At 41.3% G+C, this 57,268-nt stretch overlaps 1 long non-coding RNA gene across 2 annotated transcripts; it reads right to left on the bottom strand.

Annotated features, from left to right (window-relative positions):
• Positions 1-30,162: 30,162 nt before the first annotated feature.
• LOC134355988 (uncharacterized) lies at positions 30,163-57,003 on the bottom strand. 2 transcript variants are annotated; one of them, XR_010020247.1, is made up of 6 exons: positions 56,760-57,003; positions 52,611-52,690; positions 42,545-42,981; positions 39,344-39,495; positions 31,092-31,284; positions 30,163-30,814 (listed from the first exon to the last, which is right to left on the bottom strand). It is a non-coding gene; the product is annotated as an uncharacterized LOC134355988 (long non-coding RNA). The 2 variants fall into 2 exon arrangements; XR_010020248.1 differs by lacking the exons at positions 30,163-30,814; positions 31,092-31,284 and adding an exon at positions 32,707-33,041.
• Positions 57,004-57,268: the final 265 nt, after the last annotated feature.

Below are 57,268 nucleotides of genomic sequence, written 5' to 3'. Positions count from 1 at the left end.
TTAGATTTGTTTTCTGCCAGGCACACACGGTAAATCCAAGAGACACAATAGAATCCATGAAAGATCATACCCAATATGACAAACAAACAACCAATGTGCAAAATACAAGTTGTGCAAATACAAAATAAAAAAAAGTAACTGAATAAATAAACAATAAATATTGAGAGCATGAGATGAAGAGCCCTTGAGAGCGAGTCCATAGGTTCATCCTCTCATAACACAAAAATTACAGCGAACTGTCAGGTCAGCTGAAAAAGCGCTGGCTGCAGTCTACCATCACTGCAGAACTTGTATGTGGCCTGGATAAAGAAGTGGGAAGGAAAAATCATTGCAGATACTACCCATCTGCATTTTCCAAAAGCTCTCTTCTGGAAAATGCTATAAGGCTATTAAAACAAACTTTTAAAAGTTTCTTGCTCCAGGCAGTTAATCTGTTCAATCATTCTAGTTATTACCTGAGTCACTGCACTGCACTGTAAACGCCTTAAACCACTTTTTATAATGTTGTTTATATTGTAAATACATGTTGATATTTGAATAAATATGCACATTTTATTCCACACCTGTACTTCTTTTTCAATATTTTTATTGCTATTATATAAATTGCATAAATACAAATACAAAATTCATAAGGATACAAGTAAATAATATGAATTACATTACATTTAATTCACAGTAATATGATCACAATATCCCATATTCCAAATCAATCATGTAGAAAAAAAGATTGAATTATGAAATGAAATAAACTAATTGTATTTTATTTTAAAAAGTCTACCCCCACTACCAAAATGAGCTGGTTGGTAAAAAAAAAGAAAAAAGAAAAATACCTTACCATATGATATTATGATAATAATGGCTCAGATCCATACTTTAGTAACTGTTCAAAGATTGTGAAAATAATTCAGAAAGGGTCCCCATAACATTAGAAGATCATGTTTAGAATCAGAAATCGAACAACGAATCTTCTCTAGATCAAGGCACAACATAACATCAGATAGCCATTGAACGTGAGGGGGTGGGGTGGCCTCCTTCCACTTGAGCAAGGTCACCCTCCTGGCTATAAGAGACATAAAGGCCAATACCTGCAAATTAGATCCTTCAATTTTGTAGCACTATCCTCAACAATACCAAACAAGGCAGTCAAAGGATTGGGCTTAAAGCTGACATTGAAAAGTGCAGAAAAAGTTTGAAATGCATCTTTCCAGAATTTTTCAAGGCTCAGACATGTCCAAAACATGTGAATTAGTGTGGCCACTCCATTAGTACATCTATCACAGTAAGGGGAAAAATCTGCGTAGAAACGGGAAAACTTGTCTTTAGACATATGAACTCCATGTACCACTTTGAATTGTAATAGAAAATGATGAGCACATAATGATGAAGAATTAATCAATTTTTAAATAATCTTCCAGCTCTCTTCAGATATGAAAATCTGTAAATCCTTTTCCCAATCTCCTTTTATCTAAAGAGGCCTTTTTCAGCCCCAACAGTAGACCATAAATGTAAGAAATTGAACCATTATCGAAGGGTTTCAGATTAAAAATTGTATCTATTATATTCTTACCTGGACTTGTAGGAAATGTAAGTAATTGAGGTCTTAAAAAATCTCTAATCTGTAAGTATCTCAAAAAGTGACTGTTGGAAAGGTTAAATTTCACTGAAAGTTGCACAAAAGAAGAGAGGATCCCCCCACCAAACAAATCCTGAAATCATTTAATACCCAATCTATCCCATTCTTTAAAAGATAAGTCAATTAAAGATAGTTTAAAAAAACAATTATAAATTATGGGACTTGAGAGGGAGAATCTCAATAAACCAAAATGTTTTCTAAACTGTAACCAAATCCTCACTGTATGTTTAACCACCACATTGTCAATTAGTTTATTTAAAGATAAAGGAAGCGAGGATCCAAGTAAAGAAATAATAGAAAATTTTATAACAGAGTTGACTTCCAAAGAAACCCATGCAGGGCAATTCTTATGGTTAATGTAATATATCCAGAACGTAATATTACATATATTAACTGCCCAATAATATAACCTAAAATTGGGTAAGGCAAATCCTTCGTTCTGTTTGGTTTTTTGAAGGTGAGCTTTACTTATACAAAACAGCACATCAAAATCAGGTTTATTATCATTGACATATGTCATGGATTTTTTTTTATTTTGTGCACCATTAATGTTCAAGTTATTACTATAAGTTACAAATTAAATAAATAGTGCAAAACATAAATAAATTAGTGTTCATAGGTTTAAAAACGTAAACACGGGGAATTCTGCAGATGCTGGAAATTCAAGCAACACACATCAAATTTGCTGGTGAACGCAGCAGGCCAGGCAGCATCTATAGGAAGAGGTACAGTCGATGTTTCGGGCCGGGACCCTTTGTCAGGACTAACTGAAGGAAGAGCTAGTAAGAGATTTGAAAGTGGGAGGGGAAGGGGGAGATCCAAAATGATAGGAGAAGACAGTAGGGGGAGGGATAGAGCCAAGAGCTGGACAGGTGATTGGCAAAAGGGATATGAGAGGATCATGGGACAGGAGGCCTAGGGAGAAGGAAAAGGGGGAGGGGGGAAACCCAGAGAATGGGCAAGGGGTATAGTCAGAGGGACAGAGGGAGAAAAAGGAGAGAGAGAGAAAGAATGTGTGTATATAAATAAATAATGGATGGGGTATGAGGGGGAGGTGGGGCATTAGCGGAAGTTAGAGAAGTCAATGTTCATGCATTCAGGTTGGAGGCTAACCAGATGGAATATAAGATGTTGTTCCTCCAACCTGACAGTGGCTTCATCTTTACAGTAAAGGAGGCCGTCGATAGACATATCAGAATGGGAATGGGATGTGGAAGGGTCTCGGCCCGAAACGTCGACTGTACCTCTTCCCAGGGATGCTGCCTGGCCTGCTGCGTTCACCAGCAAATTTGATGTGTTGTTGCTAGTGTTCATGGGTTCATGGACCATTCAGAAATCTAATGGTGGAGGGGAAAAGCTGTTCTTAAAATGTTGCCTGTGTGTCTTCGAGCTCCTGTAATGCAAAGAGGACATCTTCTGTGTGGTGAGGGGCTTGAGTGATGGATGCTGCCTTTTTAAGGCATCGTCTCCTGAAGATGTCTTTGATGGTGGAGCTAGTTGAGTCTAGAACCCCCTGCAGTCTCTTGCGACCCTGTGCTTTGGAGGCTCCATACGAGATTCTGATACAATGAGTCCAAATGCTCTCCACTATACTTCTTTAGAAATTTGTAGGAGTCTTTGGTCACATACCAAATCTCCTCAAACTCCTAATGAAGGAGGCATGCCCTCTTTGTGATTACATCCATGTGTTGGGTCTCTCTGAGATATTGATGCCCAGGAACCTGAAGCTGTTCACTATTTCCACTGCTGAATTCTCAGTGAGTTTTGGAGTGAGTTCTCCCAACATGCCCACTACTGATACTCCCAGAAAGATAAGAAGAAGAAGAAAGCCCTTAACTCCAAATGGAGTCATTGGGACGCTGTCATGACAGCGTTTTTTTAGCAGGCTTTCTTATTTTTACGAGGCCGAGTTGCTAGCTCGACGCTCAACCCAGCTCAGAAGGGAGCCTTTGCTCTGAAGTCCGGCGCTGATGCCACTATGTCACCAGCCGGCCACTCCCAGAAAGATGGGCTATGACTAGTGTAGTTTTGTGCTGTTTCATGTAGCACCAGGGTTCTGGAGGAACATTGCTTCATTTTCACTGTACCAGTAGCTTATGGTCAAAATGAAACTTGACTTGACTTTTACTACTCTCTCATAGCTGGCACAATAGATACTTAAGCTATTCTGTCTCTTTTGGTCTTCATCCTATTAGCAAACTTCCCAATGTTTTTTCCATTCTTCTTCTTCCTCTGCAATTTAAAATGTCCAATTTCTAAATTTCCTTGTTTCTGAAGAGAGGTCATCTATTACCTGTTTTCTGCTCACAGAAAATGAAAATCAAAATACCTGAAGATGGTCAAAATCTGAAATACAAACAGAAAAGACTGAAAATTCTTAGCAGGTCCAATAACATCTATGAAGAGAAACAGCCAATATTTCTGCATTTTTTGTTCCTATCCTTGCCCACAGATGCTGCCTGACCTGCTGAGTGTTTTTGACATTTTCAGTTTGTATGCATATTTTTTCATCTTGTGTGGTGTTGTGCCTGAATATTCTTGTAAGGTTCTTAAGGAACTTTGGCTATATTAAAACTGCAAGTTATTGTTACCTAGGGGATCACCGTAGGAATCATATGGTTGGACCAATAGAAAGAGAACGTTGCATAGGTTTTGCAAGACAACAGAACCGCAAGACCAAATGACAAAACAGGAAAATTGAATGACTGCGGTAGGGAGGCTGAGGACAAAGAACTAGAGATCTAAGTGAAGTGAGAGTTGGTATAGTGGAGTGACTGTGGAAAGAACTGAGATGTTGATGGTTATGTGGCATTACAAGTAGAGACAGAAAATCAGAGAAATTGCCCTTTTAAGCCAGGCTCCACCATTCAACAAAACAAACAGTCCAAATTTCAATTTAATGTTTAACAGATTTAGTAGAGAAAGACGTACATACGATCTTACTTTAACCAAATCCAGACCACCACACACTGTTATATTTCATTAAAATCATCCATATTGATTGCATCCAGATTTTATGATTATCATTATTTTCCTGTTTGTGTATGCGCATGTTTTGAATATCTTTGAATGTTTTAACTGAAATGTTTAAGGAAGAAACATTTGCAACTTCTTTTTAACCATGAGATTATGAGACATCTATAAGCATAGTGGTAGAATCTTTAAATACAGATTGAATGGGTTTTAGCTTGTTATTATTTCTCTATTTGGCAACTGGTGACCTAAGCTGCCTTACCTACCAATTCATTTATTGGTGAGAAGTGCAGTTCTTCAGCCTTCTGAATCACTGTTAGGAGCATTCTTGTTGTGAAATGAGGCACCAAATCATCTCTATAAGTGGACGTGAATCATCACAGATGCCTTGAGCAAAAGCACAGGTCTTTTATCATTACTACAATATCCTACAAAGGTGTTCAAATATCATGGGTGATTTTCAAACTTTATTTTCTATGCTTTCTACTATATGTACACAATAAAAGAGTGGCATGGTAGTTAGTGGTTAGTGTAATACTCTACAGTGCCACCAATCAGGGTTCAATTCTCACTGCTGTATGTAAGAAGTTTGGATGTTCTCTCTGTGAATACATGGGTTTTCTCTGGGTACTCCAGTTTCTTCCCACAGTCCGAAAGGTTATGGGTTAGGGTTAGTAAGTCATGGGCATGCTATGTTGGCACCAGAAGCATGGCAACACCAGTGGGCTGCCCCAGCACATCTTTGAACTGTTGGTCAGTGACGCAGATTGCTGAATGTTTCAATGTACATGTGACAAGTAAAGCCAATCTTTCTTTCTTTCAGTCTCCCTAATCTACTGCTTGCTGACTGACTTTAGGCACCACCTTTGACACTATTACCCATTCTCTTTTATTGCACAATATCTCCACCACAGTCTTCTGCAGTTTCTTCTGGTTTCATTCCTGTTTCAGCGGAGTCACAATTTCCCTCCTGTTTCAGGGTCTCACTCTGGCTTCTATCTCTTCTGCAATTTGTGTGGTACGTTCCTAGCTGTATAAAGGTGGTTTCTAAATGGACAATGAACTCTTAAACACTACTTCACTATTTTTGCCCTCTTTTGGCAATATTCATTTAATTAAAATATATATTTTATAGCAATGTATAGATGTTTTATGTACTTTTCATGACTTTTGCAACTGATAATAAACCTGATTCTGATTGACTGGTATACTCTCCGACTGACTCTGCTGTGTTAGATCCTCTTGAGCAACAATGGCAATGGTAAAGCTCTTCTACTCACTTCTCCACCAATCTCTGAGTGTGGAACAGCTTGATGTACATTCTGAGCTTTCCATTCAAAGATGAATGGATTCCCTTTTCTCCAGCTCTTGACCTTTTCCATATACTTGTCTTCACCTATCATCTTCCAGCTAGCCCCTTTTCCCTCTCCCCTTCTTTTTATTATTCTGGCATCTTCCTCCTTCCTTCTGAGTCCTGAAGAAGGGTCTCGACTTGAAACGTTGACTATCTATTCCCCTCCATAGGCGCTGTCCGACCCGCTGAGTTCCTCTAACATTTTGTGTGTGTTGCCAAAGATGAATTAGTTTCTTCCTTGCACCTAACCAGCTGCCATTGATCCTCCACTTTACATAATTTCCTGCTTTCATCAGTCTCTATCAAGCCTCTTTCTTTGATCTACAACCTATCCAAACTCTTCGACTGTATCCGAAATAATAACACATAGCTATTTATCATTCCACTAATAAATCACCCGAAACTCTCTGTTAAATTAAGGCTGTATCTGAATATTCCCTTTTTAGAACCTACATTCTAATGTTCCTTTAAAACCTCACCCATAATTCATTTCTGATTGTTCTTTCTTCTAAGTATTTCACAAGGATAACTCATCCACAATTTAAATATATTGATGCATGGAATCAAACTAAAGATTAGCCCACTAACTGAATATATGTTTGATTGTGCAACATACAGTACGGGATGAGAAGAAATCTCTTCTAACAAAATACCGGAGACACTAAAGCTATTGTGCTCTATCTCAATAACAAGAATTGCTTAGCCACTGACTTCATCTCTCTCCATGGCAACTGGCTGAAACTAAATCAGACTATACACAACCTGGTATCCTCTTTGAATCCATATTGAACTTTGGACAACGCATCTGTCTATTTCCCAAATTGTAATACTGGCAAACTCCATACTTACCTCAGCTCATATGTTCCTAATACCATCTTGTGTGTCTTTTTAACACTTCTGATTATTTCAATGCACTATGTGCCAGCCCCCTTCTGCAAAATTCTTCTGCAGACGGTATCTCTATTCTTGTAACAAAGCCTTCACTGACACTCCTATGATAGTTGACGTTCACTGGGTTTTTGTTAAACAACATTTCAATTTAAAAATTACCATCTTTGTCTCAAAATGTTCTGTGCCCCCACTCTCTCCCTAGCTCTGTAAGATATCAAAATTTCCCTAACTCTGAACTCCTGTTTCCAATTTTAATTGCTCCATCACTTGTTGATGAGGCTTTAGTTGCCAAAACCTGACACTCTGGGATGCAGCTAATCAATATTACTTCTTTCTTTAGTAACCTTAATAACCAAACTTTTGAGCAAATATGACTAAATAGCCCCTAACCAACTGAAGGTTCAATGTCTGATTGCTAAAAATTCCACAGGGTGTGACTTGCGATATTTGCTATGTTAAGGGAGCCATATAATGAAGTTGTGTTTGTTGATGACCTTACTAAGGGCCTGAGTAACAATATTTGCTGCTTTTCTGTTGTGCTGATGATTGGAATCTGTGTTGCACAACCTGTCCTCAAAATGAATTATGGAAGTATGTAATGGTTTCTGTATTGCAGCTGTCACCTTGGAAACATTCACCATCTATGTAAATACTTCTGAATTGAGAATATATGCATGTTGCTTTTAATTAATCCAATAATACTGTTTCATTATCACAGCTTATTTAGAAATTACAAAGGTTTTAAAAATGCCTTTTTAAATTTTTCATCTAGTCAAGCTTATTGTCATAGAAACATAGAAAATAGGTGCAGGAGTAGGCCATTTGGCCCTTCGAGCCTGCACCGCCATTCAGTATGATCATGGCTGATTATCCAACTCAGAACTCTGTACCTGCCTTCTCTCCATACCCCCTGATCCCTTCAGCCACAAGGGCCATATCTGACTCCCTCTTAAATATAGCCAATGAACTGGCCTCAACTGTTTCCTGTGGCAGAGAATTCCACAGATTCACAACTCTCTGTGTGAAGAAGTTTTTCCTAATTTGTCATTTAATTATATACATGATCATAATGTACAAAACCATATAATGTATTTAGAAATGAGACAATATTTCTCTGAACCAGGGTGTAAAGAACAGTAGTACACATAACACACATAAAATGTGATAACTTATGAAACTAAGGATGAAATCTACAGATGTATCACACATAAGTAAGAAACTAAAATGCATTAATATTAAATATCGTTAAGGCATGAAACAGCTTAACCAGTGACACTTCAAATACGATGCAGGAGGGAGTTCAGAAGACTGGGGGAAGAAACTGTTTCTCATCCTGAACATTCCTGTTTTTATGCATCAGAGCCTCCTGCCTGATGGTAGAAAGTCAAAGAGAATGCTCGATGGGTGGGTGGGATCCTTAATAACACTCAGTGCCCTGCATATGCAGCACTCCTGATAAATGTCCCCGATGGATGGTAGGGAGACCCCTATGATCCTCTCAGCTGTCCTCCATAGTGATGAATTTTAAAATTGTCTTTCATGATTTTTTAAAATCATGTTGCATAAAGCATTAGTTCATATTGGGATATAAATCTCAAAGATCTATCTGGTATCTCATCTATATGAGAGTTTGACATAATACTGTAAAGCTCTTATGTGACATGCTTGTACCCCCACAGAGAAATACAGCACAGAAATAATCCTTTTGGCTACTGATTCTATACCAAACAATAGATGTCCATTTTACACTAAGGCAACTGAAATCATTCATTTTAATGTTGAGCAGTAGAGTTCCTCAGCCTTTGGAGTCAATGCTGGGAGCATTAGCAATGTTGCTCAACATGATATATCACAGGACAGTCTGTGAGATAGTAGATGACTCAATGCCACATTTGTACAGCTAGATACTGGCCACACAAATTGCTGAAGAGATGGAATCCAGGAATGAGGCCCTGAATCAGGAGTAACATGGTGACTCTGCTGAAACTGGAATGAAACCAAAAGAAATTCTCTCCATATTCCCAGTTTCACCAAGCCGACATGCTGTTCAACACCTCCACCCATTAACCCAGCCTACCAACCCTCTCCCCCACCACCACTACTTACACAACACCTAGAGCGGTGCCACTTCAGGTACATACAATTGGTCTATGTACTGTATATAACAGGTTCTCGGACATTGTGATTTATAGGCTTGCATTTATATTTATATTAATCGTGTTTTTATTGTGCTTTTTCATGCTGCACCAGACCTGGAATAGAATTATTTTGTTCTCTGGGTGCTCCAGTTTCCTTTCAATGATTCTGAGTTATGAAAGGAAACTGGATCACCCAGAGAAAATCCACGTGGCCTCAGGCGGGACACACAAACTCTACACAGACAGTCCCAAAGGTCAGGCTTAAGGGAGCTGAGAGGCACATAAGGCTGAGGTAATGATTCCTTTACTGCATGGACTAAGTAATAATAAATTTTGAGTGTCACTGTGCCATGCTGAAGCATGCCCAGCCTCTTATTCTTTATCCAGACTTTTATGGCTCCATTACATCTTTCAAGATCTGTCAGCCAAACTCTACGTCTAAGGAGGATGTACAAAGAGGCAAGCCAAGTCGGAATCAGAATCAGGTTTAATTTCACCAGCGATCCATTCCTGAAGGTTTCTTGGGTCTTATGACATTAGTTTGAACTGGTTTATTGCCTAAGCAGATGTTAGTGCCTGGAGGAACTCATGCAGTGATGTCATGAGGCTGGGATGATCAACCTCAAGTATCACAACCATATTTCTTTATTTAAAGGGTAATGTTGTCATTGAAGGGATTTTCTCTTCCTACACATTTACTTCATGCTCTTTGAAGTCACACTGGAAACGTGTGGTGGCATGATGGCTTAGAGGCTAGCATAACAATTTACAGCACCAGCAACTGGAGTTCAGTTCCCGCTGTTGTCTGTAAGGAGTTCTCCCTCTTACCGCATGGGTTTCCTCTGAGTGCTATGATTTCCACATTTCAAAGACATATGGGTTAGTAAGACTTGTTAAATTGCAAAGCATGACAACACTTGCAAGCTGCTTCCAGCACATCCTTGGATCCTTTTGGGCGTTGATACAAAATGACGAATTTCACTGTATGTTTTGATGTACATGGGACAAATAAAACTATTAAAGCTAATCTTTAAGTGACCAAACTCTAAATTATCTATATGATTTGCAGGGTGACTGAATACTGTCCACTTGTTTAGATGAGTGCAATTTCAGCAATATTCAAGATTGGTTATTGTCATTTCCGGTACACAGGTGTAAAGGAGAATGAAATAATTGTTATGTTGGATCCAATGCAGCATATAAAAACACACTAAGGTAAAGAACACAATTAAAAATGTGGAATGAGCTTCCAGCAGAAGTAGTTGAGGCAGGTTCTATGTTGTTGTTTAAAGTTAAATTGGATAGATATATGGACAGGAAAGGAATGGAGGGTTATGGGCTGAGTGCAGGTCGGTGGGCTAGGTGAGAGTAAGCGTTCGGCACGGACTAGAAGGGCTGAGATGGCCTGTTTCCGTGCTGTAATTGTTATATGGTTATGTAATACATAATAATAAAAAACCGTGAATTGCAGGAAATATATATTAAAATTTAAATTAGATAACTTGTGCAAACACAGAAATTAAAAAGTAGTAAGGTAGTGTTCGTGGGTTCAATGTCCATTCAGAAATCGGATGGCAGAGGGAAAGAAGCTGTTCCTGAATCGTCGAGTGCGTGCCTTCAGGCTCCTGTACCTTCTCCCTGATGGTAGCAATGAGAAGAGGACATGTCCTGGGCGATGAGGGTCCTTAATGCTGGGTTCTGAATGCTGAGTGCCCGTGATGGAGCTGACTAACTTTCTGCAGCTTATTTCAATCCTGTGCAGTGCCCCCCACCCCCTAGCATACCAGACAGTGATGTATCCAGTCAGAATGCTCTCCATGTAGCAATTTGCGAGTGTGCTTGGTGACATACCAAATCTCCTCAAATTCCTAATAAAATATAGCTGCTGTTGTGCCTTCTTTGTAACTGCATCGATATCCATTGTTTCACTTTGAGGAGAACTTGTACCTGCATAATTAATAGGGTGTATTGCGAGAATGAATTCACACATGTGTGCATTGACTCGCTGGTTTAGTTAAGTTAAAGAAATTATCTCCATTTGCTTCTTCAACACAATGAACAAGCATGACATAAAAAAATTGGAAGTCTGCATGGCATTTTCTTACAAAAATTAATTCAAGATTCAAGATTATTTAATGTCATTTCCAGTACACAAGTGTAAAGGAGAATGAGATCCAAAGTGGCACAAAAAAAGATAAAGAACACAATAATAAAAAAAATAAATATAGATACATAAGATAGCTTATATACATAGATTGACTGTATGTACATAAAGTGACATTAGATACAAGAGTCATAAACACGAGAAAATCTGCAGATGCTGGAAATCCAAAGCAACACATACAAAACGCTGGAGGAACTCAGCATGTCAGGCAGCATCTATGGATGTAAATAAACAGTCGATATTTCAGTCCAAAACCCTTCTTCAGGACTGAGAAGGAAAGGGGAAGATGCCAGAATAAAAAGGTGGGGGGAAGGGGAAGGAGGATATCTAGAAGATGATAGGTGAAGCCATGTGGGTGGGAAAGGTCAAAGGCTGGAGAAGAAGGAATCTGATAGGACAGGAGGGTGAAGCATAGGAGAAAGGGAAGGAGGAGGACACCCAGGGTGAAGTGATAGGTAGGTGAGAAAAGGTGAAAGGTCAGAGTGGGGAATAGAGGAAGAGGGGAGGGGGAGATTTTTTTTTACCAGAAGGAGAAATCAATATTCATGCCATAAATTCGGAGATTACCCAGATTCAAAATAACGTCTTGCTCCTGAGGGTGGCCTCATCTTGTCACAAGAGGAGGCCATAGACCAAATGCTGGAATCGAAATTAAAATGCATGTAAGGTGATTCTAACAGGAAATGATAAAGCAGTGTTGGTGGGGGTGTGTGGAGGGGTGGACTAGTGGGTGGGGTGGAGGTGTTGATCAACCCTACTGTTTGGGGAAAAGAACTGTTTTTGAGTTTGGTTAGACCTGATGTGGATGCTACATAGCTTCCTCCCTGATGGGAGAGGGACAAACAGTCCATGATTGGGGGGTGGGATCCTTAATAATATCACTAGCCTTTTCCTAGCACCTTTCTGTATATATTCTGGTTTTAGTAAATATTTACCATTTTGGACGTTGAGGAATCTTTGCTACTGTTTCTGAGAGAAATGTGGAAAATTGCCCCATCTATCAAATGGATCACGGTCACCTCAATCAACTCGGAACAGAATGAGTGTGTTATCGTTGCGCATCTTGAATCTCTGCACGAGCCTTTAATGCCAGGAATACTTTAAGCTGAGGAACAGAAGGTTAAGTACATCTTTTAATTAGTTGCAAAAAATGATTAATGCTGCCGTGATGCTTGAGTGATCACCTGCTACTTGACAATGGACTGACCTGGGAGCAGTGTGTGTTCGGTATCTTCCATCCCATTAGCTAATCAAATTAGCCTGCTGCTCACCATGTGTGTAGATTGTCATTATGTAATGACCTCTGCTCCTGTAAGACACTATGTTTGATTAATGAAGAGAATGAAGAGATTGTCATCTGCACCTGCATTTCTGAAAGTAAATAGAATGTCTGTGCTCTTTGTTTGACTATGGTATCAGTGAAATACTGCGTGCATGTGTGTGTACGGTTAACATTTAATGAACGACATTAGTACAGGGAAGGGAAAGATCTTTGATTGAGGCAGCACCCCTCCTAAGTTTGGACTAGTTGCAAAACTGTTTAGGTTAGTTGGTTTCCTCCCACAAAGTGAAACCAAGCGATGTAGGCGGTGACAAGATTTTGCTCCCAGATGAGCTCAATGTTTTTTATGCTTCTTTGACCATTAAAACATGGAGACACCTTCACAACCTCTCCAATTACCTTGGGACTTCAGTCTCTGAGGCCGATGTGAGAGCATCCTTCAGGAGGGTGAACTCACAGAAAGCATCCAGCCCAGCCAAGGCACTTGGCCAAGAACTAAAGACCTGTTCTGATCAGCTGGTTGGAGTGTTCACTGTTATCTATAACCCCTCACTTCGGCAAACTACCCACCTGCTTCAAGCAGGCTTCAATTATACCAGTGCCTGAGAAGAATGTGGCAACCTGCCTCCATAACTATCATCTGGTAGCACTTACCTCCGCTGTGATGAAGTGTTTTGAGAGGTTGCTGATGAAACATATCAACTCCTACCTGACTTGGATCCATTCCAACCAGCAAACTTGCCATTTGATTGGCTTTCCACTGAACCCTGAAACATCTGAATACCGAAGATGCATACATCAGGATGTCTTCATCGACTACAGCTCAGCATTCAACACTATCATCCCCTCAAAATTAAACAAAAAGCTTCAAGACCTAGGCCTCAATAGATCCTTGTGCAACTGGATCCTTGATTTCCTCACTTTCAGAATCCAGACAGTTCCGATTGGGAACAGCATCTCCTCCACAGTCACCATCAGCACAGGCACACCACAAGGCTGTGTGCTTAGCACACTGTTCTACTCATTTTATACTTATGACAGTGAGGCTAAGCACAGCTCCAATGCCGTATTTAAGTGTGCTGACAACACCACAGTTTTTGATCAAATTCAGGATGGTGATGAATCAGCATAAAGGAGGGAGTGGTGTCATAACAATAATCTCTCACTCAATGTCAACAGGACCAAGGGGCTGACGTAGATTGGGAGACCGCTTTGCCGAGCATCTATGCTTCATCCACCAGAACAAGTGGGATCTCCCAGTGGCCATCCATTTTAATTCCACTTCCTATTCCCATTCCGATATGTCCATCCATGGCCTCCTCCACTGTCGTGATGAAGCCTCACTTAGGTTGGAGAAACAATACCCTATATTCCGTTTGGGTAGCCTCCAACCTGATGGCACGAACATTGATTTCACAAACTTCTGCTAATGCCCCACACCTTTTCCCTCTCTCACCTTATCATCTTGCCCACCCATCGCCTCCCTCTGGTGCTCCTCCTCCCTTTTTCTTTCTTCCATGGCCTTCTAACTCATTCACCAATCAACTTCCCAGCTGTCTACTTCATCCCTCCTCTTCCAGGTTTCACCCATCACCTGGAGTTTCCTTCACCCCTTCCCCACCTTTTAAATCCACTCTGCAGCTTTTTTTTTCTTCAGTCCTGCTGAAGGGTTTCAGCCCAAAACGTCAACTGTGCTTTTTTCCGTAGATGCTGCCTGGCCTGCTGAGTTCCTCCAGCATTTTGTCTGTGTTGCAAGGAGCTGATTATTGACTTCAGGAGCAGGAGGAAACTATCTGTCTATGAGCCAGCCCTTATTGGGAGATCAGAGGTGGAGAGGGTCAACAACTTTAAACTCCTCTGTGTTATAATTTCAGAGGATGTGTCCTGGGTCCAACACATGTATAAGTGCCATTACGAAGAAAGCATGGCAATGCCTCCACTTTCTTAGAAGTTAGAAACGATTCAGCATGTCATCTAAAGCTTTGACAAACTTCTGTAGAGCACATTTACCTGGAGTGCTGTCACAGGAAAGCAACATCGATCTTCTAGGACCCCCACCATCCAGACCATGCTCTCTTGAACCAGAGGGGATAACTCACCCTCATCACTGAACTGTTCCCACAACCCATGGGCTCGCTCTCCAGGACTCTTCAGCTCATGTTCTCTATATTTATTGCTTATTTATCATTAATATTATTATTATTTCTATTTTGTTCTTTCTTTTTGTCTCGGCATAGTTTGTCATCTTTTGTACATTGCCAGTTGGGTGCAGTCTTTCATTGATTCTATTGTGTTTCTTGTATTTTCTGTGAATGCCCACAAGAAAATGAATCTCAGGTTTGTATGTGGTGACATACAAAGTATGTACTTTGATAATAAATTTTTTTCAACTTTGAACTTTGAAATGAAATTCCTTCCACTTTTTCCAGTCTGCGTAACTTGTGTGAGATATAGAGTAAAGCTCCCCTCTACTATGCAATCTCAGTTAAGTATTTCAAGCAAAAAAGTATTTTTCTCTCTCACTGATGTGACCTCTTTCCATTTCTCATGCACTGAGATTGCATAATAATGATATGCACTCAGTGGCCACTTTATTATATTCATCTGTACACCTGCTCGTTTATTCAAATATCTAATCAGCCAATCTTGTGGGAGCAACTCAATGCATAAAGGAATGCTGGTATGGTGAAAAGGTTTAGTTGTTTTTCAGACCGAACATCAGAATGGGGAAGAAATGTGATCTAGGTGACCTTGACCGTTGAATGATTGTTGTTGCCAGATGAAGAGATTTGAGTATCTCTGAATGGGCTGATCTCCTTTAGGAATTTCTTGCACAACAGTCTGTAGAGTTTATACAGAATGGTGTGAAAAACAAACAAAAAAAAAATCCATCGAGCAGCAGTTCTGTGGGCAAAAATGCCTTGTTAATGAGAGAGGTCAGAGCAAAATAGCCAGACTGGTTCAACAGGAAGTCGGCAAAAATTCAAATAACCGGACATCACAACAGTGTTGTTCAGAAGAACATCACTGAATGCACAATATATTGAACTTTAAGGTGGATGGGCTACAGCAGCAGAAAACCATGACAGTGCACTCATTGGCCACTTTATTAGGTACAGATCGTACCTAAAAAAGTGGCCACTGAGTGCATAAAGGAGAACCCAATGCCTTGAATTCATTCTCGTACTGTGAATTGGATTGAGACTGCCTTGGTCTCTGTTTACATGGATCTTTATTTCATTTACCAATACAGAAGGAGCCAATTTGGCCCAGGAGGTCCCCAGAACAATCCTATTAGTCTCCTTCCCCCTCTCCTTATATCATTGCGTCTCTGTGGCATATTTCATCCATACATCCCCATCAATTCCCCTTTGATTCTTTTTGCCATTAACTTGCATAAAGGAGTAACTCAATTAACCTACTGATACATGTTTGAGGTGGAAGGATACCAGAGGACACCTGAGGGAAACACACAAGAGGACAGAGAGAACGTGCAAACTCTCCATAGCAGTACCCAAGGCCGAGATTGAACCCAGATTTCCAAAGTTGTGAGCAGCAGCATTGACTGTGGCACCACTGTCCTACCAATTGTAGAGATGGGATTTTATCAAATGATATCCTGTTCTGCACAACTTAATTGAGGTACAGTATAAAAATAACCTTAATGATATGTCTAATGTAATAAATCCAGCCCTTGAAATATGAATGATATTAGTTCAAATTATACAATTAATAACTTAGAAAAATATTAGAAGTACTCTTCAGTAGGCAGCCTACTATTAGGTGGTGGCATCTCCAAAGGTTCATTCACTCTCTGCTACCTTGAATAAGAGAACAATCTTTTACTTTGAGCCTAGATGCAAGTATTAGTGCGGTCACTCGAGTTGAGTGGGATGTTCTCCTAATGGATTGTTTATTGCTGGGTCCTCAAGTGGATGGAGAGGACAATCCGGGATCTACATAATCGAGATCCTTCCTGTAATGCCATAAGACAAAGACAAAGGAGCAGAAGCTGGCCATTCGGCCCATCGAGTCTGCTCCACCATTTTATCATGAGCTGATCCATTCTCCCATTTAGTCTCATTCCCCCACCTTCTCACCATAACCTTTGATGCCCTGGCTACTCAGATACCTATCAATCTCTGCCTTAAATACACCCCATGACTTGGCCTCCACTGCCGCCCGTGGCAACAGATTCCACAGATTCACCACCCTCTGGCTAAAAAAAAAATTCTTCACATCTCTGTTCCAAGTGGGCGCCCTTCAATCCTTAAGTCATGCCCTGTCATACTAGTCTCCCCCACCATGGGATGTGAGATATTAGGGTGGATTCTCTTAACAGAGAATGCTTGTGCAGTACTTTATTTAACATGGGGAGGCTGATGCATGGGCAGACCCACAGGTTCCTTGATGGTTTGAGGTTAGGATCCAATGGCATGGAACACAAGACGACTGGGGACCCTTCATCGCCTCAGCCTTTTCTGCTTTCACTGTCGTTATGATGTGCCATTGCCTTCCACCAGCTCTACCGTTGAGGTCTTGGTTGGATTGCTGTTTGTCTGGAACCTCCCCCCCTTGATCTCACTGCCATGGGTGACCCTACCGGATAGCATCATTCTCAGGATCACAACAATTCACAGGCCTCTCCACCATGACAAGTGACAATCCACAGAGAAGAGAGTCTATATACTAAATGGTGTGTTGCAGGAGAGATCATAGGACAGCAATCAAAAATTCTAACCCGTGTTTGATTGTCCTGCCCTGCTAGACAAGCCTGCTCAATATGTTTGACTGATAAAACCTGTTAGTTCTTCCTTTTTTCAAACATAATAAATTCTAACCAGTTGCCAACTAACCACTGGTCCAGTGAGAACGCTACAATGTAGAGTACGTACAGATTAAAAGTCTACCTTTTACAATTGATTCAGCCGCAAAGATGCGAGCCAACAGTGATAACTAAGCCCGCCAATGTAAATTAAGTATCTCCCACTTATCCTCAGTGCAGTTGCTCTACATTCCACTACAGTAGATACTCTCTCCTCACTGCTGCCATCTGGAAGAAGGTACAGGTGCCTCAGGACTCACACCGCCAGGTTCAGGAATAGTTATTACCCCCAACCACTAGGCTCTTGAACCAAACTTGTCTCATCATTGAAATGTTCCTGCAACCAATGGACTCACTTTCAAGGAATATTCATCTTATATTCTTTATAATTATTGCTGATTTATTTATTACTTTTCATTTTCTGTATTTGCACAGTTTGTTGTCTTCTGCAATCTGGTTGAATACCAAAGTTGGGTGGCCTTCCGTTGATTCTGTTAACGGTAATTATTCCATAGATTTATTAAGTATACTCACATTTTGATAATAAATGTACTTTGAACTTTGAAAATGAATCGCAGGGTTGTATATGGTAACATATATGTACCGTTTGCACTTTGATAATAAATTTACTTTGAAGTTTGAAGTTTGAACTTTGTACTTGAGGGGGAAATGGCAAACAACATTTGCAATTGGCAGGAAATCTGTTGCCATAGACCAGGGTCATGGTGTGAAAAGTCATGTTTGTTAACCAGGAGATTGAGCAATTTAAGCTAATTTGGGCCGGATCTGGGCCGTATCCTCCAAATATCCGGACCTGCCTCTCGTTTTTTTTGCACTACCTTACTTTCCATTTTTCTATTTTCTATTTATGATTTATAATTTAAATTTTTAATATTTACTATTGATTTGTAATCCAGGGAGCGGGAAGCGCAGAATCAAATATCGCTGTGATGACTGTACGTTCTAGTATCAATTGTTTGGCGACAATAAAGTATGAAGTATAATTTCTACCCTTTTTTGTGTTCTCAAACAACTCAGGAAGGCTAAATGCAGTAATCTACCCTAGAGCCGCTAACTATTTCTACCTGGGTGGGTTGCAATTTTGTGCCAACTAACACTCTATATGAAATAAGTGGCAACAGATAATCTGCTGGAAGAAATCAGTGGCTCAAACATCACCTGTGGAAGGAAAGAATTTGTTATTTCAGGTCAAAATGTTGCACCATACAGTAAGTGGCCACTTAATCAGGTATCTTCTGTGCATTCAGAGATGCTCTTCTGCACACCACTGTTGCAATGCATATTTGAGTTACTGTCGCCTTCCCGTCAGCTTAAACCAGTGTGGCCATTCTCCTCTGACCTCCCTCATTAACGTGACATTTTCACCCACAGAACTGCAGCTCACCGGATGTTTCATTTTGTTATTTGCACTATTCTCTGTAAACGCTAGAGACTGTTGTGCATGAAAATCCAAGGAGATCACCAGTTTCTGAGATACTCAAACCATCCCTTCTGGCACCAACAATTATTCCAGAGTCAAAGTCACCTAGATCACATTTCTTCACCATTCTGAGGTTTGGTCTGAACAACAACTAATCATGTTTGTATGCTTTTATGCATTGAGTTGCATTAAACAGCCACATGATTAGATACTTACATTAACTAGCAGGTTAACGAGCAGGACACTAATAAATTGTCCGCTGAGTTTATATAATAAGGGGTTTGGTCAATTTATTTAATGTGTGCATTTTTTGCCTGCTAGAGCTAAAACAGGATAATTGTTCACCTGCAGTGATGCAGGTTTAATCCTGACCTTCAAAGCCATTGATCTCGAGTTTGCCTATTCTCCCTGTTTCCCCTTGGATTTCCTGGAGATACTCTGATTTCCTCACATATGTCAAAGCAGTACTAGTTGGTAGGTTGATTGGCCATTCTGAGCTTTCAGAATCATTGAGTTATATTGTACGGAAACAGGCCCTTTGACTCAGATCGTCTGTGCTAACCAAAATGCCCATCCAAGCTAGTCCCATTTGCCCATGTTTGGTCGATAACCAATATAAATCATTTCTGTTCAAATAATTTCACCATGGATAGTCTCAAGCCTCATTATGAAAGGAGGAGGGTTGGGCAACACATCACATAAAATCCCAAGAAGATGGGCTATACTTGGGGACAGCTTGAAGGACTGGCTTCAGACTAAGGGCTCAGTTGTAGTGCTGTCGGAAGGCTATGCCCCAGTATGGGTGTTGGGCTTAAGTAAGTACTTGTTCAAATGTCTTTCAAAAATTGTAACTGCCCTTAGTGTTGGTGGGAAGAGAATAGGTTGCAGGGAAAATTAATGGGGTTGCACTGTGAAGCAGAATGGATTCAATGGACCAAATGGTATTCTATGTTGTTAGGAATAGGCAAGTATGGAATACCTCCGCACTTACTCATTGAACCCTTTACCTTGTCCATTGTGAATCGCACAAGAATTAGGCAGTGGTCCCGCCAGGCATCAGCCACTTGGGATTTAGGGGCTCACAATCTTCTTTATGTTATGGACTAATACTATTAAGCCAGGGGTCAGTGGACCCCAGATCGGGAACCCCATAGATGAGCTAAAAACAGACTCCATTGGTCAAGAGGCATCTGTTGAGGAAAGGGAATGCTCGGTATTTTGAGTCAAGACCCTGCATGAGGATAGAGGGAGGATAGCCAGTATAAAACGGGGGTTGGGGGGGGAGGGTGGTACCATGAGCAAGGGGCTGACAGGCAATAGATGGTGAGGGGAAGTGAGGGGAGGGGACAGTCAATGCTCCTGCTACGTTCTGATGTCTCTATTGTTCATTCTTTCGAGTTTCTTGTCTCGCGGATGTCTGCGACGAGTAAGAATTTCAGGTTGTATACTGTATACATTCTCTGATATTAAATTGAACCATTTAAAGAGGCTGAGGGTGACAGGTGGAAACAGGCGAGGAAAATAAAAGGGCTGAAGGAACCAGTAGGGTTGAGTGGAAGCTGGAGGCAAGGTCAAAGGCTGGAGGGGGGTGATCAGTGAGCACATAGGAGGTGTAAAAGCTGGGTTTTGATAAGTAAGGAAGGTGGTAAGTGGAATCACATAAGTGAGTGTTGATGGGAGGCTGGAACCAAATGGGGAAAAAGGACAAAATGGGGTAATAGGAGACTAGAGGAAGGAATGGAAAAGAGAGGATGAAAGTTGATTGGAAGGAGATGCGGAGACAGAAAGAGAAAGAAAGATAGCAAGTAGGAAAACCCAGAGCATAGGACAATGAAGGGCGATCTTATAGAGTTATACAAAACTATGAAGGGTACAGATAGAATAAATTCATGCAGGTTTCTTCTGCCTCCTATGGCTGGGTAGGACTAGAACTGGAGATCACAGGTTTAGAGTGAAAGGTGAAATGTTTAACGGGAACCCAAGGGGGAACTTCTTCGTTCAGAGGGTAGTGTGGGTGTGAAATGAGTGCTAGAGCAGTGGTTCAGTTGTAACATTTTAGAGAAGCTTTGGAAGGGTACGATGAGCGGTGTATGGAGGGCTTTGGTCTGGATGTGGATAGACGGGACTGGCCAGACAAACAGGTCGGCACAGACTAGATAGGCCAAAGGTCCTGTTTCTCTACTGTAGTGCTCCATGACTCGAAAGAATCAGAATCAGGCTCGTGTTTATTATCATTGACATGTGTCGTGAAGTTTGTTGTTTGTGCTAGCAGTACAGAGCAATACGTTAAAAAACTATACAATAAGAAATATATTTCAATAAAGTTAAATTAAATAATTAATGCAAAAAGGGAACAGAAATATCGAGATAGTGTTCATGAGTAGGTTCATTGACTGTTCAGAAATTTGATGGAAGAGAAAGAGAGAGATTGTAGATTATTCAAGTTGAGTATGAGGTACTGTTCTTCAAGTTGAGTTTGACTTAACACTGGCAGAGGCTGAGTTCAGGCAGATTGATGTGGGAAAGGAGGTTGAAACAGCGTACAATCAGGGTCTAAGGAAAGTCAGTGCAGACAGAGCATAGGCGCCCGGTAAAATGGCCCAGTTTGCACTTGGCTTCGCCGTGTAGAGGGAGTCACATCACGAGAACTGATGTAGTAGAGGAAATTGGAGGCGGTGTTTGTGAACCTTTGCCTCACCTGGAAGGGTAGCTGAGATCAATGGATGGTGCAGTGGGAGGAAATGTAGGAACAAGGGTTACACCTCCTGCAGTTGCAGGGGAATGCACTAGGGGGTGAGGAGGGATGAGTGAACCAGGGATATCCAGAGAGAAGGTCCCAGCGGAAGGCAGAAAGGGGTGGAAACAGTGAAGATACTGCTCGTGGAAATGACAGCAAACAGAGTCTAGGATGAAAGGTGAGGACCAAGTGAACGCTATCTCTGTATTGTTTGACGGAAAATAGGAGCAGGCTCCATTAACCACAGTGGGGCCAGGGGGAGAGGGGGGAGCCACATTTCCTGAAGAAAAGGAGGATATTTCTGATATCATGGAATAGAAGGCCTCATCTTGAGAGCAGATAAGGCAGAGCCAGAGAAACTGAGAGAAAATGATGGCATCTTTACTAGACACAGGTCTCTAATAAAGAGGTAAGTCTTTATTTTAACTTTACAATATCTTCAGTTGTTTTTAAAATTTTCATTTGCAGCAATATTCCGACTGATTACCTGTTCCGGTCATTCACGTGCTCAGGAATATGTGCTACGGGCCCTTCAGATAAAAATCACAAGGAAAGGTTGGCTGAGTGTGAAAATATATAGTAAGGCAGTTGTGGGATCAGTGAATTCATAGTTTAAAGGTTAAAGGTTAAGATTAGCTTTATTTGTCACATGTACATACAGTGAAATGGTTCATTTGAGTCAATGACTAATATAGTCCAAGGATGTGCTTGGGCTATAAGAGTCGCCATGCTTCTGGCAACAACGTAACATGCCCACAACTTACTAACCCTAACCTCTGCATCTTTGAAATATGGGAAGAAAGAATGTCACAGAACCATTTGTCTCCTGAGATGGAGACAGAGAGATCCAGAAAAGTGGGAGAAGTGTCAGAGCGGACCAAATGAATTGGAGCACAGGGTGGAGGTTCGTTGCAAAAGTGGTAACATTGATGAGTTCCTCAGAAGTGTAGGAAGCAGTATCAGTACGGTCAGCAATGTAGTGGTGGGAGAGTTGGGGAGAAGTCCAAGAGGAAGCTTGGACCACGCACTGTTCCGTGTAGTTGATAATGATAGGTATAGCTGTGGCCCAAGCAAGTGCCCAGGGCTACACCTTTGATTTACAGAAAATGAAAGGAATTTAAGGAGAAGTTGTTCATGGTGAGAACAAGTTCAACCAGGTGGAGACAGTTGGATCTTGCTGTAGAAGAAAATGAACAACTCTTGATTGGGGGGGGGGGAAGGGGTGTATAAAGACTGAATATTCATAATGAAGATGAGGCAACAGTGGACAGGGAATTGGAAGTAATCATATTGGTGGCGGCCATGTGAGGTGACCTTAGTGTAAGTACGATGGGGGCAAAAGGAAATGAGAATATATGTTCAATGGGTGGGAGTGGGTAGAAACAATGGGCCTACATAGAAGATAAATAATACTTTCCTTTCATCTAGAATCTACATAGACGATTCTTCTCTTCTCCTCACCTGACCGTCAGCTCGTTCTGGTGCACCTCCTCCTTCCCTTCCTCCCATGTTTCAGTCTCCACTCCTATCAGATTCCTTCTTCTTCAGCCCTTTACTACTTCTACCTAGCACCTCCAAGCTTTTCACTTCTTTCCTCCCCTTCCTCCCACCCATCTATCTTCTCCCTCACCTAGTTTTACCCATCACTTGCAGACTGTACACCTTCCCTTTGCCCCAACCTTCTTATTCTGGATTTTTCTCCTTCCTTTCTAGTCCTGATGAAGGATTTTGACCTGAACATTGACTGCTTATTCCTCTCCATAAATGCTCCCCAACCTGTTGAATTCCTCCAGCATTTTGTGTTTGTTCCTCTATGTAGGGAGTGAGGTAGAAAGCTGAGAAGCAGGACCTCCAGGTAGTAATCACTGGATTGCTGCCTGTTCGGAGTGCCAGTGAGGGTAAGAACAGGATGATTTGGCAGGTGAATGCATGACCGAGGAACTGATGCACAGGGCAGGGATTCAGATTTATGGATCACTGGGATCTCTTCTGGGGAAGGTATGACCTGTATAAAAGGGAGGGGTTACACCTGAACCCAAGGGGGTCCAAAGGGGGACAAGAAAATGGCGGACAAACTGAAGAAATATTTTGCATCAGTCTTCACTGTAGAAGATACTAAAAATATCGTGGAAGTTCCAGGTGTCGTGGTCACGGTGTGTGAAGTTGTCATTCCTAGGAAGAAGGTTCTTGGGAAATTGAAGGGTCTGTAGGTAGATGCTGTACACCCCTGGGTTCTGAAGGAGGTGGCTGAAGAGATTGTGGAGGCATTAGTTATGATCTTTCAAGAATCACCAGATTCTGGAATGATTCCAGAAGGCCGGAAAATTACAATTGTCACTACTTTTCAATAAGTGAGAGAGGCAGAAGAAAGGAATTTATATGCCAGTTAGTCAGACCTCAGTGGTTGGGAAGCTGTTGGAGTAAATTTGTTAAGGATGTGGTTTTGGGGTACTTGGAGGCACATGATAAAATAGGCCGTAGTCAGCATGGTTTCCTCGAGGGAAACTCTTGCCTCACAAATCTGTTGGAATCCTTTGAAGAAATAATAAGCAAGATAGACAAAGGAAAATCGATGGATGTTGTGTACTTGGATTTTCAGAAGGCCTTTGACAAGGTGTCACACACGAGGCTCTTTAACAAGCTACAAGCCCATGGTATTATGGGGTAGATTCTAGCATGACTGGCAGGAGGCAAAAAGTGGGAACAAAGTGAGTTTTTTCTGGTTGGTTGCTGGTGACTAGTGATGTTCCACAGGTGTTGGGACCAATTTTTTTACTTTATTTGTCAATGATTTGGATGATGGAATTGATGGCTTTGTTAGCAGGTGATATGAAGATAGGTGGAGGGGCAGGAGTGTTGAGGAAGTAGACAGGTTACAGAAGGACTTAGACAGACTAGAAGAATGGGAAAAGAAATGGCAGATGGAATAGTGTCAAAAAATGTATGGTCATGCACTTTGGTAGAAAAAATGAAAGGATTGACTATTTCCTAATTGGAGAAAAAATACAAAAAACGGAGGTGCAAAGGGACGAGAGATGAAAGGCCTTGATAGAGTGAATGTGGAGAGGATGTTTCCTATGGTGGGGAGTCTAGGACCAGAGGACACAGCCTCAGAATAGAGTGGGTCCTTTTAGAACAGAGATGAGGAGGAATTTCTTTAGCCAGAGAGTGGTGAATCTGTGAAATTTGTTGCCTCAGCGAGCTGTGGAGGCCAAGTGATCATGTCTATTTAAGGCAGAGGTTTGATTTGTCAGGGCATGAAGGGATATGGGGAGAAGACAGGAGATTGGGGCTGAGAGGAAAAATGGATCGGCCATGATGAAACGGTGGAGCAGACTCGATGGGCCAAATGGCCTAATTCTGCTCCTATGTCTTATGGTCTTAGATAATGTTGTCAGTGGAAACCAGTGAATGAACAACCACATATGACCAGATCCATTTCAAGTCCCAAAGCTTTATTAAATAGATAAGTGCATCTGTGGGAAGGGAGTCACGGAAAATCTCAAGCAAACAGCTCCAAAAAAAGGGGAAAATCCATTATTATACCTTTTTCTAGTTCTTCCAACTGCACACATCCAGGTGTTTTACGAATGCAAGGGGACTGTTTTACCATGTCATTAACTGCTGCAGATAGCTCTTGGATCTTTCCTTGATACAAACCAGACACCCTCTGTCCCTGACCAATAACAATGATCCTAATTCCCAAGACGTTGTGTGTCCAACTCAAACTCCCTCAATGTCTATATAGGGGACCCAGTTGGTTTGTTCAGTCTGAGGTCACAGTAATGGAATGTGTTCAAATCTCACAATACCAAGTCGGCTCTACATTTTTTAATAGTATGTAATTACCCTCCACTTTGTAACATGTATACGTATACCTTGTCTAACTGTAGTGATGCTGCCGTGGCCTTTTCCAACAGTGTCACTGCTTCTTGCTTCAATCAGCAATTAGTCCACAAGCTCATGTGGATAGGGTGGTGAAGAAAGCTTTTGGTTTGCTGGCCTTTATTAATCAGAGCATAGGGTATAGGAGTTGGGATGTAATGTTGAATTTGTATAAGGCATTGGTAAGGCCAAATCTGGAGTATTGTGTACAGTTCTGGTCACCGAATTATAGGAAGGATGTCAATAAAATTGAGAGAGTACAGAGGAGGTTTACTAAAATGTTGCCTGGGTTTCATCTCCTAAGTTACAGAGAAAGGTTGAACAAGTTAGGTCTTTATTCTTTGGAGCGTGGAAGGTTGAGGGGAGACTTGATAGAGGTGTTTAAAATTATGAGGGGGATTTGACAGAGTTGACGTGGTTAGACTTTTTCCATTGAGAGTGGGGAAGATTCAAACAAGAGGACATGGGTTGAGAATTAGAGGACAAAAGTTTAGGGGTAACATGAGGGGGAACTTCTTTACTCAGAGAGTGGTAGCTGTGTGGAATGAGCTTCCAGCAGAAGTGGTTGAGGCAGGTTTGATGTTGTCGTTTAAAGTTACATTGGATAGATATATGGACAGGAAAGGAATGGAGGGTTATGGGCTGAGTGCAGGTTGGTGGGAATAGGATAGGGTAAGAGTTCGGCACAGACTAGAAGGGCCGAGATGGCCTGTTTCTGTGCTGTAATTGTTATATGGTTATATAGTTTGTATGGTTAAGCATCCACTGAGATTCCCTGTTGGAAATACAGAGAACTTTTGCAAGCACAGTCCTTGTTTCCTTCACTGTTACGTCTGACCACCTGAGGCTCTGGTGTGGGTGGTGGGCAGGGCAGGGAGTGAGTGATAAGGGCCCAATGCTTATACCACAACAGGAAGGAAACAGGTGCCAAGGCCAAGCAGATGCCACTGTGATGGGTAGAAGGCTCCCTTATTTCTGGTGATAAGTTTCAAGATGCTGTTTGTGTTCCATGGTGTTGCTCACTGTGACTTCTTTTTATTTGGAGACACAGCATGGAACAGGCCCTTCTGGCCCAATGAGTTGCACTGTCTAGCAACCCACCACCTATTTAACCCCAGCCTAATCTCAGGATAATTTATAAAGACCAATTAACCTATGAACCAGTACATCTTTGGACTGTGGGAGGAAACCAGAGCACCCAAAGGAAACCCACGCAGTCACTGGGAGAACGTACAAACTCATTACAGGCAGCGCCGGAATTGAACTCTGAACTCTGATGCCCCAAGCTGTAATAGTGTCACGCTAATCGCTACAATAATATGGCATCCATCTGATGCCATAGGAAATACGTCTTAGTTTGCTCCTTCCCCAAACAATGAACTTGGTGGAGCGGAATGTGGATTTGGACTGCTTGTATATACATGACTTATTTGCACAGCAGAAATTTGCATCCAAGCTTTGTATAAATACTTGAAAATGAAAAATTTACCATGCTAAGTCTATAACATTGGGTGGTTCTTTCAAAAAGTCATCTTGGGTACAATGGGCTGATAAGCATTGCTCAATGCTGTAGCAGTCTCTGGTTCCATTAGTTGAATCCAGTGTTTTACATGGCTGAGTAGAAAAGGCAGATAACTCTATCACCATAATAAGTCATGATAGGGCGACAGGTTTTACAGTTAGTGAGTAAAATAAGAATTTCAATAATTTTAAGTGAAATTTTAATTTTATTTATTTATAAAGATTCAGCGCTGAATGTGTCCTTCCAGCCCTTCGAGCTACACTGCCCGTGATTTATTCCCAGCCCAATCATGGCACGGCGGGGTGGAGATATGACTCTATCAAAGAAGGTGCAAGGTGCTTCTTTCCTCTGCCAGCCTGCAGGTCACCCTTGGGCAAAGTGTAGCACCTGCTTAGCCCCCCGATCAGGGTACCTGAAGCTGTGGGAGCAGGTGGTGAATGGTCAAATGAGCAGTTGGTGCATATCACAGGTCCTGGCTACGTGACCACTGACACCAGGCAGACGGTCTTTGAAGAGTATTGATAATGGCTGGGGTCACCCATCTTGTAAAGACACTGCCCAGAAGATGGCAATGGCAAACCACTTCTGTAGAAATATTTGCCAAGGACAATCATGGTCAAAGACTATGATTGCCCTCACCATATGACACAACACATAATGATGATGATGAATCATGGAACAATTTACAATGACACATTAACCTACCAACCAGTAGGTCTCTGGACTGTAGGAAGAAACCAGAGCACCCAGAGGAAACTCACCCATGGGGAGAACGTACAAACTCCTTACAGACAGTGGTGGGAATTGAAACCAGGTCACTTGCACTCTAAGCCATTGTGCTAACCACTACACTACCATGCCACCCTCAACAAAATAGGTCAATTATATTTTTTTTAAAAAAATTGTTCAGTGGAACAACTTCTCTGAAGTAAAAAGGTGGAAAATAATCCAAGAAGTTTGATTTTCAAATGTGAGAATTCCAATCTTAAAATCAAAAGCTTTTCTGAAATGATTGTCAAGCTATTGACAATGAGAGCTGGCAAAGCCTTCCCACACCAGGCAATGGCTAATTTTTTATACAGTGGTTTAGAAACTCAAGCAGGATTAAAATGTATTCTATAATCCCTTCTGTCTCTTTGTCCTCCACCCATTTCGCCTACACTTTGGCCCACGCTGTCTTCCAGGTCTTTCCTTCAATCACACTCCTCCCTCCCTGAAAAAGCTCACCCGATTTTACTCATGTACTTTGCCAGCCTCTAGCAAGTACCCTCTCATTTCATTGCCTGTCTATATGCACCGGGCAGTGCAAACAGATATTTTTCATTCGATGGAATGTTCTCCCTGAAGTTTGAATTGTACTGGAATGAATCCATTCACACAACTGATTTGCACTCAGGCAGACAAATCACATTATATTAATGCTTGTGGCCACTCAGGAAAAAAACGGGACGCACCATGGTAGCACGTCGCTATTGCAGCTTCGGGGCGTTCCAGAGTCTGCAGTTCAATTCTGGCGCCGTGCTGTAAGGAGTCCGAATCAGGTAATGAAGTTTGTTAACTTTGATTCTGGTTCTGAAGGACTCTTTGTATGTCCTCCCCGTGGAATGCCGGGGTTTTCCCTGGGTGCTCCTGCTTCTCCCACAGTCCAAAGATGTACCGGTTTGGTTAATTGGTCATTTTGAATTGTCCAGTGATTAGGTTATGGTTAACCGGGGTTGTGCGGTTTCTGGGGCGGCGTTGCTCAAAGGACCTACTCTGCGCTGTATCGCCAGGCAAATAAATCAATAAATATGGGAAAATGTAGTATAGACGGTCTGACGGAATGAATAAACTATTAGACCATGTTAATATAAATATGAACAGGGTCTAATGGTTTATTCTAAAAGAAAAATATGATATAAAAATATTATATAAAAGGGAGATGAAAGAGAACATACCTTTGGGGTGACGCGATGGCACAGATAGTAGAAATGGTGTCTCCCTGCTCCAGCAACCTGGGTTGGATCCTGACTTTCGGTGCTGTTCTCTTCTACTGCCGTGATGAGGCCACTCTCAGGTTGGAGGAGCAACTCTTCATATTTCGTCTGGTTTGCTTCCAACCTGATTGCATGAACATTGGTTTCTCTAACAAATGATCATTTCTCCACCTTCCCCATACCCTCTTTTTCCATTCTCAATTCTGGATCCTCCCCCTTACATCTCCTCTTGCCTGTCACCTTGTTCTAGTGCCCCTCCTCCTTCCCCTTCTCCCATAGTCTACTCTCCTCTCCTAGCCTATCAGATTCCTTTTTCAGCCCTTTATCGCTCCCTTTTGTCACCTCACTTCACTTACCTCATTACCTCTCTCACACCTACCTACCTTCCCCTTCACCTGATTTCACCTATTAACTTTGAGCTTGTGTTCCTTCCCATCCTGCAACCGCCAAAACTTTTTATTCTGGCTTCTTTCCCCTTCCGTTCCAGTCCTGATGAATGGTCTCGGTCTGAAACACTGGCTCTTTATTCCTCTCTGTAGATACTGCCTGACCTGTTAAGTTCCTGCAGCATTTTGTGTGTGTTATTTTGGTGCCATCTGTGTGGAGCTTGTATGTTCTCTCTGTGGAAATGTAGGTCTCCTTGGAGTGCTTTGGTTACTGTCCAATCCTAACAACGTGTGTGTTAAGTTAATTGGCCACTGTAAGTTGTCCTATTGTGCGGGTGAATGGGAGAATTTGGTGATGGTGGGAATGGGAAGAGATTAAAATTCAATGTTTATAATAGTGTAGATGCTGCTTGATGATCCCAAGGATTCAATGACCCCAAGGGTCTGTTTCCATTCTATATTCTCTCTGGCTTTATGATATCTCAAATAGTAGGAAGATTAACATTGGAACAGAGCGATCTAAAAATGTAAAGACACTTAAGGTTTTGAGGCACAAGAGGGAAACGGGATTTAGCTTTTATATAAGACCACAAAAGCAGGAAACATAGGAGCAGAACAGGCCATTCACCCCATAACCTTTGACACCCATACTAATCAAGAAGCTATCAGCCTCTTCTTTAAATACACCCAATGAATTGACCCCCACAGCTGTCTGTGGCAATGAAATTCAACAGATTCACCACATGTTTGCTGAAGAAATTCTTCCTCATCTTTGATCCAAAGGGATATCCTTGCTTTCTGAGACTGTGCGCTCTAGTCCAAGACTCCCCCACTATGGGAGATGATCTCTCCACATCTACTCTATCTAGGCTTCCAACAGTCGATCGGTTTCAATGAGATCCCTCCTCCCAGAGCTATCTAACATTCCTTATATGTTAACCCATTCATTTCTGGGATATTTATCCTGAATCTGCTCTTTACATACCATGATATTGAATATGAAATCAAGGAAATTATTTACAAAACATTGATTTGAGTATTGTATGCATATTTAGGCAGCTCATTAGCAGGACAATATAGAATGAAGACAGCAATAATTGAAAAGGATGCTCCAAGGATAAAAGGAAGTTGTTAAAAACTAGTAGTAAGAAAACTCAAAACAGGAATCCACTGGAAGAGAGAGAACTGCCAAATTGTGAGAGGCTTTGAAAGGTTAAAACATTTAAAATACTCCTTTTGTTGGCTCACTTGCTTAGGATTATTACAAAAACACCAAAAGCAGGAATTACTTTCTTTTGATACATTGTGTGATAAGAAATATTTTATCACAACAGGTTGCGGAGACAAAGAATAAAACAATTAGAACAGAATTGGAAATTTGAAGGCTGTTGGGGAGAAAGGGGTGGAATTGGTCTTAATGTAATCAAGAAAGGTAGCTAGCATGAAACAAGCCCAGATGCAGAGTCTTGACCTGAAACATTTCCAATATTCTGTCTCCACAAATGCTGTTTGACCCATTAAGTTTCTCCAGCAGTTTGTTTTTTGCTCCAGATTCCAGCATCTGCAGTTTTTAGTGTCTCCATGGCACAAGTCTCCTTCTTTAATTCCTATGATGGAGAATATCTTTTAGTCTCACCTTGGATGAGCAGATGGACCATCACCTCATATTAACTTGTAGCCCACCTTTAACTTTTACACTAATAAGTGATGTTCTCTCAAGGACTGAAACGGAAGTTGACACACAGGAGACTCATATGAGATTATATCTACAAATCATAAATCCTTTAACTCGGAGACAGGTATAAATTGTTGATTCAAATCAGTGATACTTTGAATGAATGGAACCGCTGCTAGTGGCTTTGGGTGCTTCTTTATTGTACTTACCTACTTAATGCCCATTATGCTGCTAGTATTCAGGGCAGCAATGAAGGCCCTCTATCTCTGGTAGTGTTCAGGGCTTCCTTCATCACATCAGTAGCTTCCTCTTGGTTTTCACTGCTGTCAGCCATGCAATTTCCAGCTGGAGACTCAGGAATACCATTACACTCATATGTAGAAGGATTCTTCATTGCTGTATCTGTAACAATTTTATTTTATCAGTCACAGTTGTTAGCCCTGTGCTGAACCCCTGCACCCTGGCGGCCTAGTGGACCACCCTTAGTCTGGCCTCTACACTTCATCCTGTTTGGGATGGTTGACCCTGCCAAGAGCCAAATCGTAAAGCCCTGACTCCAGCCAACATGGCACTGTGGGTCAATGAGGCATGCAAGCCTCCAAAACCCTACGACAAGGTTGTGGTCCTCTTGGCGTCTCCTTTAGTGTGCTACAGGGCAAGTCTTCTGGAACTTCAGGTGTGCAGGCAAAGCAGCAGAAATTGTGCAGAGAGCTTGGTTTCAGTTTGTTCAGTTTGATGCAAGTATCTGATGCTGTGAGGTAGACTGTGATTTGTTGTCAAGTCTCATTTTACAACAACAAAATCACTAGTCTTCCACAAAGTGTCAGATGATTGGTGACGTCCAAAGCAAGGCTCATCTTCATTGGTCTCTAAATGTCTGGGGCTGTTGCGATTTTCCTGACACAGCAGAAATTATCTGGAACTACCATTCTGTGATTTGGAACATGCTTTCTACATAATTACGTATAATGATATAATTGAAGTGAATTTGAAAGATCGGGTACAGGCCATATCGAAGTGGCAGAGCCCGAGTCCGAGAGCGAGGAATATCCTGAGGTTTGGACGATCTATGTCCCGGGACAGATTGGAATGGTTGGGGTGTCGGGGTTGGAGGCGAGAGACGAGTCAGTTTGGCTCACTGCTTCACGGGGTTTGCTCAAATCTGATCCGGGCTGAGGCTGTGGCCTACAACGAGTGGACGTTGATGCCTAGCATTGTGAACTTCACCTCTGAATGCTGTTTGCTTGCTTTTATTGTTTGCGCAATTTTTATTCTGCGATCTCTGCACACTGGGTATATGAATCAGTCTTCTTTTGTTTTTAATAGGTTCTATTGGGGTTCTTTGTTTTGTGGCTGCCTGTAAGGAGACAAATCTCAAGGTTGTATAAAGTGTACATACTTTGATAATAAAATGTACTTTGAACTTTATACGTACACTAATATATTTACTCATTAGTTTATTTATTTAGGGATATAGCGCAAAACAGCCCCTTCTGGCCCAATGAATCGCGTGGCCCAGCAACCCACCTATTTAATCCTAGCCTAATCACAGGACAATTTACAATGATCAAGTAACCTACTAACCAGTACGTCTTTAGACTGTGGGAGGAGAGTGGAGCTCCCAGAGGAAGCCCACATGGTCCACGGGGAGAACGTGCAAACTCCTTGAATACGGTGCCAGAATTAAACCCCGAACTTTGGAATACCCTGAGCTGCAATAGCAATGGACTAGCCCATGCACTACCATGGTACCCATTTATGCAACTTTTTATGCAAAAACTATGCAAATAAGAGACAAAAGAATGTATACAAGGCAAGCTTTATACACAATGTGAGAACCATGTATAACGGGAGAGGCATCTGTATGTGTATTTTGTGTCTGTGGGAAAATAAAAAGGAGACAGAGGAAGATTAATCAGAGAATTCTTAGAACCTCACATTATTCAATAAATTATATCTGATGTACTTACCATCAGTTGAAGATACAGAAAGAACAAAATAAAAACATGATTTCTTTTGACAAGCATTAGGGATCCAAAGCCCAGTATTTCCCATTTGCTAATCTTGGTAAAAATAGCTGGAAGTGAAAAATAAGGAGCGAGTTCTTTTGATGTAACAAAGCAAGGCATATCCAACGGAACCCAGAAGGAAAAAAATACCTGTAAAAGCAATTAGGTTGAAGCAATGACCTCTCTAAATTTTCACCATAAACAGGCAATTTATTTGTTTTTATGTGATTAATCTTGGATTTAATTTTTTTAAACTGCAAACCTCAAGGGGGATTTCAAAAAATTAAACAAAGGCTGCAGAGCATCCAGCGTTGAATTCAGTTATGGAAGCGTGTTTGCTGAGTTAGGTGACATCTTGTTTCAGTTAATGACTTTACTCCTTGGGTGACCTGAGTCAATGGATGTGTGTGTCACCGGCCAAGTCCATCACCATGTGCGCAACGGCCTAAGGGACCTTGAGGGGCAAGTTAAAAGGATTCTGTGTCCTCATTAAAGGACGCTGGTTTTCAGAGACAATTGGCTGAGTCATTACAGTAACTGCTCTCATTCTATACACTTCAATCACCATTGACCTGGATGAGATCGCTGTCGAAATGAGATGAATATATCATCCAACTCTCTTCACACTCATCAAATCAGAACAATGCACAGACTGATCTATCACTGAGAATGTTCCTGAAATAGCACTTCCTGTTTCCTAATCGTCTTTTATCGTGTAATAAGTCCAGGCACCAACTGGAAGGTTGCATTGAGTCATTTATGCCACAGTTACACGTTGAGCTGGATTTAGGCCCACTGCGTTGACCCAGTGTTGATCCCATCACAAGTGACAGAGTTACCTCACTTAAATATCCATTTGGTGCAGTAAAACACATTTTATGTGTAAGCTGACGGTTTCACTGCAGTAAGAGTGTCAGGGTTTTATAAAAAGCTAAGAATGACTGAAAATTGACATAGCAGTATGTAAGTAGAAAAGTGTTAAGACTTACAGAGTGCCAGCTAGCAGTAATGGATCAGTCACGGAGTTTTGTACTGTTTTAAAAGCAGGTCTTCAAGGAAAGCACTCGTTTTCATTGTTTAAAGAAAGAGAGAGACTGAAGGACACAGATTCAATGAGACTGACCCTCTTGGATGAGGCCGAGAGAAGGGTCACTATGACAGCCAGTCAGCCACAAGTAATTTCTTCCTCCCCCCAATAGCCCCGTTATTATCCCTGTCTGGCAGTGCTGATGTTATGCTTATCGGATAATTTTTCCACTTTTTCTAAAAGTTTTCCACCTCTGGCACGCAATAAACACCTTTGCACTGAATGTGCTTAACAGCCTGTTGTCTGATTTTTAAAGTCCACACCTTCATAAGGGCATGCGACCTTCACCAAAACCCAACGGTGTGACAGACACCATGGGAAAAACTGCAGAGGGATGCACATCGGAGCACGCATGATATAGTCAATAATTGTTTCCTGTACTGCCGCCCACCGTGACTATCAATACCATGATGATCTGCAGGATAGCGTTGCAAAAGTGCCAGGGAGCAAAAGGAAGCTATGAGGATGTAAACAACTGTAACCACATCTACACAGTGAATCACTGCGTGAATAAAACACCTTTGTTGACAGGTCAAATTATCATCTACTTCTATTACCTTAGTGAGAGAATAATAGTTTGACTCTGTGGTTAAGAAGGCATTCAGTGCATTGGCCTTCATCAATCGTGGGATTGTGTTTAAGAGCCAAGAGGTAATGTTACAGCTATATAGGATCCTGGTCAGACCCCATTTGAAGTACTGTGCTCAGTTCTGGTCACCTCACTATAGGAAGGATGTAGAAACCATTGAAAGGGTGCAGAGGAGATTTACAAGGATGTTGACTGGATTGGGGAGCATGCCTTATGAGAATAGTTTGAGTGAACTTGGCCTTTTCTCCTTAGAGCGACGGAGGATGAAAGGTGACCTGATAGAGGTGTATAAGATGATGAGAGGCATTGATCGTGGGGATAATCAGAGGCTTTTTCCCAGGGCTGAAATGCTAACACGAGAGGGCACAGTTTTAAGGTGCTTGGAAGTAGGTACAGAGGAGATGTCAGGAGTAGGTTTTTTAATGCAGAGAATGGTGAGTGCATGGAATGGGCTGCCGACAACGGTGGTGGAAGCAGATACAATAGAGTCTTTTAAGAGACTCCTGATTTAGTAGATGGAACCCACTAACATTTTCACTTGTTGGTCGCATCCATATAGTCAAAATGATGATTTTACCAGAATTGTTATATTTATTTCAGAATATCCCTGTTTTTCTGACTAAGAAGTTTTTTGATCAGATTCATTCTATTATTTTATCTTTTATTTGGAATAATAAAAGACCAAGAATTAGTAAATGTCACTAACAAAAGTTGAAAAAGGATGGAGGTCTCACTTTGCCTAATTAAAAAATGTACCAACGTTTGTATTACTGGGCTGTTAATGTGAGATATATGTCCTTTTGGTTATATTGGGTTTATAAGAATGATCCACCAATTTGGGTAGATTTGGAATTGAAAGCTGTGAAACAGTTTTATTTAACCTTGTTATTGGGAGCTGCTTTACTTATACAATTAGCTAAAGTTGCTAATTTAAATTTATACCCTGTGACTAAGCATTCTTTACAAACTTGGCTCCAGTTCCATAATTTTTTTAATCTTAAAAAATTTAAACTTTGTAGTTTAATTTATCAAAATTACTTTTTTAAGCCTTCTTTGAGTAATCCAATTTTTTTACTTTGGTAAAATAAAGGTACTAATTCTTTTCTGTGTTTATTTAAAGAAGATAGACTGATGTCTTTTGAACAATTAATTGATAAGTATTCTCTTTCATACTCACACTTTTTACAATACCTTCAAGTTAGACATTTCTTACAAAAATATTTAAGTAATTTTACTTACATATTGGATGTCAACCTATTAGATACTATTACGAGTGTGAACCCTTCAATGAAGGGTTCCATTGGAAGAATTTATAATTTACTATTACAATGGGATAAGCATCCTTTATTTAAGATTAAACAAGATTGGGAAAAGGAACTTAATTTGACTTTTATGACGGAGGACTGGACGCGGATTCTGAAGTTAGTTAACTCTTCTTTAATCTGTGCTCGTCATTCATTAATTCAATTTAAAATTGTACATCATTACTATTTGATGAAGGAGAGATTGTCTAAAATGTTTCCTAATGTTGATAGTTATTGCGATAGATGTAAAACTGAGACAGCTACACTGACACACGTTTTGGTCCAGTTCTATACTGAAACAGTTCTGGAAGTCAGTTTTTTCTACAGTTTCTAAAGCACTTAAAATTAATTTACAACCTAACAAATTAACTGTGCTTTTTGGAATAATTCCTCAAAATATCCGCGGTATCTCTTTGTCTGACTAACATGTTATTGCATTTGTTACATTGATAGCTGGGAGGGCCATTTTGTTGAAGTAGAAGGATACATTGGCTCCCATTTTGTCACAATGGTTATCTCAAGTGATGCTATGTCTCATTTTGGAGAAAATTAGAAGTCCAACTTTTGAACCTATGTTTGATTTTGAGAAAAGATGGGGTTCATTTGCTCGGTACTATCATTTGAGTTAATTGATAGATTTCCTCCATGATCTAATTGTAAATTTTTTGTACTTTTTTTTCTTGCTGACTGTTCAATGTTTATCTTTAGAAGCTTTTTGTATGACGCATGGCTCTGGGGTTGAACACCTAATGGGTTTTTTTTCTCACTTTTTCTTGCTTAGTAGGGTTGTTTTCTCTTTTCTTGTCACCAAAATTTTTTCAATCTTTAAAACAATGTTTTTTTTTCTTGAGACATTGTAAGTGTTGCCTACTTTGATGTACTCTTGTTAATTTTGAATAATAATGATAAAAAGATTTGAAAAGAAAAGAGACTCCTGGATAGGTACATGGAACTTAGAAAAATAGAAGGCTATGGGTGACCCTAGGTAATTTCTAAAGTAAGTACGTGTTCAGCACAGCATTGTGGGCCAAAGGGCCTGCATTGTGCTGCAGGTTTTCTATGTTCTAATAGAGATACTGAATCATACACCAAGGAAATGGTAATAACACTGAGAAGTCACTTTATATCCTTAGTACATAGGAACACGAGAAAAGGGCAGGCAAAGTCCTTGACTCTGTTCTACTATTTCTACTTTCCGATTTCTTTCCCAGTCTTCACTTCTCTTGAATCACTTTCTGCTCAGGATGTTTTTGATCACAATGCAAATCAAAAATAAATAAATAATACCGAGAACCTGAGTTGTAGCATCCTTGTAGGTCGTGGAATCAATTCAGAGTTGAGGTGAGTGAAGTTATCCATGCTGGTTTAGGAACCTGATGATTGTAGGGTAATAACTGTTCCTGAACCTGGCGGAGAGGGACCTAAGGCACCTGTATTTCTTACTTGATGGTAGTACAGGTTGAGTACCCCTTATCCAAAATTCCAAAATTTGAAAACCTCTGCAATCCAGAACGTTTTTGAGCACTGACCTGATGTCACAAATGGAAAATTCCCCAAATGCTGGGAAGATTCCCAGGTGATGTGCAGATCTCTGCACACCGCAGACAGTTCTGAGAAGTGATCTCACTTTTGTAATGAACAGAAGTTAATGAAAATAGAAAGAAAGCACTGCATGAAGCAGAAAATGAAGATCTTGATTGTGTATTGCAAGGGTGGATTCGTCAGCGTCGAAAGTGAACATATGCCGTTTAGTGGTATGGTGATCATGAAACAAACAAAGGTCTATCACAATGAATTGAAAATTTAAGGTAATTGTGAATATTCAACAGGCAGGTTACAGAAATTTAAGTAAAGGCATGGTATTAATTTTTTAAAGATTTGTGGTGATAAAGCATCTGCTGACACGGAGCAGCAGAGAAATTCATCGACGAGTTTGCCAGGATTGACGCTGATGAGGATCTACCATGCTGAACAGCTGCACCAGTACATATGTGTGATGAACAAGTGCAGGCAAAGACTGTCTACCAGTAGCACCTAAGTTCAGTCAGTGAACCCAAGCTGTCTCGTCATATATTCCAAAATCCGAAAAACTCTGAAATCTGCAGCTCTTCTGGCTCCAAGCATTTTGGATAAGGGGTACTCAACCTGTTGTGAGAAGCGAGCCTGGCCTGGATGGTGAGAGTCTTTGATGGTGGGTAGTTTCTTATGGTAGTGCTCCTTGTAATTGTGCTCATTAGTACGGTGGGCTTTGACTGTGATGGACTGGGCTGTGTCCGTCTGTCTCTTTAACCCCAAATTGTAACACTGGGAGGGAAAGGATGACCAGGAAAATAATGATTAGAAGAACATTTCAATGAAGGAAACTTGGGAGAAGTTGTTTTGGATATTGGTGTGGAATCACATGTACCTCTCTCCCAGCTTCTTCAATCTCACTGGCCTCATTGTTTGCTTTTTCAATTCCAAAAGACACTGACATGTACTTTCTTCAGGGTAACATTGCTTACCTGAAGTAGTTCCCTATTAGGAGGAAGTGTCCATGAGAAAAAACACAACTCACTTTCAACGAACAACACACACACAATGCTGGAGGAACTCAGCAGGTCAGGCAGCATCTATGGAGAGGAGTAAGCAGTGGAGGTTATGGGCTGAGACCTTTCATTGGGACTGGAAAGGAAGGGAGCAGAAGCCAGAATAACAAGGTGGAGGGAGAGGAAGGAGTACAAGTTAGCATGTGTTAGGTGAAGGGGGAAGGTGGGTGCATGGGGGATAGGGGATGAAGCCAGAAGCTGGGAGGGAATAGATGGAGGATATAAGGGGCTGAAGAAGAAGAAATCTAATAATTGAGGACAGTAGACCATGGAAGAAAGGGAGGGAGGTGGGTGCACCAGAGGAAGATGATGGGCAGGCGAGGAGAAGGGCTGAGAGGGTAACCAGATGAGGAATAAAAAAAAAGAGAAAGGGGACAGAGATATTACCAAACATTAGATAAATTGATATTCATGCCATAAGATTGGAGGCTACCCAGGTGGAAACATTGACTGTTTATTCCTCTCTATAGATGCAGCCTGACATGCTGAGTTCCTCAGGCATTTTGTGTGTGTGGCTCCGGATTTCCAACGTTTGCAGAATCAGTCTGTCAGTTTCAAAGAACCAGTCAACCAGGTATCACAATATTGACCATCATATTGTTATTGGGCTACAGAACAGCATAAGGAGAAAAAAATCTTTATGCACCTATTGAAACTATTTTCAAATAATCATCATTTTGGAGGTTTTAGTACAGTGTTCGACTGTGTATACTGTGCCATGCATGGTAAGCATAACTCTATGTAGATACACTAATTGAATCAGATGAATGATGTTAGAAGGATTTGCTACTTATCTGAGGGATTAATTGCAGAAATGACACAGAGGTACACAATTAAACAAATGAAAGCATTTATTTCATTATTCAGACTCTGAAATCTCTTACCCATGTAAAGGATTCATTCCTGTGGTAATTGTGATCTTCATGCAGTCCATCAAGCCCTTTCACCTTCAAAGCAGGCAGGATCTACACCCAGGTGTACCGGGCTCCTACAACATGTGGGGTAGGTATCTGATGCAGAATTCTCCCTGATCATTCTATGCAGAAAACAATTAAATGTAAGTACAAAGAACAAAGAAATATTTTTGTCAGTACAGATGAGTGATTGTAGGACATCTGTATAATGATTCACCAAGGATGGGAATTGCCCTGCGTCACCCTCCCCATCGAACATCTAAGGCCACTACTGGAGATAAAAACGAGTGGAAACACATGAGCAAATTTAACAACAAAGAATCCACAATGGAACGTGAACTTAAAAGCATAAACACAAGAGATCCCACAGATACTGGAAATCCCGAGCAACCCATGCAAAATGCTGGAGGAACTCACCAGGATCCATGGAGAGGAATCAATAGTTGGCACTGCAGGACCTGAAACAGCAATTGTTTATTCATCTCCATAGATGCTGCTTGACCTGCTCAGTTTCTCCTCTATTTTGTGTGTGAGGCAGATTCAATGATGGTTTTTAATTGGCATTTGGACAGACCTTCATAGAAAAAGGCAGAGAGATAAGGGTCTATTGCAGGAATTGGCCTAGATAGGCAAAAGGTATGGATAAGCTAGGCTGAAGGGCCTGCTGTGTATTAAACAGCTCAATAGTTCTAAACTGAAGCTATTTAGTAGCAGGATCACTCTGAAAAGAAAACGTCGGTGAATCAACAGCACCACACACACAAGGTATGGATACTGCTGGGCATGAATCTGTGACTTCTGTAACCAGGGAGAAAGTTCTTTGAGTCACCAAGACAGAACCTGTTCTTCTGCAAATCTGTTTAATTAATGGCACATTTAAGTTGCATAAAACTGGCTGATGCTGAACACGTCTCATTTATTTTGCAGCTCTCTATCCAGAAGGGAAGCATCCGAGCCTGCCAGATTGATCTGTTGATAATGTGCTTTAATAGCAGGCTATGTTAAAAAAAAGATACACCACTAATGTCTTTTGTGCTCCTCAGCAGTTCATTTAGGAACCCACTGCCAAAGCCCTTAGTTGGCCTTAGTCTGTCAGCCCATGACCTCCTCTTGTAATGCTGTAATCTTGCTGCGTGCAATGCGCCTTCTTTCACTGAGAGTTCGGAATTAAATGGGAATTAAATATATTAAGAGCCACAGGCTAAGGAAAAGGATTAACTGGCTTCTATTAATGAGGGAAGGTCAAGAATGGGAAGGCACTTGACATTTGGAAAATGAAATGAATTTGAATTTGCAATTAATGTTGTACCGTAATAAATGCTGCTAGATGTGTGGGCAGATTTCATGCTGGTTCTGGGATGTTTATGAATTCATATCACTTCGTTAGGGCTTATTTACAAAGATAAGATAAAAGTGAGACACGCACTTAGTGCTTGAACAGAGCAGAACTGACTGCAAAAATGCGCATGAAGTGCATTTATGGAATATTACTGGGAAATATAATTCTTTCAACTTTCTTTTCAGCGACAACAATGTGACAGTGGGAGTAACCCCTTATGCCTTGAAGGCAGCTGGAAAAACTTCCCTTGACTTTCTAGCTCACTCCTTTAGAAAATAGGAGTACAAATCTTCAGGGATATTTTAGCTACGCTGAGCCAACAGAATGGAAGTCAGCAGGACTTTTGACTATAAATACTGTGCAAGCCTGATGACCAAAGACTGGAGATTGGAGGACAGGGGGCCTATCCTGGAGTTGAAGTGCTGTCCATGTGTGTGGCTGGGAAGGAGGAAGGAAAGGGGTTTGTTTCACTGTTGTTTAGTTGCTTGGCCTGTGTTGTTCTGACAAGTATTGTGGGCATGCTCTGTTGGCAATGGAATGTGTGTCTACACTTGCGGCTGGCCCCCAGCACATGCCTAGTCGCAAACACGAGGAAATATGCAGATGCCGGAATTTCAAGCAACACACATAAAAGTTGCTGGTGAACGCAGCAGGCCAGGCAGCATCTATAGGAAGAGGTACAGTCGACGTTTCGGGCTGAGACCCTTCGAGCAGAAATATCTCTACTCCAGGTCTGGCAAAATCACAGTGAAAAGGATCAAGCTGCTATCATTTCCCATCTACTGATGAGTAATCCAAACACGGAGTCCTGCCTGAACGTGTCAGCTTGACATTTAAATTCACTTTTTTGGATTACAAACAAGAAGTGATTATAAAAAACAATATTTTTAGCTTGCAAGTTTTGGTTTTGTTTTTTTTTCAATCCTCCAGTATTATCAGTGTTTCAGAAAACTAATTAGTTTTAAAGGGGCCACAACAGGTTTAAATGATCTAAAAGGAATGAGAAACTTTCAGATAGTTATATAAGAATAAATCTATTCCTCCCCAAACCTTTTTCCTCTGTTTAAAATTTTCCTTTCCCAGTCATATTTATTTCAATTGCCCATAGGTCAAAACGCTTTCCCAGCTAGTTTAATGCTCTGCCTGTTTTCTGCCATTTTCTTGAAGCTTTGTTTTGGTTCACCTCAGGTGCAGGCACAGTTTGACCTTCCACTTTTACTTCAATTATGCACTTCACTAAGGAGGAAGTAATGCCAATAAGCAAAGATTTGAGCTTTTCTTTAAACCCATTTCTTTTCCTCCAGTGTCATGCTCAAAGAGTTTCTGACCAGCTGTAGAGTAAATCTCTCTGAACTACCTGTCGTCAGATACTACCAGGTATTGCCTGCCCTGCTGAGTGTTTCCAGCATTTGGCAAGATGCTGTGTCTGAATCCTCATGGAGAGATGAAAAACAATCATGTTAAAGTTACTGCAGGTCTCCCCGCCTTTGTTTTGCCAGCTGTAATGCTTGCCCACTACATTCTCCAACCTGAGTAATACCAAAAAAATGTGTGAAGCGAACATGCCAATAAGGAAATAACATAGCACTCAGATCATTGGTGAGATGGGAAAAAAACCTCATTCCATCATCAATTACTTCAGGACATTAACAGACTCTAAATGTGGGAACTTTCTCATTTCTTCTGTATGTGGGAGTATGATAATGTATACACTAAGTAATCTTATACAGTATGTCTCAAGAAACAGCAAATGTTTAGCATAAACTCTAACATTTTACCTCAGACAATAACAATAGGCTTCATAAGAGTTTCATATCAGCATAAATACATACCTATGATTTCATTTGCGCTTCCTTAACTATCATCCAGGGACTCTTACACTCCTATACTAGCTTTACTGTTCAAAGCCTCTTGCTCCATTTCCTTGTCTTTCTCAAGGTCACTGGCATTTGTCAAGTCTCCAAGACCTGAGTTCTTCAAATCTTCTTATGGAATTAATAAATTTAAAAGTTCTGCTTTTAGCTGTGTGCAGTTCCACTGATCTCACACAAGTGGTAGAGCCGACCACAGTACTTCACCTCAGTCAGGAGACAGTGGATCGCCGGTGCTACTGAATCACAGAAGCAAAAATCTGAATGGTTTTCTGATCCTGTTCAACTATTGGTGAACAATGCTGAAAGTCTGAAAATTTGGGACAGATTCCTGCCACTGAATTTTCTACTGCCTGCGATGAAGTAGCTTGAAGACAAGGGATTGCAGATGCTGGAATCTGGAATACAAAAAAAAAACAGGATGTTGAAAGAACTTAATGGTCAAACAGGAACTGCAGAGGTAAAACCTGTAAATAACCTGAAGCAGGGAATCAACATTAGTAAATCTGATATTCAACAATGGATTCTAGCCACAGATGTCACTGTCTCTCTGGAGGTCGAGGTAAGTTTAACCTAATGGGATGTAACCTTAATATCTTACTTCAGAATCAGAATCTGAATCAGGTCTCTTATCAATGACACGTCATGAAATTTGTTCTGTGGCACCAGTACAGTGTAATATATAAACGTATATTGTGAATTACAATAAGAAAAACATATATCTCTCCTCTTTTGGCTGGGGTTGACCATGGATATTGTGACCTGGTCGTCTATGTGATAAGCAAGCCAGTATGCACACCAGGGCAGTATGATATGGAGAGCAAGCTGTTGCCCATGTAGCAGGCTCCATTTCTCCATGCAGCTAATGAATCCAAAAGAACAGCACAGACCAATACAGTTTGGCACCATTGGCATCATAGGAGTTACTCAATGTTGGACTGCCTTGGATACTCCAACTCTGGATTTTTCCCTCAGGGTTTACTCCCAAAGCCTCCCCCGTGAGTGGGTAGAGCCACAAGACAGCGGAGGTTTGAGATCAGAGTTTTCCTTCTCCTAGATGAGCTGCCAAACACGGCAGGCAATCCCCATCTGCCTGAAGCATCTAGTTTTAAGGTGCCAGTAACCCAACTTTGCCCCTTCTCCTGTCAATAGAAAGAGCTCCGCTGGTCTTAGTTGCTAAGCCACACGTGAAAGCCAGAAGCTGGATTTGGTTGTCAGAGGATATTTGAAATGTATGCCATTGGGTGCATTTAATAGGTAGTGGGAGCTTATCCCCACTACCTTCCCCGGCTTATTGTATAATTATTAAATAAATAGTGTCAAAAGAGCAAAGATAGAGAGGTAGCATTATCTTGGGTTCATTTTCTCACTGGGGAAGAAGCTGTTCAAAAAACACTGAAGGTGTGACTTGATGTGACTTTCAACTCTCCATATAATCTATAACAGAGACTGTTACAGAGATTTTTAGGCTTTCCTGCTTTCCCTCTCTTAAAGTACAATCAATTGGTGCAAAGTTGCTGGTTTTGTGCCTTCATCCACTTATAAGTACTGTCCATGATTGTTTCCTACTGTCTCCCTAAATTCTCATGGCACCTTTGGATCTATACTACAACCTTATATTGTTCTGTAATCTCACTTCAAATATACATTCAGCGACCACTTTATTAGGTACACAAGCTGATTAGATATTTGCATTAACAAGCTGGTGTACAGGTGTACCTAATAACATGGCCACTGAGTGCCGGTCCCTATTCACACCCTCATCTCCTCAATCACTGCACCTCCTGTTGCACATTCTGCAATTCTCCCTCCAGCCTTGTTGTCCCTGCCCCTCTCGAGATCACCCTGTCAGAGGAGAAGACAACAAGAAGGAATGAACAACAAGCTGACACACAAGCAAATATTCCACAACAAAGTGTCTCATCTGCAACTGCTTTTTGAATGATTGAATTGTTATTGTCACAGAAGAGGTTGATTCTCTCATCAGCTCCATGCTGGGTCTTGTAGCGCGATGATCTGATGCCATTCCCCACTCATTCCTTGCAGCCCTTCAAATTATTCCCCTTCAAGCACCTATCCAATTTCTGTTGAAAGCCCTGAGTGACTGTCTCCACCACTTCTTGAGACAGTGAACTCCACACTATAACCACTATGCTAACACTTACTTCTTAATTATAGAGTTTGCCCATCAGATTCTGTTGCCAGTTGATTCCTTCCTCAGTCTCTACACCATCCTTCATGATGCTAGACCACAGCAACACACTAATACATGATTGTCCCTCCTCTTCCGACCAAGTTCCCTGCTGGTGTTTCTAATACTTGAATAATTTTGATGATAAATCAACTAGACAACCACAAAGCCTTCTCAATTTTTTTAAACAAACATTACAGCAGAAATCAAATTGAAACAACACTGTCTCACTTGCTCCTAACAAAATGACATGAAAATATAATTTTGTAGTGAGTGAAAGGTGTTCTCTGATTTTCTTTCAAAGCAGGACAGCAGTATTTGTTATAAAATTAATTAATACATTTTTCAATACAACAAAGAAAGAATTATTTACATTTTTGTACCACTTTATCACATCTTAATCATTCAAAAGTGCTTTAAGACATTGAAGTGGAAAGAGTGAGCAATTTCAAGCTTTTGGGTGTCAATATCTTGGAGATTTGGTATGTCACCAAAGACACTCACAGAACTCTACAGATGTACTGTGGAGAGTATTCTAACTGGCTGCATCACTGACTGGTATGGGGGGGGTGGGGGGGGGCTACTACAGAGGATCAAAATAAGCTGCAGAGAGTTGTAAACTTATTCGGCTCCATTATGAGCAATAGCCCTGTAGTGTCCAGGCCATCTTCAAGGAGTGATGTCTCAAAAGGGCAGTATTGATCGTTAAGGACGCCATTACCCAGGTTATGCCTTGTCCTCATTGCCACCATCAGGAAGAAGGTACAGAAGCCTGAAGACACACACTCAAAGATTCAGGAACAGTTTCTTCTCCTCTGTCATCCAATTTCTGAATGGACATTGAACCCTTGAACATTACCTCCTCACTTTTTTATTTCTGTCTTTGCACTACTTATTTAATCTATATATACTGACTATAATTGGTGTTTTTTCTGTTATTTAATATTGCATTGTACTACTGCCAATTAAGACAACAAATTTTGCAACGTATGCCAGTGATATTAAACCTGATTCTGAAAATTGCTTTCATGACAGTTATAAGGCAAATGCATCAGCCATATTGCTTACAAGAAACACTAAAGACAGAACAATATGTTTTCTCAGACTAGTTGGGGAGCTCCTTGCTTTGCTTTTAATAAGGCAGAAGGCGAACACATATGCAATGAGATTAGTTTATCTCAATGAAGGTTTAGGAAAAATTATTGCTTTCAGTCTGTCAGCTTTTAAAGTAGAAACACCAGGCCAGATAGGACAAAGAGCCTGTTTCTGTTACTGTAGTGCTCTTTGACTCTATGGTATTCATTTGCAACAGGGATGACCACAAGCAGCCCAGTGGCACAGATGGTAAGGTTGCTGCCTTACTGTTCCAGAGACCCGGGTTTGATCCTGTCCTCTGGTGCTGACTGAATGGGGGGAGGATCATCTTACACTGTGACCCAGCTTGGACCGAATAGGTCAAAGTATCCTGCTTTTATATTGTAAGGAAATACGGAACCATTACATTACATAAATCAGCCTCTGCTGAAAGCTATTAATGGGGGGCTGTGAGCAGTTTTGGTCCCCTGAACTAAGAAAGGAACTGCTGGCATTGGAGAGGGTCCAGAGGAGGTTCATGAGAGTGATCCTGGGAATAAAATGGTTCATGTACAAGGAGCATTTGAAGGCTGAGAGCCTGTACTCGCTGGAGTTTAGAAGAATGAGGGGGGAATCTCTTTGAAACCTATCAATTATTAAAAGACCTAGATGGAGTGGACGTGGAGGGGATGCTTCCCATAGCGGAGGAGTCAAGGACCAGAGGGCACGGTCACAGAATAGAAGGGCATCCCCCTAGAACAAAGATGAGGAGAACTTTCTTTGACCAGAGGGCAGTGTACCTGTGGAATTCATTTTATTACCACAGATGGTCATGGAGGCCAAGTCATTGGGTATATTTAAAGCAGCAAGTTACTAGGTTCTTGATTAGTAAATGTATCAAAATTTATGGGGAGGGACAGGAGAATGGGGTTGAGAGAGATAATAAATCAGCCTTGATGGAATAATGGAACAGACTCAATGGGCTGAATGGCCTAAATCTGCTCCTGTGTCTTATGGACAGGATGAGCACTGGCTTCTGCCTGATGAAATTAATAACGCTTTTGCTAACAACCAAAGCGTTTCTTTCCAAGATTTCAGGCAACTCAGCAAGGATCTCTGATATTTGCACTGGTTCTCTTCCCTTTCTACCACGGGCAGCTTTCCAGGAACATTTCTTGGCTCATTTAAGTGGAGACACTAATTGCTGTCAGGTGCGATCACACCTTTTGCTCTATTGCACTATATCAGGAAGAAATCATGCCAGAAAACCACTGATTGCACCAATAATGAAGGGGTCTCATTGCTAGACGGCAGCTGCCGAGGCGCGCAGCGGAGATGGAATCTGATAAAGCCCCTCCGCTTCTCCGGTAGCCGATGTAACAGCCTCTCTGAATTGAGGAAACAATTGTACGCAGGGTATCAGATCATTACTGGAACGTTACTATGCGTATGATCACTGTATTACACTTCAAACATATTTCTCTGACTGTAAACCCTTCTGAGAGATTCAGACTCATGCAAGGTGCTATATAAATGCACATTCTTTCTTTGATCATTCAATAAAAACAGGAGTTGGACGATATATGGGACCTACAGTAGATGGATAGAAGAAAAATGGCGGGCTATGTGACAGTGAAGTACTAGATTGACCTTAGGGTCACTTAAAAGGACAACACAACATCGTGAGCAGAAAAGCCTGTATTGTACTGTAATGTTATATGTTCTGTGCTCTGTGCTCTATGTTGCATCAGTACAAGTTGCTGGGAAGACTGCACTTGGACTATTGTGTGCAATTCTGGTGAACCAGGATGCCATTAAGCTGCAAAGAATGCAGAAAATATTCATAAGAATGTTACCAGGATGGAGGGGCCTTAAAAGAAGAGGTTGGATAGGGTGGGACTTTTCTACTCTGGGGGGAAGATGGCAAAGTGGTGTGTGAAATCATGAGAGATGGTCACAATCTTTATCCCCAGGCTAGAAGGGTTTAAAATTAGAGGACAGAAATATAAAGAGAGAGGTAAAATATAAGTATATACGTACTGTATTTCACATTTTTATTCTATATTATCATGTATTGCATATTTCACAACATATGCTGGTGATATTAAACCTGATTCTGATTCTGCAAGATTGAAAAGGAATCTGAGGGGAAATGTGGAATGTCAGATGAAGCTGCAGGTGAGTATAAATCCAATGTTTAAAAGACAGATAATTGCACGTATTGAAAAGGCAGAGAGTTATGGGCCAAATGCAGGTAAATGGAATTAAGTCAGACGGACATCTCACTTGGCATGGACAAGTTGGGCTGAAAGACTTATTTCTGTGCTATACAGCTCTATTACTCTAATATTTAATACAGGATATATTGATAAATGGCTGCATTCATCTAGCAAACAGCAAGGTGCAAAACTATCAACAAAGCTGGGATTAGCAAATACACACGCAGGCTAGGTCCACATTTGTCCTGGGGAGATGATGATGACCAGAAATGTGGACTTGATTTGTCTGTCAAACCGAAAGTACAATTGAAGCACTATTCTGAGTCTGTCGTGAAAGGAGATTACCAGGTGGATGGAGGAGATAGATTCCAGAGGTGTTCAAAGATTCCATTGCAACATCCAGACCGATTCCTGGGAGCCCCTCTGTCAAGTTCAGTTAAGGTAGAGAAAGAGCATTTGGGATGGCATTGAGAACCTCAAGACCGTGCCTCAGGAGCATAAGGAAGCCCTGTGTAAATATTAGGGCAGGGTTTCCCAGCCTGAGACCCATAGAGCCCTTAGTTAATAGCAGGGGTCCATGGCATAAAAAAGGTTGGGTACCACTGCTCTAGAAGGGGTACTCACAAACCATCCACCCTCCCACCCTTTGAGCCACTGTAAAAGAGTCTGTGGCTCCCACATTGGTCTCATTGGCCACCTCAGAGTGGACGCAAATCAACGCTGATTCTGGGTGGCTGCCAAGAAAGAATAGGCCTGACATTACAAAAAAAAAATCAGGGGCAATGTGTGAGATCAGGAAAATTTGCTCTTAGAAAACAAACACTGTGGATGTTCTTCACAATAAAAATGCAAAGAATAAAATGCTTACAAAAAATAGCCTAGATCTGGCTGGAAATCAATTTGAGATTATGGACTGTATCGAAAAGTGAATACCTGTTCATGGCTACTGTGGGATGAAAGGTCTGAGGATGTAATTTGGTCACAATTGGAAAATAGAGGCAGGAATATAAATAAATATATTGTTCTTTCTGTATTTGTGAATTTTGTATTCAGTCCAAACCTTGCCTCAGTGGACTGGGTAGCAATAGCAAGCAGGTAGGTAGATAGGTCACAGTTCCAAATTAAATAGATAGGTGAAGTCCTATGAGGACAGATTAAGCCCAGATAAGACACAGAGTAGTGCCACTGTAAGATAGTATTTGATCTTATTGTTTTTTAGAGATACACTGTAGAACAGGCCCTTCCAGTCCAATGAGCCACACCACCCAACAACCCACCCATTCAACTCCACCTATTCACAGGACAATTTACAATGGCCAACTAACCTATCAACTAGTACACCCTTGGAATGTGGGAAGAAACCCACGTACTCACGGGAAGAACGTACAAACCTCTGAGAGACGGTGTCGGAATTGAAATCTGAACTCCAGCGCCCGGAGCTTTAACAGCTGCCCTGCCATGGCATCAAGATTCAATATTCAAGTTTATCTATCATGTGTACATCAAAACGTAGAGTGAAACACATCATTAACAACCATCACATCCAAGGGTGTGCTGGGGGCAGCCCCCAAGTGCCGCCACACGTTCTAGCGAAAACATACCCATACTCAAAAGGGTCAGCAGAACAATGCAGAAATAGGATATGATATACTTACTTTGAAAAAGGTGGCCCTAATGAATTCAGATTCATTTATTTATCACATGTACATCAAAACATATCGTGAAATGCATCGTTTGTATTAACAACCATCACACCCAAGGATGTGCTGGGAACACTCACAATGCGCTGGAGGAACTCAGCAGGTCAGTCAGCATCAGTTGAAAAGATTAGTCGACGTTTCGGGCTGAAACCCTTCGTCAGGACCTTAAAAGAAGAGGTTGGATAGGGTGGGACTTTTCTACTCCCTCACAAGTGTCACTCCCCATTCCAGCACCAACACAGCATGCCCTCAGTGCCCAGCGGTATAACACAGAACACAACAGGCAACAAAACAACACAAGCAAAACAGGCCCCATTCCCCTCTCCCAATGCACATACGCAGTCCTCTAACCCCAGGACAGGCCGTCTATTTTGAAAGATGTATTAAAATCTATACATAGAAAAAATAGTAATTTATTCATACAAATGAGTGCAAGTTCTTCAAAAAAAAAAGTTGACATTCACACAACTGAACGAATTGTCCTGTTAATTGTACCACATTATGCACCCTGACATCCAACAAGCAAACAGTACAACCTCCTTTCCTTTTGTTATAATCACTTTAGTCAAGTTTGGTCATCTGTTTGCCAATTAGTGAAACTCACTTCCCTCCATGCCTGAGGGGTTTGTTTAATGTGCTACAGTTGTGGCCAAAGGTTAATTACTCAAAGTTTCTTCCAGTCAATCATTGAAATATGTCAACAACCTCAAGTTCAGTAGCAACCATCAAAACTGCCCAATACGCAGAATGCTTTCAGTACATGTAGGAACACAATTGTATAATGAGATTCACCTCAAGGACATGGTAACCCTCAGTATAATGAGATCTCTAGGATATTTGTTAAAAACAAGCAGGTCAGTTCTTAAAGTCATCAAGGCTGGCTGTGGATAATGGCAGAATGCTGTGTGCCAGCATGACATCATGATTGTTTTCCTTTCAAAGTCGTATGCTTAGCTCTCTAATCTTCCACAGTGCACTAAAATTCAGCAGAACTAAGTCAGAAAGGAAAATAAATCATTCAGAATTTTCATCCAGACGATGTCTACTTTGACGCATTCGTCTGTAACTGAATGCCTTGAGATTTCCCCCAAATCACTTGAATTTTCACTGGTCGTCTTCACGAGTGGCTTCAGAGACAAGTCTCAGAGAGTAGGGAATCACCCGGTTATCCATTGTGTGATGCAGCCTTCTTCACAACGCACTTCACACTTGCATAAAGACGTGCTTACTGCTTGATTAAACGTCGCAACTAATTTAACACTGAGAATCTAACAAGATGGTGCAAAAGAAAAGCGAGGGAAAGAAAGCGAGAAGAGCCAACCTAAAGCCTGAAAATGGTGTCGGAGGTGCAGAAATGAATGAACCAATGCAGAGACAAGCAAAGAATATTCAGTGCTCAAGCAAGGAATAGGGTAGGAACACAGAAGATGCAACAGAAACACACAAGAAAGACATATGTGGTGGTGATAAAACATGATTTTATTTACTTAGTTTGGATTCGTCTTCAAAGGAATATTTATCACTGTCTGAAAGAATAGATTGAATTTGAATAGATTTTCTAGGTTATAGCTTTGAGAAAAATATAAACCACTGAATATTCAACTTATTTTGCTGTGATACAAAACTTGTTCACAAGAGTCTTGATTGTCATTGAAACGCCTGCATCATCCAGGTTCTGAAACAAAATGGCTTCTAACTTCAAAATGGATACCAGGTAACTAAAACAATACTGATTTAGGTTGTGCTTTTTTCTAAAATTTTGTTACCCAGCTTTGCATCAAAAATGGCACCATACAATATCTACAATTAAGCCAAATAATACTTTTTTCTCGTGTCATAGGGTCTTTCCATAAGAAAAAAATCATTCAACAAAACTCTATTCCTTGATCAAACATTAGTTGCCTCCTGTGCTCTTGAAGCTTTGTGGTTGCCCTATTTGTGGGGATTTTGCTCATCAGAACAATCTTCCGACAGGCAAGATTTAACGTTCTCTGCAGCTGAAACTTTGTGCTGAGCTCTTTACAGAGCAGAGCTGAGGTGCTGTAAGATTTAAAGAGTAGGATTCAGCTAGATATGCACAGGATTGTGAAAGCTTCCCCTCACCATCCTGTGTGGATGAAATATCTCCACTAACATCAATTCAGCTTCTCTGAGCAGGCAGTCCCAGTAATTCCTCCTAAAGATTAGCTTTATTTGTCACATGTACATTGAAACATACAGGGAAATCCGTTGTTTGCATCAACGACCAACACAGTCTGACGACGTGCTGAGGGCAGCCCACAAATGTCGCCATGCTTCCTGTGCCAACATAGCACACCCAAAACTTACCAATCCGAACCCGTGCATCTTTTAGATTGTGGGAGGAACCAGAGCACCCAGAGGAAGCCCACACAGTCACAGGGAGAACGTACAAACTCCTTACAGACAGCGGAGGGAATTGAACGAGCACCAATCTTACACCTGGCGTTGTAAAGCATAATGCTAACCACTATGCCACTGACCGCTTCACCACGGCCCAATAATACTGGTACTGTCCCTACTGACGCCAGTCTCAGTGATGAGCTTTTCAGCTCTCCCTCATGCCAGATAAGTAATAAAGAGTAGTTACGCTCTAAACAGAGAGTAAGTAAAGAGTATTAAACCTACTGGTAAAGAATAGGGGAAATGAGAGACCATGAAGTCAATCCCATCACAAGACTGCTTTGAGACTACTCAGTTTATTTGATAGAGCACAGGCTTAACTCATTTCCTGAATACTCCTCCGAGTGCATCACTGTAGATCCCCCAGGATCTGATCACCTATCTTCTCCACTGAGCCAATATTACTGTTCCGCAAAACTTACCACTCACAGGCCTGCCATCAGCTTGCTGTGGCAGGACTCCTCCTCTTCATCTTCATTCTGCTTCCTGTCAATCATGCCTTCTACAGGGAAGAGAGAGAGAAAGGGGTGGCTTCAGTATCACGGATTACACGCTACAAATGTTTTACATTGTGTGAAAGGTTTCTCTTCTGTCAGGGAAAGACAACGAGAAATGCATTGTGTAGAAGTAAATAACAATAGAATAAAAGATTATGGAATTAACATTCAGGACCAAAGACGAATAAATTATAGATGGAAGGAATGGTAGCAATTAGTCTATTACAGTGCCAGCGTTACGCATTCAATTCCACTGCTGTCTGTGAGCAGTTTCTAAGTTCTCCCTGTGATCATGTGGGTTTCCTCCACATGCTCTGGTTTCCTCCCACAAAGATGTACAGGTTAGTGGATTAATTGATCACATGGGTGCAATTGGGTGGCGTGGGTTTATTAAGCTGGAAGGGCCTGTTGCCTTGCTGTATCTCTAAAGGAAGTCCTTGTTGAATAAAGTGCAATGTCCTCTCACCAGCACTGATGGTGTGAATTGCTCCTCAGCTCTTTGGTTCTTCCTCGTTAACTCACTGCTCCTTCAGTGTAGAGCTACTGACTGAGGCTCATGTGAGAAAAACATATAATCCTTGGGTGTACAGTCAGAAGGGACCAAGGCCACCCCCGATTCCTGCACCACATGTACCTGGACACAACTCCCAAAGGCGTGCACACTTGAGCAGGAACTGCACTCCGTACAAACACACTATTTTACAATTTGAATCAGAAACTGGTTTATTATCACTGACATACTATATTGTGTGAAATTTGTTGTTTTGTGGCATCAGTACAGTGCAATACATAAAACATACTAACTTATAGAACATTTTAAGCATTGCACTGTACTGTTTCCACAAAACCACAAATTTACGTAAGTAGTGCGAAAAGAGAGCAAAAATTGTGAGGTACTGTTCATGGGTTCGTGGGCCATTCAGAAATGAAGAAGGGAAGAAGCTATTTCTGAAACATTGACCTGCTGCTAAAACATGCCTTCAGGCTCCTGTACTACCTCCTTGATGGTAGCAATGAGAAAAAGACATATCCTGGGTGATGGCGGTCCTTAATTATGGATTCCCCTATTTTGAGGCATCAGTTTTTGAAGATATCCTTGATATTGGGGAAGCTAATGCCCATGATGGAGCAAAGCACGTTTACAACCCTCTGCAGCTTTTTCTCATTCTGTGGCATTGCCACAGAGCTTCTGTTGCCCTTCTCTTGACCTAATAATTAAGCTTTGCCACAAATGCCCAGATCAGGGGTGGGTTCAAATGCATTGGAGATCCTTTAGCCCACCTTGTCCTTACCGACCATTTAAAATAGCATCTAGTTAAACTAATCCCCATTAACCAACGCTTGGTTCATAGCCCAGTATACCTTGGCAAGTAAGTGCTCACTCAGATGTTTATTAAGTGTGGAGACTCTAACATGCTTCCGCTTGCTGGTGATTTTTTTTTTCCATTCTCAATACTCAGAACTCATAACCACTGTTCTCCCTCCCTCTCTGTGAAACTAATTCTTATTCACAGCCCTTCTAAAACTCTTATTCTAATGTTAAGCCTATGTCCTCTGGTCCATGAAATCTCTGCTATGGAGAAAAGTTTCTGAGTGCCCAGCTTATCTATGCCTCCATCAAGACTCCCCTCAGCTCCTATTCTCCAAAGAAATTGAACCCAGCCTATCCAGTCTCATTGCAAAATTAAGCGTTCCAGCCCAGGTGACATCTTGGGTGCCTACTCACTTCTATAGGAGATAGAAAAAAAACAGAAAACCTTGGAATCCGGACTAACAATCTGCTGGAGTAACTCAGCAGGTTGAGCAATACCTATGGAAAAAAGGAACTGTTGACGTTTCAGGTCAAAACCCTGCATAAGGACACAGGGGTGCATGGTTTTGATACAGGGTTTCAACCCGAAATGTTGACAATTCCTTTCCTTCCTCAGACGCTGCTCGATCTCCTGAGTTCTTCCAGCAGATAGTTTGTTGCTGGTGATTTTTTTTTTTCCATTCTCAGTACTCTGTACTCATAACCACTGTTCTCCCTAAGCATGGCCGCGCAGTTACTGAAATGCACCCACATGCATAGCCTTTGTTACCACACTGCTGGAATTTTCTTTCATATTAAGTTTTATTAAAGTGCCATGCAGTTCTCCGGCCATGTAAAAACTTCCTGCTCAGAGCAATGGTTAGTCCGGGAGCTGTAAAAAAAATTAGAAGGAACTTTGCTAATAATGGAATTAATGAGTCTGTATTTGTTTTTCTGAAGGTGACGCATGCAATGGTCAGAATGTATAGATACTGCTATTTCTCCTCTATTTTTAAAACAATGTTTTTGTGCGTGAGATGAGCCTCTCCTCTTGGCACCATGCACCGTACCTTGAATCTGTGCTGAGTTGTGAGGCAGTATCTCTGATTATGGGACCAATCGACACCAAAGACATAGTGGTCATGCTATGTTGGCACAGAATACGTTGAGACACTTGCGAACTGTCCCTAGTACATCATTAGGTAGTGTTGGCTGTTAATGCAAACAATGCATTTCACTGTATATTTTGATTAACATGTGATAAGTAAAGGAATCTGAATCTGAATCTCAGACACCAATCTACCTGCAACTCAGGCGACTAAGCACAAGACTGTTCCTTGTCAAGCGTCTCCTGACAGGGCTACAATGGATGAGTCAATTTTTAGAGTGAATCCTTTGTAAGGACCTAGGCTGCAACACCCAGCCTTCTTTGAGTTACCAACGCATCAGATGAAAAGAGCCTTTGTAAGGAACTTTACTGCATTATTTGAAATTGTCGCTGAGAAATAAAGCCCATTGAAAAGAAAATGACATTTCCTTGTAACTAAAATAAAACCTGCCTATCAAATAATTAATTTGTGATGAACATACACCAGCTCCAGTACATTTACTACCACTATTGGCTCACAAGGAATAATGAGAAAATAGGACACCATGGTAGCGTAGCGATTATGTGACACTATTATAGTTCAATTCCGATGATATCTTTAAGGAGTTTCTATGTTCTCCCTGTGCAAAGCATAGATTTTCTCTGGGTCCATCCAGTTTCCTCCCACAGTCCAAAGACATACTGGTTGGTAGGTTAATTGGTCATTGTAAATTGTCCTGTGATTAGGGTAGGGTTAAATCAGGGGTAAATCGGGGGTTGCTTGAAGGACCAGAAAGATCTACTCCGTGCTGTATCTCTAAACTTAAAAGCATAAATAAGTCACTCAGCTCAGCAGCCTATAAGGCACAGTGGTTTATTCCATCAGTGGAAACGTAGAGAAGTAGGTAATCATCCATTTTAAATGGCTGAGCAGCTTCAAGGGATCAAACCCGCTGAGATACCCCAGGTACTCCTGGCTGGCCTGTGCTAAACCAGAAGACCACCACAACTGCACTCCGTCTCGGGAAGAAGAGGGGAAAAGATTCAGCAAAAGTTCAGACTACTGCTCAGCATTCATCAACAACAGCAGAGAGATTGTGTCTTGTTAAGTTCATGCTCAGATTGGTTGGTCCAGAAGCTCCCTCTCATGTTCGGCTCCAGCATGAGTAGTGGTCAATTAATGGAGAAACCATCATTATGGCTTCAAACAGAGGCCATGGAAAATGGGCGGGGGGGGGAGTAGAAAGTAAAGGCGGGTATCTGAAGTAGACACAAGAAACTGCAGTCTGCAGAAACAAACAATCTTCTGGAAGAACTTAGCAGGTCAAGCATCATCTTTTTGTTCATACCTCTCCACACCTTGGGTGGCAAGTGGCAAGCTTGCTGATTCTTTAACATTTTCTCTGTTTTTTACGAGGCCAAGTTGCTAGCTTGATGCTCAGCACAGATGGAAAGCATGCAAGGATTTGGACCCAGGACCACTCCCCTTGAAGTCCAGTTCCTGTTGCCACTGCATCACCGGCCAGCCATCATCTTTGAGAGGAAAGGAACTAATGAAGTTTTGGGTTGAAAAGTAATAACTGGATATCCCGCTGCAAGGGTCTGAACAAAATGTTGGCAATTCCTTTGCTCTCAAAGACGTTTTCCAACCTTCTTAGTTCCTCCAGCAGATTGTTTGTTATTGCATCCAAAGTACCTTTTAATACGCTATCATACAGGGAAACAGCAAGCTTTCCTTATCGGGTGCTGTTTGTGGAACGATCGGAGACAGGACTTCTATCACCAACACTTTGTATGCAGTCACTGGAGAAGATTGCACAAGTCAAATAAACAGTGTCTTCTCCAGAACACTTTCATCTAATGGATGTTCTCTTACTTCTTCTCTGAAAACCTTCCGGAAGAAAAAAAAATTGTCAAGGGCATGGTGTATAACTTCAGGATTATGCTTCGTTTGTACATGGATAACACCCAAAGTAGCAGTCAAAATGAAAAGCACTATCACAAGATGGTTGCCAAGTGACAGCTCCGTGAACACTAGTAGAGAGTTAATGTCTCGCCCAGTCGCCTTGCAACGAGATGGAAACTGGAGAGAGTGGGCCGTGTGTCACTTGCTGTGTCCTGTGAATTTACAGCTGCTCATTAAACCCACAGAGATTGGTGAGTTGGTAACCAAGGCAACAAATGTTTTGCCAGGCAACACACCTT

Source organism: Mobula hypostoma, chromosome 13, assembly GCF_963921235.1.
Source record: "Mobula hypostoma chromosome 13, sMobHyp1.1, whole genome shotgun sequence".
Taxonomy (NCBI): domain Eukaryota; kingdom Metazoa; phylum Chordata; class Chondrichthyes; order Myliobatiformes; family Myliobatidae; genus Mobula; species Mobula hypostoma.
Note: the sequence above shows the minus strand (reverse complement) of the source record. Positions and strands in the feature narration are given on the sequence as shown.